The sequence below is a fragment of the Notamacropus eugenii genome, chromosome 7 (assembly GCF_028372415.1).
Source record: "Notamacropus eugenii isolate mMacEug1 chromosome 7, mMacEug1.pri_v2, whole genome shotgun sequence".
Taxonomy (NCBI): domain Eukaryota; kingdom Metazoa; phylum Chordata; class Mammalia; order Diprotodontia; family Macropodidae; genus Notamacropus; species Notamacropus eugenii.
This window is the reverse complement of record NC_092878.1, coordinates 107,027,590-107,099,678: the sequence shown is the minus strand read 5'-3', so window position 1 is coordinate 107,099,678 and position 72,089 is coordinate 107,027,590. Positions and strand designations below refer to the sequence as shown.

The 72,089-nt window shown below is 36.4% G+C and overlaps 1 pseudogene; it reads left to right on the top strand.

Moving 5' to 3' along the window:
• Positions 1-35,338: 35,338 nt before the first annotated feature.
• On the top strand, positions 35,339-40,431 carry LOC140514729 (mesoderm-specific transcript homolog protein pseudogene; annotated as a pseudogene).
• The last annotated feature ends 31,658 nt before the right edge of the window (positions 40,432-72,089 follow it).

The following is a 72,089-nucleotide window of genomic DNA, read 5'->3' as shown; positions in this document are numbered from 1 at the left end:
AAACATAATACCCCTACTTATGGCTTCTTAAGCAAAGGAGCATAAGATATTTTATTCCCCTGGAAGAGATGAATAAGGAAATTAATATGTAAGAAAACCTGGCTACCATTAACAATTTAGTATAAAGTACATGATTTGCTTTCATTCACTCTCTCTTCCTTTCTGTATAAAATGTCTTGAGAATGAAAAAAAATTAATAAATACTAAATAGCTCTTCTGTATATTTATTTTAGCTGAAACTTATTGCAGGCAGATTGAGTTGTCTGCAAGAAAGGTGAATAACAAGAAGGCATTACTTTTTTCCTGGCTAAACAAAATGAATACATAAAGTGATGCTGTCACAGCTGCACCCACTTTGTACAAGTACAGGGAGATAAATGCCTTCTTCAAATACTGCACCAGATGCATATAAAACAAAAACTAAAAACCTATTGCTAACTCTTTTTTTTTTTTGCAAACTCTATCACCATGTCCTTTCTCTCTATTCCATTTTTCTCCATAAGTTATATAGCAAAACAGATTGGCCTTAAAATTTTTGTTTTTGTTTCCATTTCATTCCTTATCCATACTCCAGACTTAGACTTGAAAAGGCATCAGACCTTCTGGTTAAAAAAAATAATAATACACCAATCCAACATGGAAGTAAATATTCCTATTTTATTTTAAAATTTTCCAGAGTCTCATTCTCCATCCCATCCACTGGTGCAGATTGCAATCCTTCTTAGAGGATATTTAGGAACAAAAAATTCAGCTCTCCGTGGAGAACCTAAGCCTCAATGAATTTAGTTAAACTGGTCACATATATACTTCAATTCCCCCTACTTCTCTCCTTCCCACCAACATCTTTCAAGTTTGGTGAAATCATTGGTCTATCCATAGACTGAAAGTTGGAAGAGATCTAAGAGGCCATCTGGGCTCATATGGGGTCAAAATCCACAATTTAAGAAATGCTGATAGGGTCACAAGTGGAAAAAGTCTAGTATTAGATTTAGTATAACTCCCCACCACAGAGCCACCTTATTTTACAAATAAATTGAGAATCATTTGCATTCACAGAATTATAGGTCTAAAACTAATAGGGACTTTAAAGACCATCTCTTCTGCCCTTTTCACTCATTTTACAAATGAAAAAAACTAAGGAAACTGAGACTCAAGGAGATTAAGTGATTTGCTCAAGGTAAGACCTCCCAGTCTTCCTTTAAGTTCCAACTAAAATACTACCTTCAACAGGGACTCTTCTTCAACTCCTCTTCATTCTAGTAGGGCCTCCCCTCTGTTAGTTATTTCCTTTTTAATCTTATGTATGCCATATTTCACAACATAGTCATCACAGGTTTTGTGTCAATTTTTTGCTTTGCAAAAAAGTGGGGTGTGACTATTACATGAAGCTTTTATTTTCTTTTCCAGTATTATTTCAAAATCATGTATTAATGAACTGTGTTTGGTGCCAGATTAGGACGCATGGATTACTTGTGAATATATGTTAAAATTGAATACTGACAATGTAAGTGGACCAAGAATTCTAGGGGAGTGGCTCATAATGAACAAGATATAAGTGGGTATTCACATGTCACTGGTGAATACATTGATGCTCTGTTTGCCATACAGCAGGATGAACAGAATTATGCCATGTGTTCATTCTGCCATGAAAGGTTATTAACCAATTTTAGGGACTGGAAAAAAAAAAACAGGGTGCAATGATTATGTGGTGAATTATGGTATCTTGCTTTTTTGTATATTTGTTTGCATGTTATTACCCCCCATTAAATTGAAGCTATTTGAGGGCAAGGACTCTTTTACCTCCTTTTCTATCCCCAGTACTTAGGACAGTGCCTGATTGACTTATAGCAGGTGCTTAATAAATGCTGATTAAAGGCTCTATTGACTTCTTTCCATTGTACCAGAACTTGTGTCCTACTGTTCTATCTTTCTAGCATCATGGATCACTTCCTTGCCATGAATCCAAACCCACCTTCAAACTGTGAGGCCACAACAGAGTGGCACATTAGTGCTGAATTATTTTACAGGGACAACTATCCTTGTGATGTTTTTTTTTTCTATTTTCAATAGCAATAACTTTTAATAGCAATACCTTTAATAGTAATATCTTTTAATAATAATGTCTTTCTATTTTTAATAGTAATATCATTAGTAGTAAAAATTACTATTTTAATAGTAATAATAGTAATGGTAAGTAAATAAAATTTGATAGTAATTTTATTTTTGTAATGAACACAAAGCCAAAATATTTTTCCTATAATATTGTGGTATCTTTAATGCAACGAAAATTGTCTGACTTTCGGGTTAGGTAAAATATGGTGCCCCTCAAAAGAACTGAGAAAATATTTTGAAAGTTTTATAAGTAATTCCTTAAAACAATTCATAGATTTTATAATGGTTGATGTGAATTAAGAAGAAAAAATATTTCTCATTAAGGCATTAGAGTAAACATTTTAGTAGCTGTTATAGCACATTATAAATTTAAATTCATAGAATTCATTCCGTTTGAATCAGCAAACATTTCTTAAGCACTTACTCTGTGCCAGGAAAAAGGCACCTGTGGAACCTGACCTTAGAGTCAGGAAGAGTGGGGATAAAAATACACATATGGGCAAGTCACCCTGAGCAAGTCACCTAGTTCTTCAATTCACTAGGCACTTTTTAAGATAATAAGTTGCAGAGAATGCATCAGCCTGCATTGTAGAAGGAGTACCCTATATCAAGGAAGTTACAGGTTCAATATCTATTTCTATGAATCCTTTATAGTTGCTTGAGGGGTTGCTATGTATCAGAGTAGACAGAGTCTGGGCTTGCATTCAGTAAGATTTGCATTCAAAACCTACGGTAAATACTTACCAGCTAGGTTTTACTGGAAAAATAATTTCTCTCTGGGACTCAGCTCTTCATCTCTAAAATTAGGGGGTAGGAATAAGTGAATGTTATGCTTTAGTCTTGGCTCAAGGACCTCAAAAGGTGTCACCTGGGGAGATGGTAGGGGCCAAGATCTAATCTGTTTGGATTGTAAAGGCCAGGATCCTGGAGGGGTGGAATGTATGTAAGGAGGATTTTGTTATCCTTTTAGAATTTAGTTTCTCAGGATCCATGGCCATGGGAATGTCTAGTTTCCAGTGTAGTTCTTAGAATAAAGATGACAGTCATACTGAGGCTGCACCATGAGTTATAGGAGTGACATAAGTAATATTTACTGTGTTTGTGCAGAATAATAATATTGCTAAAATTAACTTGTGAGCTTCATGTTGAGAAGATGCCTTCTTCGTCTCTTGTCCTATTTAAGCAAGTGAGCATTAGTCAGTGAGTGGAGAAACCCATGGGGGAAAACCACAGAGAACCCATAGAGGGAAACCATGGAGAACCAATGGAGAATCTGGGTGTGCCTCAACCTGCCCCCACTGAGGCTTGAGGTGATTTAGGGGTGTGCACAGGCTGTCACTGTCTCAATTGACCCCATCAAGAAACAGAAATAATTGCCCCTTCCCTCCCCCTACCCCGTTCTCACTGGTCCCTGCAAGAAGAGTAATTAGGAAATGCTATAGGAGCTGCTTCTCCCACAACCCTTTGAGAAGACTAGACTAAAATAAAGATGATTATTAACCCCTTCAAAGCTTTCTGTCTGTCTGACCAGATCATGAGTGAACCTATTAGAGGCTGGAATGCAAAAACTCCAGTGCCTCCTGCCTGTTATCTGTAAAACAGAGTACATGGCCAGTAAGGTTCCTACCAGCAATAACACTGTTAATCCTATGATTTTCCACAGAATGAAACTACATTGCTGAGTAAATAGCAATGCTTCACATGAGAAGAGGTGAGGGAGATATCAAAGCTTTATCTTTCCAGTGGAACGCCATAATATCAGAGGAAATGAGTGTGTGCGTGTTTCCCCTCCCTCTAAATTCCCCCAGATCTTAACTTTTCCCTCTAGTTCTCAACCTTTTTATGTTTTAGATCTCTTTGGAAGGCTGAAAAAGACTAAAAATTCCTCAGAATTTTTAAATGTATATTATATATACATATGTATGTGCATATACATATATACACATTTATATACTCATAGAGGACATTATATATCATTATATACACATGCATATTATATATGTGAAGGAAACATTCACATCAGTCCAATATTAGTGAAAATAAAAATGTATTTTTTTCGTCAATATTCACAGACTCCTTGAATCTATTCACAGACCTCTTGAGTATTCATGGATCCCAAGTTAAAAACTCTTACTCTAAGTCAGAGGCGGAGAACCTGCAGCCTCAAGGCCACTTGTGGTTCTCTAGGTCCTCAAGTGCAGTCTTTTGACTGAATTCAAACTTCACAGACAAATCCCCTTAATAAAATGATTTGTTCTATAAAACTTCGACTCAGTCAAAAGGTCATACCCAAGGACCTAGAAAGTCAATGTGGCCTTGAGACCACAGGTTAACCAACCCTGAAATACAGGTCCAGTCAACTTCTGTGGGAGAACTACAGTAGATCTGAAACAGTTGTGGAGGAGTGTGGTGGTTCTTACACCTACTAGTTCTTACATCCATGCAGAGTGAAAACATGAGTGGAAGATCCACAGCCCAAGCTCTGGGGTACAAAGGATTCAAGTTGTGATGAATCTTTCTGAACAAATTTTTGGAATAGAGATGGAAGATCCCCTTCAGGTGCTTCCAAGGAAATTTCTTCATTCTAGAAGCAAGGAAAGTAATTTCTTTGTCCTCTGTGTAAAACCTAATGCCTTGAGAATTTAGTTCAAAAGAGGTTTTCAGTGATGAAAATGCTCCCGTCTAAATATAAATGAGCTATAAATCCATTTTCCTGAGACAAATAATCTGATGTGTTCCTCCCTTATAGGTTATAAGAGAAAACTGCTCCCCAGTGAAAAGAAATAGCTTTCCTTTTCTCAGAATATGAGATAGGAAGATGGGCAGTATGGGAAACCTACACAGAAGCTGTCCATGGTGATCTCTTGGGAATAAAGAGAGTTTCAGGAATAGTACCACACAGGAGTATAAAAGGGGCCCAGAATAGGAAACAGAGAATGAGTGTCATTTATTGACAGCTGAGAAATTTGCAAAAAACAAAACTAGAAGGACATTTAAAATGGCAGAAATGATCAGGACCCTCTTCTAATATTGCCTAGAAATGCCGCAGGAACAACAGAGCTTTCATGGTGTTAGTGCTTCTAGCTCCGACCAACCCTTAGACACTAAGGGATTTACTAGACTGCTTGGAGTTAGAGATTTAAATCCCACTAGCTGTCCTTACTCACTGAAACCATGAAATTGGAATAGATTAAATGCTTAAGGCTTCCTGATTAGTGAATCCCATATAAGCCAATGTCAAGAAGGGGCCTTGGACTTGAACTTTTTTTTATTTCCAAAGAAGCTTTTGATATTATTCAACTTAGATGTAGTACATTTAGCAATGCATTTTATTGGTAAATGTTCATGGAAATTTATTACAATTTAACTAATAATCCTTCTAGATTTTGACTCTGTACATGGGAGCAGTGTGTACCTGTTGAGACATCTGAGGAGCCCTTAGGAAGCAAAAATACGTAAACCATATACAACAGCCTTTGCTTTGATACTTCCAGTAAAAGGCATCATACCACCCACTGAGGCAGCTTCTATATTTCTGGATAGCTTCAATGCCTGGCATATAGCAGATACTTAATAAAGTGTTTTGGTTGGTTGATTATATTGAGCTGAAATTCACCTGCAAAGAAAGGAATCATATGTCTTGAAATTTGTGGTGAACTTGTAAGTCTGGATGATTTTCAATGTAATTGGAATACTGTGGCTATATTTCTGTGTGTACTTGTGACTTTATTTCTAGATCATACAGGGGAGAATTCATTAGTTTAATGATTATGTAATATAGGAAGAACACCAAAAACCTCCTATTCAATTAGCAGGCTTCCTGATTTTCCAAATGTGAGTATGGTATTATACTCACTTCAAAGTGTCCTAGAAGTTTCTTAGGTTCATAAATTCTAAGTGAAAGAACTTTGGAGTTAGTCTAACATTCCTTCTTTCATAGATGAGGAAATTAAGGCTCAACCACCTTAACTAGTTTGTCCAAAGTCACAAAGTTAATAATTACTGTCAAAGCCAAGATTCTGATGATACTGTGGCTCAAAAATGGCCTTTCCCAGAGGAAAATATTTTTTCCTGGGACCATAAGTAAGCCAGCATTAAGAAGTGATGTCCCCAGCCTAGAGAAGACTGTGGGACAACAGTTTGGGGGACTTTTCATGTAAGGATTAGGTTAAAAAACTTAGACACTACCCAGTCTTGGGCTTAATAGATTTCTTTTTCATACCCTTGTCATTGTCCTGGTTTATTATTTTTGAGTTTCTAAGTTCTCATTTCCATAATAAGCAGGGAGGACCTATGATTTTATTAATATAGGTAACTCTTAGGCAAGGAAACTACCTCTACTAATCCAATCTGGAATGTATAATCTTAAAGAATTGTTTGTGCCACTGAGAGCTTAAGGTTACTGGCCCAGCACCGCACAGCTAATTTACATCAGAGTTGGCATTTGAGCCCAGATCTTCGTGATTTGGAGGTCAATTTTCAATCCACTATACCAAATTATCTTTCTCCTTCTCAGTGAATCATTGCAAACATACTGGAGTGCATGTAATGAGACCGTGGAAGAAAAATAAAAAATAGATAGATATGAGCATCTAATAACAATGGCACAGAAGGCGAGTAATTTGGGTTTTGATCCATATTTGGAAAATATTTGAAAATGAAGACCCAAATAAACAAAGCTTTATCCCTATGGCTAGATCCACGGGGAAAGAACATCTACCATAGACCAATCCATTCCCTGCCTCTATTAGCTTTAATGTCCAGAACTATATCTTTTGCACTGTGTTCTTGTAACTTTGACTCCTTGTTTTCAGGTCTGTTCCCTGGAAAAAAGACTATCAGGAGTAGGGAACAAGCAGCCTCAAACCCACATATGGCCTTCTAGGTCCTCGGTCGTTTGACTGAACCCAAGTTTCACAGAACAAATCCTTTTGTTGAGGGGATTTGTTCCGTGAAGTTTGGATTAAGTCAAAGGACCACCCTTGAGGACTCAGAGGGCCACATGTGGTCTTGATGCTGCAGGTTCCCTACCCTTGAATCTCTCTTTCATATTACAGCCTTTCCACTACAACTTAAATACTGCCTCACTGGCTAGAAATATTTACTTCTCCAGGCAAAACATCCACATTTCCTTCAGTGACGACTCCTATGACTTCAAATCCTATTATCATCCTGGTCAAAGCTTCTGAATACTCTTTAGCTCACCAGTGTCCTTACTTCCTAAAATATCTCACACAGGACTGAAAGCAATATTCTATATATAACATAAGCAGAGAAGAATACAGAATGACTCTCCCCTCTTTTCTGGACATTGAGTTTCTATTCATAGAGATAAATCCATGTTGACTTTGCTGGCTGTCATGTTGCATTGCCAATTCACCACCTAGGGTATTGTGTTCATAAGCATACATAGTAATTAAAATGAAATGAAAGGCAATATCTCTGTGTCAGTGGCAAGGCAAGAACAATGGGGGAGTCTGAATCTGGAAGCTATGACTGCTCCATCTATTCTATCCAGGAGACTTTAGAAGTGACTAGAGAAAAATAATAACTAAAAATTTCAAAGCTGTCAAAATAGGCTCCAAATTATGGTCTTTATTATCTGCTGGCAACAAACCCACCAATTTCTAACCAAACACTGCCAAGGATATTAAAAAAAACTAACAACTGAGTATCAAAAATATTTTTCTAAGTGTTTTTTGGGGGAAATTCACAACATTACATCTGTATCTTTTATTCTTTAACATATATTTCCTTTTTTACCTAAAGAAATATTGTTGATGAATGTTTAAAGTTTTCCTCTTAAGTCTCAGTCAGTTGTTTTATTTAGAATTAAACTTAATCCTGACTAGCACATAGATATTAAGCTGGAAGGGACCTCAGGTGTCAGTTAATATAACTCCCTTAATTTATAGCTGTAGAAACTGAGGCTCAACTAAGTTCAATGACTTGCCCATAATTATACAAGCAGTAGGCATCAGAAACAGAAATAGAACCCAGGTGCTCAGTTCCCGAGTCAGTGCTTTTCCAAATGATCATGCCTGATTTGTGATGTCTGCTGGCAATTAAACCAAGAGTTGATTTCCACACCAAGCATAGTTCAAAAGAGAGCAAGTCCTTTATTCTTTAAAATCTGCTGGTTCTCTTTTCAAGATGTACAACTCTTTTCTCTTTCTGGATCAGTTCCTACAGCTGTAGAGAGCAGATCACATTTTATACTGATGAATTTCTACTTGCCTGTTCCCCTTAATAAGACCCACTGGTGGGTGCCATGGTTTGTTGCTATCCATCAAAAAGGAGGTGTGCTATCATCATATGAGTATTTTTCTATTCCATTTCCCTCCAAAAATCTTGATCTCTTTCCCCAAAATCAATTACTAAGCTACTGTGGCAATATTTCTTTGGTTAAATATCCATTTAACCCATCAACTGAGTAGATGAAAATTTCAGGATTTGAGAGCTAACAAGGAAAGGCAATTGCTACTTTATTTATTTTCTGAAACTCCAAGATGATATTGAGATTCCAAAATTGCCAAATGACTCACTGGGGTAGCAAAACATTAGTAATGGAATGGATTGTTAATTCAGTTGACAGACTGAAGGAAGAATCTAAGCATTCTGTGGCAAATTTTCAAAAGGAGTATGTTTCTTCTCTATGTGAAATCTGCAGTAGAAGCATCTTTGCTAGTGTGGGATAAATAAGTCAGCTCTGGCCATTGAATCATCCTGTAACACTATGGCTGCTGAAACTAAAGAGTTCCCCATGCTATTCATTTACTCTGACTCTGAAACTGAAATTAATAACACTATTTCTTGTCCCATGACACCTTGTACAGATGCCAGGAAGCCCTAAACTGAAGGATCTATGACTGGGCAAGGAATGCATAGCATAGGTTTGATGATTAGAATTATCTTTATATCACTCCATTCTAAAACTGTTCATTTTTTGTGACCTGGCAAACTAACAGCTCAGCTTGGTTCTGATTAGGTTCTCCAATGTTGCATAGTACAAAAAGATTTGTATGTGACTAAAAATAGTCTCTTCCTGTTACCTGAGGTGTAGCATGGCATAGTGAATGGGGCAGTGGACTAGAATCAGGATGATATGTATTCAAATCCCACCTTAGATGCTAACTATCTATGAAACCTGGGCAAGTCACTTAACATTCACTGTCTCAATTTCCTCACCTGTAAAAATTAGAAGCTTGCACTTCATGGCCTCGTAAATCTCTAGCTTATTACTCTCCTTTCTGACCCTTCTATAAAGTTAAGAATATTCACACTTTGCCATGGATCAATTAAAATAGAATGTTAACCACGGGTCTAGAATTTTGAAGTCATCTGTCAATTTCAGGTGAATCATACAACCACAAAATTTTAGATTTGGAAAATGCCTCAGCTGCCATCTAATCCTAACCTGTACTGAAAGGAATGCCCACTATTGTATGCCCAGTGTCTACTTTTCTGGAAGAGATTCAAGGAAGAAGAACTTATAACACCTTTCTGGAGTGACCAAAATATTCTCTATGAGCACGCTGAATTGACTGAAATAGACGCAACATGCGAATCCCCAAGGCAAATTGAAGACCTCTATGTGTAAAATCCAAAGAGGTTTGCCTAGAGATTAAGACCAGTTTTCTGACAGAGAGCTACCACCTGTTACCTGCAATGAGTGGAATCTGGGTTTGGGTGATAACCTCCATTAGCTTAAAAATAAAAAAAGTTCTTAACGGTTTTCTGTTACTGATTGCTACCTGTTTTATTTTCCCCCAATGTCCAATTATTGCTACAAGAAGCAGACTTGGTTTTTTCTTTCAATCCATTCATATAGATTCTCTTGTTTATTAGGTTTGTTTTTGTTTTTCTTCCTAGACTTTACTTTCAGAGAATACATAATAAAAGAGAACAAGGTTCCTGGCAGCTTTTGGGCTGCTTCAACAACAGAATCCTGACTGGTTCTCTGAGTTTCTTGTCTGGGTATGATTTTTATATGATCCCTAACTAAAGCTGTTCTTTCTGAGAACTCACTAGCAGGAAGCCACTTCCCCCTCAGGACTCAATCTTATTTTTCATATCAATTAAGAAATTTGACAGTACATTTAGAAATGTGTCCCAATTTCTGATACTAGCACTCAGTGAGAACACTCTCCTTCCCCAACCCTTTCAGAATTCCTTCTTGAGGTTTAGTTCAATAGAAAAACAAGTAGTGTGTCAGTTTTTATTATGCCATACAATAAATATCATTTCCTGAGTGCTTCCCAGAGGCTCAGGTTCTTTGGTATGCTCTCTAAGTAGGTAGGAAACAAATAACTGATGCCATTTGAAAGGGGTGGGGAAGTGGGGGAACAGTGCAGAAAACCAGGGTTACAGGGAGATTTGTTCAAAGGGAAACTCAGTGACATTTCTGCGAGGCATAAGGAAATGTGTTATTTACACCGAGTGCCTGAAGGTATCAAAGATCACCTCCTCCAGGAAAACTACCCCATTTGTGCAACTTAGGTTCAAAATTCCCTGCTATATTTACTGTTGGACTTTTTTGATATTTTGCATAGTACCTCCCTCCTCCCCTCTTCTTTTTTCTCTGTCCCTCTTCTTTCCTCTCTCCTTGTCTCTGTCTATCGTTTACTATATCTCTCTATTGATCTGTCATTTTGTGATTCTATAATCAGATGCCCTTTTCTGCTACCCCATTTCCCTTTTCTCTATGGCATAAAATTATAGACATATGAAGAGTTTTGTTTTGTTTGTTTTGGGTTTGTTTTTCTTTCTAGATTTTACTTTCCGAGATAGAGGAAACACAGTTTTATTAGAGAACTTATCTTGGCTTGGAAAGAGTTGGTTTGTGCTCACAGAACTCTATGGTCCAGGGTAAATCCTTTAATCCCCTAACCACTTGTCTCAGGCTACTCTCTAAGACTCTCTGTTGCAGGACATAGGAAGTTCTTTATAACAAAGAAATCATTGTTCTAGTGTCTATCCCTACTTATATGGGAAAATAGCAGGCATTATTTCACATTTATTTTACACTATTTTTTAAAAAATTCTCTCCTTTCATAAGTTATTAACATAACTATTATTTCAAGTATGAAACCAAGAGAGATTTATCATCATCGTCATCAACATCGTCATCCAGGCATGAAAATACAAAAACAAATGACATATTCTTAGAATTCTACATTCTTAAAACACTTTGTCACAGTGTTTTATAATCTTGTGTTATAGTTGGCTATGACTGGTTAAAGAACACAAAATATTGAGGTTAGCTAATTACTCAATCTTAACTTATTTTATCCAGTTTATCCCTAAACTCAAGGGTATGTGAATGATAAAAAGAGTTTTTCCATGATTTTTCCTCTAGTGCACTGGAAAATTTTTGTTTGGTAATTTTCTTCTTCTGATACATTTTGAAATAAACTTGCCAGTGTTTGAGACAAAAATAAGGAAGTATTCCTACAGCTCTAAGATAACTCTTTTCAAGGACAGGTCAGTATTTTTCATTAACAGTGTTCTCTGTGTAATATTGGAAACTCATTGATGGTTGCTCAAGTACATGTGAAAAAAGAAGCATTCATAGAAAAGCAGTATTTAAAGAAAGCTGATTTACCAACCAAAGGGCCAGTTCCCAAGTGATATATTATTTCAGCCTTGGGCTACTCAAGGAGAGTAGCTTCCTCAGGCACTGAAAAGTCAAGGTATATGTAGGCGGAGAGAGTATGCACACCAATGAAATTCTGGATCCTTGAAGTGAATTATCCACAGAATTACTTTCAAAAAGGACATTTTTCATTCTTCTACACCATAAAAATGGTATTTTATTTGCTCCAATTCTTGGGATTTTTTTAACCTCATTACATCGATGATCATTTGCTATCAACCTCTCACTAGCCACAAGGCAAGAAGAACAGCTGTCTTTCCAGAAAGAGATAGAAAAACACTGCGAAACAGCTAGCAGGGGTGTTAAAACTGAAAATAACTCCCTTTCCACCACCTGCTATCTAAGTGCGCCCCTACCTTCTCAGCACAGCACCTTTTTTGCTGCAAGTCCAATGTTCAGAATTAATTCCTCACGCTTACATAGTGCTTTAAGGTTCATAATTTTTTAAGGTTTTCACTTCTGATACCTGCTAACTATGTGACCTTGGGCAAGTCACCCAAGTCCCTAGGGCAAATAGAGTGGCAGGTAGCAATGCCCTGAGATTTAGATCACTGGGATGAGTGGAAGGAGTTCAACTATTATAGAAAAAAAGTCACAACTCACTCATGAATTTGTGTATTAAAGCTGACAAAAGTACACTACAACTTTGTGTGGGAGAGATCTGGAAACTGAGGACTCAGATTCATAAACTGACTTTCTCATAATTGTATAAGGTTGGGACTTAAACCTGTGTAGTCAACAGACATTTATTAACCATCTACTGTGTTCCAGGTGCTGTATTAAGTGCTAGGGATACAAAGAAATATAAAAGATAGTGACTTCCCTCCTGTTGCTTATAGTCTAATGGACCTAGGTCTCCTAATTCTCAAGTCAGTGCCCTGCCAACTATAGAGAAGGCCAAATGCAAATGAAACACATTAGGTCTACATGTAACACCCTCAGTATCACAAATGACTGTTGGCTTTTTGGAGTTGTCCATGTAGTTATAGAACAACATTTAAAACTTTGTTTTAAATATCATGGACCCCTTTGGCAGGTTGATGCAGCCTATGAACATCTGTCTGTTCAGAATTATAGTTTGTTGCCTATATTCATAATTCAAGGAAATAGTAAATATAAATTAGAAGTTAAAGGAAATGAGAATGCATTTTTTCACATTCAAGTTAGAATCCTTACATTCTATCTTATTCCTATTATAGATAGGGAGCTGGCCACGGAATTAAGGAAGATCTGGACTGAATATCAGCCTCTGGCAAATATTCATGTTGTAACTCTAGATAAATCATTTCTCTTCCTAGTGCCCCAGAAAATTTTCTGAGACGATAAGTTTCTGATGAGGTGCCAATATGTATTGATAAAGAGAGTCCTTCCTTCTTATCGAGAGTTCCCTCTATGTGGTCCCCATTATTCCCTACCCGCCAAAAGAGAAATATCTAAGTAATATGCCAAGTGCTAACTGAAATTATTCTTTCCTTCAGTTTCTCTGTAAATTACTCCAAAAAATAACATTATCTAAAAGCATTTCTAAGACAGCAGATAGAATTCCAGATTCATATCCTTTCTTTTTCACCATTTCATTTTAGGATAAAGCTTTTTCCACAATTGAATTTAACTTTACAAGAAAGACTGTCTGGGAAAATATGCAGTTACTAAGTCCAGTCTGCTGGGTCATTTGCTGACTTTGTCCAATTGTTCACTAAGTGACCTTGAGCTAAAGCTTTAGATACAAAAGCATCCCTGAATTTCCTCACTTGTAAATTGGAAAGAGGAGGGGTTCTTAGAACAGTAGGCTATTTGGAAAACATTGAGTAACTGTGATGACTGGGCACTTAACACAATAAAACCTTTTTGGCAAAGACTAAAATTCGAAACTGAAAACTATACCAGAGAATACACTATGACAACCTTTTTCATGCAGTTTAGGGATTTTTACTTATTTACTAAAATTTTCATGACACTCCCATTTGAATTACTCTAAGGGGAAACTATTTTTAACTGTTTGAAATATCTTGTTCAAATTGAGTTTAAAAGTGTTCAAAAGAAACAAAATCTGTTTAAAAATATTCATTCATCAAAGACATTCAGATTAAATTTGCATTAAAACCATAGGAATAAGGGAAATAAAAGAAATATTTCTCTTATTAAATGGTCTAGGCTACAGAAGATAAAAGATTATCTAGCAATTAAATTTGTAGGATCATAGGAATTAGAAGTGGACAGGACATCAAAGACAAAGTGCAGTTACTTCATTTTATATGTGAGGAAACTGAGGCACAGAGGGGCAAATTTTGCTGCAATAGAAAGGGTAGATGATATTGATTTTTAATATTTGGGTTCAAATACTTAAAACCTAGGCAGGTAACAACTTTTCTTGGGTTTCAGAGTCCTCAAGTATAAAATGGGAGGGTTAGACTCGATGACATTCTTGTATTATGTTTCTACTTGTGATTTGTATGTCTATTTTCAGGGGGCATGCCTGATATTGAATATTCTGCCTCATATATTACACAAAGTCAATGCATTTCATTTACAGTTAGGTCTGTGCTGGTAAATGTTTAACAACCAGCTTTCTGAAATGGCACAATGTATTTTCATGTTTAGTCTGCATTTACATTTTCTCCATCATTTTATTAAATCTGAACAATAAAGAAACACTGAATCAGGTACTGTTTTATACTTTTTACCAATTTTTGAAATGTAAATGAACATGCTGAATATTTGTCAATCGACTCTCATGAGCTAATACAAGGTGACAAGCATATTCCTGTTATAAATTATTAAATGTGTTATAGATGTATATACTCTATGTTCTGTATCTATATGTGCTCATTATTGCTACAAATAACTGTAGGGAAATATCATGGTAGGTGCTGCAGTGGATCAACCTTTGGCCCTGAGAAAATGAGGAAGATCTGACTTCAAATCTGACTAGAAGTGAATAATGTGTAATCCTGAGCAAGTAACTTAACCTCTGCCTGACTCAGACTTCTCATTTGAAAGATAGGGATATTCATAGCCTCCACCTCTCAGGTTTATTATGAAGATCAAATAAAATATTTGTCAAGTGCTATAAAAATTCTATTATTGTTATTTTAATTATCGATTATATCAGAAAAAAAAAGCTTGATTTAGAATCTGAAGACTTATATCCTTGACCTGATATTTAGTATAAGTGTGAACTTTGACATGTTGCTCAATTTCTCTTTTATAAAATAAAGTAGTTGCAACAGATATTCTGAGGTTCTTTCCCTTCTAAGTCAAAGATACTATAATGCTATAAAGTGAATTTTCAGTATTAGACACAGGCAAACGCATGGCATATTATAGACAATCACTTGTGTGTTTTACATGGATTTATGAATGGTTATGATATAGATTTATTTTTATTTCAGAGAATATTATACCATTTTCAGAAACTGCATTTTTTCTAGTGGGAAGATGTAGGGGATGTTACTTAGAACATGAAATGTTCAGGGATAATTCCCTGATTCATATGGAATAATGTGTTCTTCTTTCGTTGACAAAGAAGACCATGCCATCAGAGAAACAGTGATATGACTTGCACTTGACTTTGTTTTGAGTGAGAATGGGCTATGCAGGTCACCAGCATCACTTCTCCTCCAGAGTCATCTGAATTCAGTGACCAGATATTCATTAGAATGCCTGGAGATGACACAGGATAAGGCCATTGGGGTTAAGTGACTTGCCCAGGGTCACACAACTAGTGAGTGTCAAGTGTCTGAGGTGAGATTTGAACTCAGGTTCTCCTGACTCCTGTACCACCTAGCTGCCCCTCATCTGGAATAAATGTTCAAAATGAGGAAACTGATGGCATAGTGAATAGAGTGTTGGGTCTGAATGCATTAAGATTCATCTACCTGAGTTCAAATCAAGCCTGAAACACATACTAGCTGTATGACCCTAAATAAGTCAATTTACCCTGTTTTGCCTCAGTTTCCTCATCTGTCAAATGATCTGGAGAAGGAAATGGCAAACTACTCCAGTATTTTTGCCAAGAAAACCTCACATGGGGTCACAAAAATTTTGACATGATTGAAACACAATTGAACAACAATATAAAATTGTATTGATCAGAATTACTAAGTCTTTCACAGTTGATTATTTTTAAAATATTACTTTTATAGACAAGATTGATTTTTTGGCTATGCTCACTTCACATTGAATCAGTTTATTTGCCTTCTCTGTTTTTGTTTTGTTTTTTTTTTTAACTTTCAACTTTTATTTTCACAAAATTTTGGGTTACAAATTTTCTCCCCTTTTATCCCCTCCCCCCCCCAAACCCAAGCATTCTAATTGCCCCTGTGACCAATCTGCTCTCTCTTCTATCCTCCCTCTCTGCCCTTGTCTCTGTCTTCTCTTTTGTCCTGAAGGGCCAGATAGCTTTCTTTACCCCTTAACCTATATTTCATATTTCCTAGTGGTAAGAACATTACAGTTGATCCTAACACTTTGAGTTCCAACTTCTTTTGCTCCCTCCCTCTCCACCCCTTCCCTTTGGAAGACAAGCAATTCAATATAGGCCAAATCTGTGTAGTTTTGCAAATGATTTCCATACTAGTTGTGTTGTATAGGACTAACTATATTTCCCTCCATCCTATCCTGTCCCCCATTACTTCTATTCTCTTATGATCCTTTCCCTCCCCATGAGTGTCAACCTCGGATTGCATTCTCCTCCCCATGCCCTCCCCTCTATCCTCCCCCCAACCCTGCTTGTGCCCTTGTCCCCCACTCTCCTGTATTGTGAGATAGGTTTTCCTATCAAAATGAGTGTGCATTTTATTCTTTCCTTTAGTGGAATGTGATGAGAGTAGACCTCATGTTTTTCTCTCGCCTCCCCTCTTTATCCCTCCACTAATAAGTCTTTTGCTTGCCTCTTTTCTGAGAGATAATTTGCCCCATTCAATTTCTCCCTTTCTCCTCCCAATATATTTCTCTCTCACTGCTTGATTTCATTTTTTTTTTAAGAAATGATCCTATCCTCTTCAATTCACTCTGTGCACTCTGTCTCTATGTATGTGTGCGTGTGTGCATGTGTATGTGTGTAATCCCACCCAGTACCCAGATACTGAAATGTTTCAAGAGTTACAAATATTGTCTTTCCATGTAGGAATGTAAATAGTTCAACTTCAGTAAGTCCCTTATGACTTCTCTTTGCTGTTCACCTTTTCATGGTTCTCTTCATTCTTGTGTTTGAAAGTCAAATTTTCTTTCCAGCTCTGGTCTTTTCATCAAGAAAATTTGAAAATCCTCTATTTCATTGAAAGACAATTTTTTCTCCTGAAGTATTATACTCAGTTTTGCTGGGTAGGTGATTCTTGGTTTTAGTCCTAGTTCCTTTGACTTCTGGAATATCCTATTCCATTCCCTTTGATCCCTTAATGTAGAGGCTGCTAGATCTTGTGTTATCCTGATTGTATTTCCACAATACTTGAATTGTTTCTTTCTAGCTGCTTGCAATATTTTCTCTTTGACCTGGGAATTCTGGAATTTGGCCACAATGTTCCTAGGAGTTTCTCTTTTTGGATCTCTTTCATGCGGTGTTCTGTGGATTCCTTGAATATTTATTTTGCCCTCTGGTTCTAGAATCTCAGGGCAGTTTTCCTTGATAATTTCATGGAAGATGATGTCTAGGCTCTCCTTTTGATCATGGTTTTCAGGTAGTCCCAAAATTTTTACATTGTCTCTCCTGAATCTATTTTCCAGGTCAGTTGTTTTTCCAATAAGATATTTCACATTATCTTCCATTTTTCCCATCTTCTTGTGATGTTCTGTGATATCTGTCTTTCTCACAAAGTCCTTAGCATCCATCTGTGCCATTCTAGTTTTGAAAGAACTATTTTCTTCAGTGAGCTATTGAATCTCCTTTTCCATTTGGCTAATTCTGCTTTTGAAAGCATTCTTCTCCTCATTGGCTTTTTGAACCTCTTTTGCCAATTGAGTTAGGCTAGTTTTCAAGGTGTTAATTTCTTTAACATTTTTTTGGTTCTCCTTTAGCAGGGAGCTGATCTGCTTTTCATGCTTCTCTTTCATCCCTCTCATTTCTCTTCCCAGTTTTTCCTCCACCTCTCTAACTTGATTTTCAAAATTCTTTTTGAGCTCTTCCATGGCCTGAGCCCATTGGGTGGGCTGGGACACAGAAGCCTTGATTTCTGTGTCTTTGCCTGATGGTAAGCATTGTTCTTCCTCATCAGAAAGGGAGGTAGGAAATGTCTGTTCTCCAAGAAAGTAGCCTTCAATAGTTTTATTTCTTTTCCCTTTTCTGGGCATTTTCCCTAGCCAGTGACTTGACCTCAAATATTCTCCTCACCCCCACCTCGCCTCCTGATCCTCCCAGCCAGTGTTTGGGGACTGAGATTCAAATGCTGCTTCCAGCCTTAGGGCTTTTGGCGGGGGCAGGGCTGCTATTCAGTGTGAGAATTAAGTTCAGGTGGTCAGGTTGGGGCAGGGCCGCCTCTCAGGCCCAGTTCCCTCAGGGGGTTTATGTACAGACCTTCCACAATGGATCCAGGCTCCCGCCTGCTTGGGGAGCCCCTGTCTGCAGCCGCCTCTCAGCTTCTATCTCCCGGGGGGGGGCCCGAGCCATGGGGGCACCCCACTCCCCTCTCGACCCACCAAAGAGACTCTCTCACCGACCCCCGTCACCTGTGGGTTGAGGGGCTTTTGCCGCTGCTGGAGATCCCGTTCCTGAAGCCTGCTTGGATCTATACCTCTCGGAGCCGCGGCCACCGCAGGTCTGGGCTGGGCTCCACATCTGCAGCACAACAGACCTTTTGCGAGAGGTTTGCAGGTCCCTCTGTGGGTGGAGGGACCCACGTGGCCGCTGGAGATCCCATCCCCGTAGCCCGCTCGGATCTTTTCCTCACAGTATGGCGGCCGCTGCAGGCCCGCCCTCCGCTCCCAGTCCCAGCACCCAGTCCGCAGCGCGAAGGACCCCCCGCGAGAGGTTTGCAGGTCTCTCCGGAACAGAAATCTCCCTTGCTCCAACACTCCGTGGCCTCTGGGTGCAGAATTCACCTTGAGTTGGTCCCCTCTAGCCGTTCTGTGGGTTGTGGGTTCGGAGCTATGTGTATGTGTGTCTTTCTACTCCGCCATCTTGGCTCCGCCCCCCTTCTCGGTTTTTTTCTGAAACTATTTCCTTCATCATACAATAGTGTTCCATCACATTCATATACCATGCATTAGTCAAACATATCTCAGTTGATGGGCATCCTCTGAATTTCTAATTCCTTTCCACTACAAAAAGAACTGATAATGATATAGATACACATACATGCATATACACATACCTACATATATACACACAAATACATGTGTGTATATGTATACACATATTCATATGTATGCATACATATACACACTCATATATATATGTGTGTGTGTGTGTGTGTGTGTGTGTGTGTGTATGTGTGTGTGTGTATGTATAATTACACAAAGGTTCTTTTCTTTTCTCTTTGATATCCTTGGGGTAAGGGCCAAATAGCAGTTTTATAGGCCTTGGATATAGTTCCAAATTATCCTCCAGAATTGTTGAACTGGTTCATAGCTCCATCAAAAGTGTATTATTGTATCTCTTTTCTTACATCCCCTCCAACGTTTCTCATTTCCCTTTTCTGTCGTCTTAGCTAATCTGATAAGTATAAAGTAGTACTTCACATTTGTCTTAATATGCATTTCTCTAATTATCAGTGACTTAGAGCATGGTTTTTAGATACTACTTATCACTTTAAAAAAATTCCATTTATTCCTGTGCTGTCCAGAATTTTGGCTAGGAAATAGTGTTGCATTTTGTCAAAACCTTTTTCTGCATATATTGATATAATCATATGATTTTAGTCACTTTTGTTACTGATATGATCAATTATGTTAGTGGTTTTCCAAATAGTGAAACTGTCCTGCATTCTTGGTTTACATTCAGTCTGGTATGATTTTTATGATGTATTGCTATAATCTCCTTACTAATATAAAAAGTGACTCACTATTGCTTTTTGCTGGTTATCTCATTCAGAATTTGGTTTGATGGATTTTTAAAAGTTGTTTACAGGGTTTTTTGTTGGGAAAGTTTTGGAAAAATCCTTACTTTGCTATCTTAGCTTCACCATACCCCCCACATATGTGTTTTAAGGAAGCATGCTAATGAAGTGCATGATGAAGGAATCATTAAGTAATCTCACTCTACTCAAAATTATTCAAATGTGCTTCAGTTGTTACTTTTCCATATTTAGGACAAACCCTTATAGTTTGGACAGTATTTATCCAAAAGTCAAAAAGAAAAAGGAAGAGAGCTAGGAAAGGAAGGAGAGAGGAAGAGGAAGGAAATAAGGGAGCAAAGAAGGAAGGATCTGGGAGTTCCCTATGCTTATGAAATCAGAGGTTCAGTTCTTATATTTATCATACATAAATGTAGAATACAGGAAAAAGTTCTTCCTACGTGTCCTAGGGTGGACTTTTCTGCAGTGCCTTAGGAAAGAAAAAAATGAATGCTATCTTAACAGTCATTGCTAGTGCAATGATTCCAATGTCATAAGAATGTCTGGCTTGTGCCTTGCCACACATGAAATGAGGCATCACGTTGCTTCAAGTACCTAATACAAAGTAAGCCGAAAAAAGATTAAGGGGAAATGCCCAGTACAGTTCAGGAAAGGAGGCTTTATTGTTCCTCATGAGGAATGTCACACAGACAGTCACATTAAAAGGAATCTCTCAGGGCAAGTCTGCCTTTTGGCTTTGCTCTGTCTGGGGTCCTGTTAGTGCTTAGGAAATGAGGCCGACTAGCTTGAGGGTCCAGTGATTAGTTTTCATAATAAATATCCGGAGGCATTCCAGAGATCTGTTGTTAACATGGACAAGACAGTGGGAAGACTTGACCTTGCAGGAGATTAAGAAAAAATAACCTATAATAATAGTCATTAAAATTGCTGTGCCAAGTAAGTGCTATTTAAAGGAAAGAAAACAGGAGCTTCCAAAATAGAATGCCAAAAAAGTAAGAGCAAAGCAAGAGCACATGCTATAAAAGTTAGTGTGACTCCCAGAAAAGAGGCAATCTTCTCTTTTTCTTTCCTTCCACAGAGAATTACATGTCATGGGATGCCCCAAAAGTCTTAGTGAAGTTTAAAGCTATTAAAGTTTTAATCTGAACTAAGAGGTTTGGGACACTCTGCATGAATAATTCTCATTATTATGGGAATACTGTGTCAAGAATACTGAATCACATACTGGATGATCCTCTTCAAGAAGCTTGTTTAGGTGGAATTCAAGAGCATTAATAATAATCATGGTTTTTTACCCCTATGCTTCCAAGGAAACAATTACTATGTTCATTCATTTTGATCAATGTTTGTGGTATGATGAATCATAAAGGACCTACTATGATGGAGACATTAGGTTAGGACCTGGAGGGACAAAAGCAAAAGTGAACAGTCCCTGACTCTAAGAAATTTGCATTCCATCAAAGAACATGAGAGCATACATATACATGTATATACAAAACTAATTTAGAGAGGACACACTTTCTTTGGAAGAGAGGACATTAGCAGCTGTCAAGATCAGGAAAGGTTATATGTAAAAGGTGGCAAGTGAACTAAATTTGGAAGGAAATTGGTGGTTCTAATAGGTGGAGAAAGAATTTATTCCAGGCCTGGAGGACATCCAGTTCAAGGATAACTAGGTGGGAGACAGAATATGTCCTACATGAGTAACATGAAAAAGATCAGAAATGCTACATTATAGAGTGTAGGGAATCATGCATAAAAAGATTGCAAAAGCAAATAGGTACCCCTCTGTGAAGCTTTGAATATCAAAATGGAGAAGTTTATATTTGATTCTAAATGGGATGGGGGATAACAAGTTTACTGAGTAACAGAGTGAGCACATTAGGAAAACCGTCTTGGTAGCTGTGTGGAAGACAGGATTGAGTGGAAAGAAACCAGACTGGGAGACTCATTGGGAGGCTATGACTTCTCTCCATACCTTCGCTCTTCATTGTCTGAGTTCACCTTCATTCTTATTTGATGAATTTTCAGAACTTTCACACACGTAATTTCATCATGGATGGGTCTAGTCACCAACCTGTCGTCTGAGATCAAGGCCCTAAATCAAGGAAGTCCTGAATGAGAGGTATCTCTCTGTTTACTATGTACATTATCTCCCAAAGAATACGTAGGCGGCAGCTGGTAGTGACCAAGAGCAAGCAGAAGAATGACTTTTCAATTGGTTTTCTCCTCTAGTTTCCTCTCCCTTTCTGTAAATAATCAATATTTAATTCATGTTGTCTAAGCTACTTTACAATTTATGGCCTAACTATATCACATTATTACTAAGGGTTATTGAAATGATGGGCAGAAGGGGTAGTCACTAACATGTATATTTGGACCTGTAATTTAGTATTGTAGTTTGCCAGCTTTTTTCATCTAGGGCGTTGGCAATAAGAAAAGCCTTTACAGAAGAGGTTACGTATCCCCCTCATGCTCAGTTTGAAATATGAATCTAAAGGCAGTCATTTATTATTAGCCCGCAAACATACACACACACACACACACACACACACACACACACACACACAAGTCACAGCTTGTGGAGGCTTTTGTCTTTGTTTTATTTTGTATTTATTAAGAGGAATGACTTTTGTTTGTTTGTTTTGTCTAGACCTGTAATTTCATTGGTATGGAGAACTTAATCCTTGGTTAGAAACATTTTACAACTCATTTGTAACTTCTGTCTTAATTGTTTGGAGAGCTAAGTGATTAATGAATCCTATAGTTACAGGGTAATATGTGTTACAATCAAGACTTGCATGTGTGTATGTGTGTGTGTGTGTGTGTACATTATATATGTGTGGTTCTCTTACTATACTCATATTCCATGTACAAAGTTACCTGGACACACATCCAGCAACTTGGACAACATATTGGCAGTTAAAAAAAGATTTTTGGAACACTTGGAATTTAATAAAATCCTATGGAATTGTGTAGATTCCAGTAGGAGTCAATCATACATCGAAGTATGACTTGTAATTTTTGAAAAAAAGATTTGGCTGCCTTGCCATTTCTATTAATTCATAACACATGGAATCAAAAGTACTCAGATATACTATATCTATCTTAATTGATAGAAATAGCGCTTGTTCTCCTACTTCTGATTTTTGCTTAGAAGATTCTGAATCAAAAACAAAAACAGATTCTTTTCTATCTTTAAACCCTAGTTTGTTAAATACAAAAACCATCAGAACAGAATGTAGGAAATGTTAAGTGGGAGAGTGTTTAAAGACAATTAGCAGTTTTGTTTTTTCTTTGCCAAAATTGTTTCAAGAGCTTCAAAGTCTCCCTTTTTATCCTCAAATATTTTGCAGAGTTTTCTTACAAACGCAGTAGATGCTGTAGGCACTATTTGTTGGCAAATACACAGATGACACATGGCAATGATTACCAGACAAAAAGGGCTGCTCCTGGGACAGCAGTGCAAGCAGGTGGGTTAACCCTAAAGACAGCAAGTAAAGACATGACACCTGGTTTATCCAGCTCCAGCAATGGCCCCTAGCCAGGTATGAGCCAGCCAAGGAGCAGAGATAAAGGGGTAAACGCAGACAAATGCTTGCACGTTTGACTAAGTATTGTTATGATGTGTTTCACATGGGTGGAGAGAGTTCTCACCAAAGGAAAAATAATAATCACTTAATCCTTCTGGGGGTCAGAAATCCCTGTTCTCCGGAAGTAAATTGGGAACGGTTAATGTGGAACAATGGGCCACCCTGTGCAAGTGGCAAATTAGTATTACTTCCTTTGGTGTTCATTATAATAACATTAATCATTATAAATTCCTTTAGCTTGACATTATTTCCTACCCTTTGATCTTACAACTAAACCTCAAATAATGTTTTTTTTCAAACAAACCAATGTTACTTTTTTTTTCCTTTTCTTTTTTAGATTTTACTTCCTTGTAAAAAGAATTTACTGTCAATTCTAGAAATAAAGAGATTGGGCTAGACAAAGTATGATAGCTAGACTGAACTTGGATGCCAACTCCATCTGAACATCATTATGTTACAGATGAAACTATACCATTCTAATCAGCTCCAAGTTTTTCTAGCCAAGGATTGATTGTATTCTATGGGGGTAAAATGTGGCTGATATCTTTCAGGAGTGTCTGATAAATTGTTTATAAAAATAGCTTCATTAGTGAGAGTATAATTGGAAGGCCTCCGAACTTGTATTTAGACAGAGGATCTGGGTTTGGATTGTAGCTCTGGAAAGAATACTGACTGAATTCAGAAGACCTGGATTCAACTTCTTTCTCTAATAGTATCTTCGTGACCTTGGACAAATCACTTAACTCTCCCCAGACTCAGTTTCTTCATCTGTAAAATGGATTGGTGAGACTAGAGGGCCAATAAGGTCCCTTCCAAATCCAAATCTAGGATGCTACGATTGTCTTTTCGTGTCTCAATCTCACTTCTGTCATATGTATCAAATTCAATTCAAACAGCACTTTCTATAGGGAACACAAGTTGAGGAAACTCCGTCTGTTGATGTATTTGTTTGCTAATTTAGTCTTATATAGTTCTCTGGGATAATGTAAAGCTAATTGATTAGCCTCAGGGCAGGGAACGTGTGTCTCTTAGGTCACATGTGGCCCTCTAGGTCCTCGAGTGTGGCCCTTTGACTGAATCCATCTGAATTCCACATGTGGTTTCAAGGCCATAGGTCTCCCACCCCCAGCTTAGACTCTCAATGATAATATCTACCAGAGGCACATTTGAGTGCAGTTTTTCTGACTTTGAGAAGGGATCAGTGCTGTCAAACTCAAATAGAAAGGTATCTCTACTGACTTAAAAAAATAACATTATCCCTAGTGCATTGTATTTTTATTTATTTTGCTACATATTTCCCAATTACATTTTAATTTATTTCTAGCCACACTGCAGTAGAATTTTCCAGTGTGGAGTTTGACACCTTTCCTATCTCAATGGGACCCAAAGTTTTCTGCCTTTTAAAAGCTGATGTTCTACAAAAATAACATCAAAATTCCATTTAGAACTCTGAAACATTGTCCAGCAATAATCATTCACATGGGTTTACAGGATAATCAGTAGTGGAATTTTTGTTTTATCTTCTATATAATATCATTATTTCAATACATTAAAACAGCTGCAATTTCATTAATATGAATATTTCATTCCATCAATCCACAGTGCAAACCCTCATGTCAATGTCTTCATGAGTTATTGGTAACAGGAGTATCTACAAGCAAAGAAGCAATCAATACATATTTAGCATCTATCAATTTCCAGTTTATTTTCCTGCAGACCGGTTGTAGACTTTAGCTTGGCTCTTCTGGGCACCCTTTAAATGCCTCGTCCAAAGTTACATTTGTTGGAATTTCTGTCTACAAGTTGCTGCTTCCTATTTCCAGATGACTGAGACACCTCCCTTACCTGACCACAAAGTAATTGCCTTAATTTCTTGAATCAGTCATTAAACATTAAGAGGCAATAACTCTCTCCTTCCTGAACCACAACTTTCTTCCTAATAAGGATAATGGACAGGGACAAAAAGAATTGGGTCAAACAATGGATATACTGAAAACTCTTGAGGAATTAATTCATTAAGTCTCCAGAAGAATGATAAAACTCAAATTAGTAATCACTTTAAAAAGCAAATGAAAAATATGAGATTTGCACAGTTTAATAAATATGAAATTAATAGAAATAGTTATTGTTGGAAAACAGTTAAAACAGGTCATATAGAATATCCCATATAATTTCATTATCTTTGTCCCCACGAGCATCCTTTTTCTCTCATATTTATTCCTATTGAGAATATCATCATCTTTTAAGTGCCCCAGGTTTACAAACCTCAGTGTCATCCCTCAGTTCCTCAATTTTACTCTTCCCATCTATCCAACCGTTTGCCAAATCTTTTGGTTTCTTTCTACAGAACATTCCTCTGGTACATTCTGCTTTCCCCTTACATGCCCAATGTTTACCCACACTTTTTCAGAAACTTCTTAGAAAGTGTCCTTGCTACAAATTTCTCCCCATTCCAATCCATGCCCCCCTCAGTTGACAAAGTGATTTTTCCTAAAATTCAAGTCTGAACATATCCTACCCCTACTCAATAAACTCCAGTGATTCCTTATCACCTCTAGGATCAAATATAAAATCCTCTTTGGTGCTTTTCTCCATAACTTGACTTCATTCTACCCTTCTCTTCCGATTACACAAGATTCTCCTCCATGTATTCTAGGTCCAACCACACTTTCTTCATGCTTTAGCTTAACACAATGCCCCATCTCTCATTTCTGTGCCTTTCTACAGACTGTGTCACACAGAGGGGATATACCACATGTTCTCTCTTCACCCATTCCCTTGAAATCTCTAATTTCCTTTGAGAGGCAGCTCAAGTGCCACCTTCTACGTGACAGCTTTCCTTACACCCTAGGTTAGCTGCTAGTGCCTTCCCACCTACACACCCTTGAAAAATGTGTATGTGCTTTGCATATACATACATATACAAATGTATTTTGTCTTCTTTTTTTTCAAATGTGAGCCCCTTAAAGGTAAGGATTATTTCCCTTTTTAAATCTCTCAAATATATAGAACACTGAGTCAGATTCATAAGAATACAAGTCATTCCCCAACTTATTAATAATCAAAGCCTTGGAAAGAGGTACAATTTTTTTTCATTGTTAAAGAAGCATGCTTTTATTCATTAGCAGAGAAAAAAATCCATCACACCTGTGAGGAAAGCAGAACATTCAGCGGGATTTGGAAATGTTTACATACTTTTTTTAAAAAATAATATCTTATTTTCCCCAGTTATATATAAAGACAATTTTTAACATTCTCTTTAAATTCTGACTTCCAAATTTTGTCTCCCACTCTCTCATCTTCCCCCTCCATGAAATAGTAAGCAATTTGATATAGGTTATACATGTTTAGTCATGTAAAACACAGACCATATTAGTCATGTTAAGAAGCATAGTGCCAAAGGGAAACCACACACACACACACACACACACACACACACACATAAAAAGTGAAAAAGAATCTGCTTCACTCTGCATTCATACTCCATCAGTTCTTTCTTGGGAGGTAGACAGCATTTTTCATCATGACTCTTTTTGAATTATCTTGGATGATTAAATTTCTGAGAGTAGCTAAGTCTTTACAAAAGATCATTACTGTATTTCTCTTACATTGTACAATGTTCTGCTGGTTTTGCTCAATTCACATTATATGTCTTTCCAGATTTTTTTCTATACTCTGCCTGTCCATCATTTCTTTTAGCACAATAATATTGCACTTACACCACAACTTGTTCCGACATTTCCCAACTGATAGGCATCCCCTCAATTTCCAATTTTTTGCCACAACAAAAAGAGCTGCTATAAATATTTTTGTATGAATAGGTCCTTTACTACTTTTAAAAAATCTCTTTAGGATACAGACCTGGTAGTGGTATTGGTGGATCAAAGGGTATGCATAGTCTTTTAACATTTTGAGGCATAGTTCCAAATTGTTCTTTGGAATGGTTGGATCAGTTCAAAACTCCACGAACAGTGCATTAATGTCCCAATTTTCCTACATCCCCTCCAACTTTCATGATTTTCATTTTCTGTCGTATTAGTCAATTTGATAGGTGTAAAGTGGTACCTAAGGGTTGTTTTAATTAGAATTTCTTGAATCAAAAACAATTTAGAGTAATTTTTTTGACATAGCTTTAATTTCTTCATTTAAAAACTGCCTATTCATAATCTTTGATCATCTATCAACTGGAGAATGATAAAATTTGACTCAGTTCTTTATATATTTGAGAAATGAGGCCTTTATCAGATACTTACTGTAAAAATTGTTTCCCAGATTTTTGCTTTTCTTCTTGTCTTGGATTCATTGGTTTGTTTGTGCAGAAACTTTTTAATTAACTATAATCAAAATTATCCATTTTAGAAATAGGATGTAGAGGAACAGATGAGGTTAAATGTTAACAGGTAGTCTGAGGAACTTTTATAGAACTTTTTGCTATAAATGTGTTTATAAGAATATGGCAAGAGACATTGGAAAACTTGGATTACTTTTTTCATTACATATATATAATGAGTGTTAGGATCATTATGATGATGCCCTTTTAACTTTAGTTCTTCTATAAAAATAAATAAATTTATTAAATACATTTAATAAAATAAATAAAAACAAGATTTCTCCTTCTCCAGGAAAATTCCCATTGTAATTGTGCATGCACATGCTAGCTGAGGTACAAGAACTCAAAGTGTAACCAAGTTGTAGATGTGCAATTTTTCATAATGAGAAAATGTCTTGGATATGAAGAACTGGAGAAGAGTTGTTGAGTGACCCAGATGGGAAGGAATCTAAGATGGTAGTTATTCAGATGGAAGAGAATGGGTAGAAAATAGTAGAAGGGAAGGAATTAGCCCTTAGCTTCTCTGGGATTCAGTTCTCACCTGTGAATAGAAATAGTTGGACCAAAGAATCTTTAAGGTATCTTCCAGTTCAAAATTCTATGATCTATTATCTAATCAAGAAGGCAGTTTATAAATTCTATAAGGACATTGGAAATGTCCTTGCTCTTTAAATATTCGATGTCTTTATTTTCTTCCCATCATTACCATTATTCCTCCATTCCACCATGCCTCTTTGCAATATGAACGCAGTCCTAGGCTTTAAAAAGTTATGCCAATTCATTTGATAACTGAAAAAAAAGATGTAAAGGATAAATTAGTTTCAAGGCATAGAAAGTACAAAACTCAAATTGTACAATCTTACTTCCCCTAATGGATCCTACACTCTATGAGTGGAGTACAAATATTAGTAGTTCCATCTACAAAGACAGAAAGACTTCTAAGTATTGATTGATATGAAGATGAACTGCATGCCTTTTGCCCAAAGGCCTAAGTTGAGAGAGGCTCATAAAAATGCTGACTGCAGAGTGACCCATGTTTCAGAAAGAGTGACACTTGAAGACTATCTAATAAATCATAGACATTTTTTCCTACCTGTTAGAGAATGCCACTTGTAAATAAGTATATGGTGGAAAGAGTATTGATCTAGGTGCAGGGGTGGGGAACCTGCAACTTTGAAGCCACATGTGGCCCTCTAGGTCCTCAAGTGTGGCCCTTTGACTGAATCTAAACTTCATAGAACATATCCTTAAGGAGATTTTGTTTGTTAAATACTTAATATTTGCTCTATGAAGGAGGACCTAGAGGGCCACATGTGGTCTCAAGGTTGTAGGCTCCCACTTCTGGAGGTTGATAACTTTAATACACATCCCAGCTGTGACATTTTCTAACTGTATGACCCTGGCAAATAATTTAAATTCTTAGCTTCCCTTTTGTTTTCTGTAAAATTAAGAGGAGAATAATTGCATAGTCTACCTCACCTCTATTAGAATACAAACCTAATGTCTAATCATAGTGTTCTCATGGGTTATGCTTCCTACCAAGATAGAAAAGACAACCATATGCTTGTTTGAGAACCAGCCTAGAAATTTTTGAACAAGAAAATTGCCAGAATATTGGAATTATTTTGATTATAACAGCTGATGGGAACCCATCTAAGAACTTGTGGAAGGGTTGTGATTAAGATGAGTAAAAGTAACATCCACAAAGGTCAACTCACAGACATCTGAGAATATGAAGGTGAAGAACACCTATCTTATCCTTAGACTAAAAATGTCTCAGTATAAAAATAATAATTTGTAAGAGTCACTAATTCTATATGTTGTTCAGTCATTTCTCAGTTGTGTCCAACTCTTCATGACCCCATTTGGGATTCTCTTGACAAAGATACTGGAGAAATTTGTCATTTCCTTCTGGAGTAATTTTATAGGTGAGGAAACTGAAGCAAATGGAATTATGTGACTTGTCCAGGTTCACAAGTGTCTGAGGCCAGATTTGAACTCAGGAAGATAAGTTTTGCTCAGTCAAGGCCTGTCATACTAGCCACTGTGCTATTTACCTGTCCTTTAATTCTATATGCTATAATTAAATATATTTATTACAACAGCAATGATAATTCAGAAAAGGCAGGGTACCTAACTGATTAACATGAGGATGGATAAGTTTGGGGATACCAGTAGGAGCAAATTTATTGAAAACAGGAAGAATTTATTATAGATATGTAAAATGTTGACAAAATACAAGGCAGAAAAGCAAACTATAAAGAACAGATACAAAAATTAAGATAAAATCTAAAACAAACAGAAATCTGGAACTATTTAACACACAACATGTTGAACCTATCAAAGTTAGGATAGATCATTCCAATAGCTAGTAAAAAAGCCACAAATGTTCATTACCCTACTTTATAAAGTTGTTTCTTTAAACAATTTGTGAGGTAGACAGTGAAGGTATAATTATTTCTACTTTGCTGATAGGATAATTAAGTCTTAGAAAATGGTAACTTGTCCAACAACACATTGCTAAGTTTCAGGGTTAGACATTGACCTCAGCTTTCTCAGTTCGAGTCAAATGATCAGTCTGTCATATCATATTGCCCTTCTCATAAACAAACATTCTAGGAACATTTATAAAGTACCTGGTCTGTGCAAAAGTTTATTTCAACATGGGAGCTAGGTAGCTCAGTGGATAGTATACTGGCCCTAGAGTCAAGAAAACATCAATCTGTCTTCAGACACTTACAAGCTACAAGACCCTAGGCCAGTTATTTAGCTTTGTTTGCCTCTGTTTCCTCATCTATAAAATGTGCCGAAGAAGGAAAGGACAAACTGCTCCAGTATCTTTGGAAAGAAAACCCCAAATGGGGTCATAACATGATATGAAATGACTGAACAACTATACCAAGGACCCTGTTAGGTGCTGAGAATGCAAAGACCCTGAGTCATTAATGAAAGGCTGTTAGCTTCTATATGTATTACTTAAGAATTCAGGAAAATACTTTAGAAAGATTTCTCTTAGGAAATGGTTAACATCTTTTAAAATGATCCTCAAAGAGGTCGGAATGAAAGAAAATTCTAAAGAACTAGAGAAAAGTTTCATTGAGTAGATACTCAGTGGAGAATTTATGGGAATATATAGACAGGAATCACACCAGCTAAGCTGGGTTTTGCATTGAAATGGAACGTATGTTGATATTATAGACTTATGAAAGTAAAAAGGTAGATTTCATTGTTTCTCTTCTTGTTTTTAGAATAGTAATAGCTGGCATTTAGACAGTCATTTTTAAAGGATGCCAAATGCTTTACGTATACAATCTCTTTGATCTTGTGAGCTAAGTTCTATAATTATTGTCATTGCCATTTTACAGGTGAGGAAAAGGAGACTCAAAGTTTAAGTGATTTGCTGATGAGGGCTGCTGAAATACTAAGAGACTAATGTTGGATTTGAACCCAAATATTTTTGTCTCCAAGACCAACACCCTAGTCCAGGAGTAGGGAACTTGTTGCATCAAAGCCACATAGTGTTCTAGGTCCTGGGTGTAATGTTTTGACTGAGTCTAAGTTTTACAGAACAATCCTTTTATTAATGGGATTTGTTCTGTGACTCGGATTCAGTCAAAGGGCTGCACTTGAGAACCTAGAGGGCCATATGTGACCTCAAGGCTGCAGGTTCCACACCCCTGCCCTAGTTAACAAGCCAAGGTATGGCTCTGAAGTCAGGTAAATGAAAAATTCACCCAAAAATGGTGCCACTTACAAGACTGGCCTTGAAACAAGAATAAATAGAATAATATTCAAGATTTTTTGTCATTTCAGACCAAATGATAAAAATCTAAATTGTAATTATATAATATATGTAACGTAATTATAAAATATAATAAATTATAAAAACCTAAATCATAGTCATATTATAAGATAAATTGAACTTCACTTTTATATTTTAAAAGGATTACAGACATTCCATTACCTTCTTTTCTGAGACTATCTGTATAACACATATTTATATATACCTAGCTAATTGACACCATGTTGTTTTTCCCTTTGTTTGAATCCCCTCATTTGCTTGATTAATCATTAAGAGTCTTTATATTTTTAGGACTTTCCTTTAATAATAATATTTATTTAATTATTTATTAATTATATGTGTGTATGTATGTGTATGTAGGTATATGTATGTATGTCACATACATGCATATGTCACTGTATGTACATATATGTATATATACAGAGATTTCTTGTCTATTAAAAATCCAAACAACAGATTTTCAGTTATGTGTCCTTTAAATAAATTCATATTTTATTAGACCACTAGATAAGTTCGGCGACTTTATTTGTGTAAGTAAGAATGCTTTGTTTATTTGGAATATAAGTAAAATATAGTTTTGAAACATTAAGAAAATAAATCCATTAGATCACAACACTTTGAGTCATAAAATCAAAATATTTAGAATAGAAAATATAAATAAGAATGAAATATACATGGCTGGGAGTGTATCTTCCATTTATTCATAACAGTCACTTCCCTAGTGGAAAATTTCCTTCCAACTGCAGATATATTAAAGCTAAATGGGTAACTTAGGATTCCCAATGAAATATAGAAAATGTGTTTTTTAAATGCAATAATTTAATTACTATGCATATTGCCAATCCCGCGGAAGAGATTTAATAGCTCTGGACCAAAGTGGAGTATTACAATGCAATCCAAATTAAACATTTTATTTCTTTAGCAAAGTGCATTCTAAGTTTGTAAATAAAATCAGCTTGGCATAATTTGTTTGCATATGCTAGAGGGTTTCACTGAACTTTTATTTACCAGTAACTTTTCCTTCTTTACATTTTTATAAATGTCAGTTTCTTTGTCCCAGACTGAAAGAGACAAGTTGTTTTGCCAACATTTTGATTTTATTTATTTACTTTTTGAAGAAAGCTGCTTCTTTGTTTAAAATATATCAGTTACCATAAATAGAAGGGTCTTGTTTTGCTTCTTCAAGACTCTCAGCCTTAGAAGTTGTTTCAGAATGAGTCTAGTCCACTCTATGCCTCACTACTAGACTTATGTCTCCATTCTCAACATATAACATTGAATGAGTGTATCTCACTCAAGTGAGAATGCTATAAGACCTTAGCCTGAAAGGACCAGGTTCTCCCATTGCATCTTGGGCCCTCTCCAATCATCCTGATGAATATCTGGTCATTGGACCCAGATGGCTCAGGAGAAGAAGGTGAGGTTGGTGACCTGCACAGCCCTCCCTCTCTCAAAACAAAATCCAGTCCAAGTCATGTCATCATTTCTCTGATGTCATGGTCCCCTTCACAAATGAAGGACAACAATAACCATATCACCATTCCTTAAGCAGTTCCTCCCAGTGATAAGAAGCTTATTTTTTCATATCAAATTCCATTCCATTTATGGATAACTCTCATTGTTATAAAGCTTTTTTTTTACAGTGAAGCAAAATTAATAAAAACATCTACTATTATTTCTGTCCTATGTCCTGTCTTAGGGAAGTCTAATTTGTTTTTCACATGAAAACCCTTCAGATATTTGAACATATTTTCCATGAACCTTCTAAGGCTTCTCTTCTTTTCTCCAGATGAAACAATATTAATTTTGTCTGTTACTTCTTTGGTGACCTACTTCCCATATTGTCATCCTCTGGATTTTTCTTTGAATTCTGGTCTCAAGTTTATTTGTTTAGTTAGTTTTGTTTTTTTAATGTCCTGCTTAAAATATGGGGCCTAGAAATGAACTCAGCATATTCCAGCTATTGTCTGACCAGGATGGAATCTAGTGGGACACACCACTAAAAATTCCTTCAACAGACACTTTTATTTTACTCATTTCTTTCTACTTATGTGTCTTGTTCAACTAAGGTAAGATTGTTGACCCCTTTGAATCTGTCTTTCCTTTAGAAAAACAGATCAAAGACCCTGTGCTAGCAGGTCACCTGTGTGCTAGTGTGGTTGCTAATATAGTTTCATTAGTTTTTTGGGGAGGAAAAACTATATTGGGTTCATATCAAGCTTTCAGTCAACTGAAATCAATGTATCACCTATATGCATATACATACATACATACATACATACATATATATGTATGTGTATGTATATGTGTGTGTTTGTCCTTTGTTCTTGAAGAGGATCATGACATCAAATGATCACATGACCTGCGGTTGACTTTGATTTGAGTGAGGGAGGGCTGTGCAAGGTCACCAATCTTATTTTCTTCTCCAGAGACATCTGGGTCCAGAGGCCTGATGACAACTGAAGATGGCCCTGGATGCAATGTGGGATCCTGGTTAAGGTCTTATCACATTCTCACTTTGAGTATATATGTATGTGTATATACATAATATATATATATACACATACATATACATGCATATTCTCTTATCCCCATGTTTATTGTACAAAACATACAAAAAATAAAAGTATAGAATTTTTCATTTTTCCTTGATAAATATGTGTGCATAGTATTTGTTTTGTTTTTTTTAAATACTTATTAATTTTGACACAGTGGCAAATTGTTAGGCCTGAAGTAAGAAAGCTCTTAATGAAAATTTGTCCTCAGGTACTTATTAGTAGTGTGTCTATGGGCAAGTCACTTTACCTCCTTAAGCCTCAGTTTCCTTAACTATAAAATGGGAATCAGAATAGCACCTGCTTCCTAGTGTTTTATGGATAAAATAAGATAATAATTATAAAGAACTTAGGATAGTATCTGGCACATAGTAAGTACCCATATAAATGGTAGGTGGTGGAGATAGTTTCCAGTCTGTTGACGTCTTTTTTCGTCTAAAAATTTGTCCCGTTCTGTTTCATATTATCTGCAAATTTTTATTAATACCTTTATTTCTTCTGAAAGGTCAATCTTTCTTATGTTTTCTTACACAATAGTAGTGCCAAAGAAAGTTCCTAAATCCCATCTTTAGATTGGAATCTTATCTGGCTGAATTTCATCAGTGGTCATTAATTGAACTAATTCATTAAATTCACCCTCCTCCCCTCATTCATTTTAATTATCGACAGAAAAAAGACTGAGGATCTCTACAAAGGTACTCCCATTTTCCTCAGTAAAAGAAAAGACATTTCTCTGGTACAGTAGTTCTGGCTTACTTGACCCCCCTGCCCCCAAAGAGAAAGAACTTTAGAATTGAGAACAACTGAGACCAAAGACATTACAGGTGGGAAAACCCCTAAGAGCACATGGCCATTTAAAAATATCCTAGAAGGTTGAGCCAAAATGGCAGAGTAATGCCTGAACTCTCCCCCATGCCCCTCCAAATATCTTTAAATAATGATTGTAAATAAATTCTAGAGCGGAGGAACCCACAAAAAGATGAAGTGAAACAATTTTCCAATGTAAAACAACTTGGAAGGTCAGTAGGAAAGGTTGTTGCACCAGAGTCACAGATGAATACAGGCTGCATCACCACAGCACAGGCCCCAGCAAATCAGGTGCAGGGCTCTGGAAGACTGAATTAGTGACAGCAGTGGTGGTTTCCAGACTTCTTAATCCACAGACTCTAAAGAAAACTAGAAGATCAGCAGGAAAGGTTTGTCTGACCTGGGAGACAGTGAAACATAGACCAGCACAAGTTGCCACAGAATAGACAGGGTCCCAGAAAACAAGGAGCAGGCCATGGTCGCCACTGAATCAGTAGTGGCAGCAGGTGCTTCCTGAGCTCTCCGTTCACAGGTGGTAAAAGCAGGGAGGGGAGTCAAACAACTGGCTAGGAGATTACAAAAATCATTTTACTAAGACTGAGGCAGGACTTTCTTACTTTGCCCATACTCAGAACAGGGTTGAAGTACTGGGTGACAGTCCCAGGGTGGGGAAGAACAGTAGAGCACCAGAGCCTGTAGCTCCAGTGGAGCTGGGACCCTCCTCACAGCACAGGGCAGAAAAGAGTGTTCATTGTCACTCGCAGAACACAACACAGGGAAACACACCTCTCCTTAGATCCTATCACCTTTGAAGAACTGAAAATTGAAAGATCCTCAAGAAGTATCTCTGAAAACAGCTACAAAAACCTCCTGAACCTTGGGGAAGTACACCCTCCAGCCTGGAAGCAGAGCTTTACTTTAACAAACAGTTAAAAGTCAAGTAATAGGTTGGGGAAATGAGCAAACAACAGAAAAAAAAAATTTTGATCATAGAAATTTACTATGGTGACAAGGAAGATCAAAACCCAGTCTCATAAATATAAAGTCAAAGCTGCTACATCCAAAGCCTCCAAGAAAAAACAAACTGAATTGCTCATAGGCCATGGAAGAGCTCAAAAAGAATTTTGAAGATCAAGTAAGAGAAGCGGAGGAAAAATTGGGGAGAGAAATGAGGATGATGCAAGAAACTCATGAAAAAAAGTCAATAGCTTGGTAAAGGAGACACATAATCACACACACACACACACATATTGGTGGAGTTGTTCTGTATGACTACATTTTACTTCTGTTTTTTTTGCTGTATCTTGGCTGGTTCTCTCTGACTTTGCCTGATCAGCTTACAGTATTGATTACCATGGCCTTAGACAAGCATTGGATTTATTGTATGAGAGACAACAGGATTCTTAAGTGTCGTTTTTATATCATCAGCTTCAATGAATTCACCATGCTGAACATCTTGATCTGAGTTATTGATTGAATAAAACAAAACAAAAGATTTAATCAGATTTGATTCAGCAAAGAGAGAGTCCTGTGGCACATTACCAGAGATGGACTTCAAGGTTGATACCGATAAATCAACACTTTGGGGTACATTTGTGAAACTAGGAATGAACTCATACAACTGTCAAATAGGTCATATTCTCCACCTTGCCTACAAAAATATTTTGGTATACATATATTTTAAATTTCTTGCCTGAATCTACATAGAATATCAGCAAAATTTCACTTGTTATCAGCATAATTCTATCAAAAGACATAACATGATTCCTTATAAATGATTTATTCTTGGTGAACTCGTGCAATAGAACATAGTGATTAAAATTGCTTATTTTAAATGTCTATATAATAAATGTAGGTTGCACAAATCACATATTTCATAAACTAGTTCTAGATTTTTTTTTTACAATATATGAAAGCTTTCTACATTTATGTTGAATATTGTATTCCAGCAAAGTGGAAAGATCACTATACTAAGATTTCCGAAGAAAAGAATGCCTTGTCCAGGTATGCTAAGGTAGTAAGCTGCAGAGTTCAGAAATGAACTTATGCTCTCTGATTTCAAAGAACCTTTTTAAATTTTAAAGTTTTTCTTTAACCAGTTAGGAAACTGGGCATTGAAAGGCATTTTTCAGTGAGAACAAATTCATTTTATATTCATGCTGAGACAGTCAACATGATGTCATGAAACAGTTGACCTTGATCACAGGGAGACATGAGTTCAAATCCTGATTCTGACTCATACTATGATTCTAGACAACTTTGTTAGACCCTCTAAGTTCTAGGCCAGTGGTTTCAAGCTCAAGTAGGAATGATAGCCACTAATTCATATATGGGTCAGATTTAATTTTAAAATGTAATATTGTCTATATTTTATTATATTCATATTATATATATTTTTATACATGATTTATATTTTATATATATAATATTTTATATATTTATATATATTAATTTATATATTTATATTTTATTGTATTTCTATATTTTTGTAAAATATTTCCCAGTTCCATTTTAAACTTACATGTACTCACAGGTTGCATGGTTGACACCTTTGAGGCAAGCAATTTTCTAAGAGGAGAACGTTCTCTTTGCCTTAGTACAAAGTTTCCTCACACAGATGTTCCCTTACCAATGAAATCATAGGATCATTCCCTATCCATATTTCATTCAATTGAATCATTAGACAGCTATCAAAGATGATTGCAAATTACAAAAATAATCAACTCCTGTACAGAAGCTGCTGAGAATTTTAAGGTATTCATTTCTATATTTCTAGAAATTTAGCATATTTCATAACATAAATTAGGAGAATTTAAAATTGGCATAAGTCCCTCTATATTTCAAGATGCATTACTACATTTTATAATTTGAGAAAATCATAATTAGCTAAAAAGTTACATTAAGATTAATATTCTAATCTATTCACCTCATATCTATTTCTTGCTGAAAAATATATGAAAAAGAATTGATCTGTTTTCCCTAGTAAAAATTACTTAAATAAAACTTGCCGTTTTACGAAGAAGTAATTCTTACTTTGTACTTGGCAGAATCTTTTCCCTTTTTTTCAAATCAACATCCATTGTACATTTTGTATTTTTTAACCATCAAGTTTATGAACTCGTGTCAATTTATTTCTCCCTGTACCTCGAATGACATTTTACTCATCTACAAAATACAGCATTGTTACATGAGTCATCTAAAACAAAAATAAATAAATAGAGCATGGATTGATAAAACATAAAGATATAGTATTTAAAATGCTAATTCTATCATTCCTTGCCCTTTTTATTTAAAACTACACTGACCTTTGTAAATACCAACCAAGTGCTGTGTATGTAAGTCCAAGTCTATGGAAATAATGCTGAATTGTATAGTTGAAAGTGTATTAAGAATCCTGTATTAAAATAACCTTCTGATACTTACTAACTGGGGAGTTCTGGTTGAACCATCTAACCTCTTAAAATCTCCATTTTTTTTTACAAGTTAAAAAAAAAGGAGAGATCTTAAGAGATACAAGGAATAGCAGAGGCCAATTCATCCATTACACAGATGGAAAACTGAGGCATAGAGCAGGTATGTATTACCCAGAGTCACACAGGTGGTCCACATTAGCTTTGGGATTTGAACCAAGGTCTTTGTACTATCACATCCTAGGAATGTGTTGAAAAAAAGAGTTTTGAAAACCCTAGTCTTGTGATTTGAGAGCTCCCTTCAGCAAAGCAGATCATATGTCAGGGTGAAGACAAGTTGGGGTGAGAGACAGAGACAGAGAGTGTCAGAGACAGAGGCACAGAGAGAGAGACAGCTACAGAGAGACTGACAGAGACAAAGAAAGGGAACAAGAAGGTAGATCTGTGCTAATTAAATTGAATGGGAAGTTTTGTAAATAAATATATGATGAATCAATTTTGCCTATATAAACAGGAAAACCACAGAATTTGGGTTCTAGTATCATAGTTTTTCATTCAGTGCTGGAGCAACTAGAAATGGTAATGAAGAAAAGGGTGGGGAAAACTGCTGTCAAGATCAAATTTAAACAGATGAAGGATGTGCTTGAGGTGGCCAACTTGGGAGGGTGTTGAGGACTTCCTTCTCAAGTTATATGAAAGAAAAAAAGATAAAAAATCTCATGCCTATTGTTTCTTGATGTTTCCTTATTGTAAAAAAAGAGAATTCAAGTCCGGAGCTAGGTGGCTCTGCCAGGCTCCATCCCTGGGACTGCACCTAGTCCTAGGAAAAGCTGCTCCCAGATCTGAGGGTGGCGCCGGGGTACATTGACCGGCTGGAGCTGGCCCCAAGCTCAGGTGAACTGCTAGGAGGAGTCATAGGACCGCAGCATGATGGGCTGGGGCCAGGGCCGCCACCCCAGGCGGGAGCCTGGCCGCACTTTGGCTGGGGTGTGAGTGCCAGAGGGTGAAGGAGTGGTGGATCCAGTGGGCCTCCTGGCATTCCTCTTATTGTGGTCTACCTACACATCCCTCCCCACCAGCTCTCCCCACAACTTCACTCCTGGAAGGTTTCAGGAAGGTTCTTCTCGTTTAAGGGCCTGAGCATCTTCTACCATTCCTCATGGGGTGCAATTGGGAGCTCAGAAATAGTGGTGCTTTACATGGCTTTCCAACCTCTAGCCACGACTGGTACAAGATCTGGGAAGGCCTGAGCCAGCGGTTGCACCTGGTGATTGCCCTTGATTTCCTCGGTTTTGGCTTCAGTGACAAACCAAGGCTTCATTGTTACTCCATCACTGAGCAAGCCAGCATTGTGGAGGGGCTGGTGAGACACAAGGAGTTTCAGAATCAGTTACCTTATCGCTCATGACTATGGGGACACCTTAGCTCAGGAGTGGCTTTACAGGTATAAGCATAATTGGATTGGTTGGGTTCTCATCAGTAGCCTTTGTCAAATGGAGGTATCTTTCCTGAGACTCCCCATCCCACCTTATTCCAGAAGCTGCTCAAAGATGGAGACCCAGTGTCTCCCATCCTCACTCACCTGATGAATTTCTTCTTCTCTGTTCAACATCTTGTAGTAGTCTTTGGGCCCTATATACAGCCCTCAAAAGCTGAGATGTGGGATATGTGGGCTGGGATTCAAACCAGTGATGGCAACCTGGTCATAGACAGTCTCTTACAGTACGTCAATCAGAGGAGGAAGCATCAAGACTGCAGGGTGGGGCCTCTCACTGCCATGGCTGTTCGCCTTCATTTCATCTATGGGCCATCAGATTCAGTGGACCCTCATCCAGAATTTATGAATCTGTATAGGAAAATGATACCCAAGTCCACAGTGTCGATTCCGGATGACCACATTAGCCAATATCCACAGCTAGAAGATCCTATGCATTTTCTGAATACATATTTGAACTTCATAAACTCTTTCTGAGGGGCAAAGAGTTATTTTCCTTTCTCTTTAAAGCAAACTCAAATAGAAACAAATCTTGGTGGGCCACATATTGACTTAAAAAAAACACAAATTAATATTTTCTATGTTGTACTGTATTTTTAAATTTTGTTGAACATTTCCCAATTCCATTTTAATATGGTTCCACCTGTACTTCCACAGGTCATCAGTTTGACTCCTCTATCTTATTCAGTTCCACATCTATGATCCTAATTTTCAATTTTGCTAGCAAGAGCAATAGCTAATCTTTTATTTCATTACTGATATAGGTCAAAAGATTCATATATTGAACCTAATCATTCAACAAACATTGTTAAAATTTAACTTTTACAATGCAAAGAAACAGTAAAATGTAAAAGATTATATTTTAAATGTAAATTAATATAATTTAATCAGACACATATAATAGTTCCATTTTTCCAGAACATGAAAAGTTATTTCAAATAACACCATCAAAGTTGAACCCAATATGTTTCTGTCTGAGTTAATACAAACTACCATATATTATAACAGATTCCATTTCCTTATCTTGTTATATTTTCCAAGTCATAAATGAAATCAATTTTTCTCTGAACTGATTTTTTTTTAGTGAGAAAGAATTGGCAGAGCCAATATGGAAGCATAGAAGAAGTACTTAACCTAACTCTCTCAACATTTTCCTCAAAATAATTTTGAAACAACACCTCAGATTAAATTCTGGAGTGGCAGACAACAAAAGATTGGATAACATATTTTTCCAGCTCAAGAAAATTTAGGTCAGAAAGAGAGATCTGTTACATAATAGTGGAGGCTGTCTTGGAACACATGTAGATGCAATACCAGTAGAGGAACTAGGTGGTGGTAACAGAAGGAACAGCAGCTTTGGTAGCTCTCAAGCCAGAGACAATAAGGAGACTTGACAACTGGTCAGAAAGAAATTACTTCTGGCCCTTATGCAAGCACTGGAAACAGTAGTAGACCCTGTTTGGCAACTCCGTTTCCTATACCCACATCTGGGCCATGGTTCAAGAGTGGAAAAGAGCACTTTCAGCCAAAAGTAAGTGTGAGCTGAGAGGGGCAGTGACACTTTTGATTACATGATCTCAGGGATCCTTAAGAATGGTTCTGTTTCTAGTCCCAAGAGAGCAGGAGGGCTGAATAGAAGTATCACTTCTAATTCAAAGGGATCAGGGACTCTTTGTAGATAGGGACCAGAGTAAAGACAAGGAGAGAAATGGTCACACCCCTGCCCAGATCACACAATCTTGGAAGCCCCCCAAAATTCCAAACCCACAGAATTAGCTCTGAAAACAACAGTGAGGAAAAGTCTGAAACCTGATTTAGTTTCCCTCCCTGTCCAGCATCCTAGGAAAAGAGTCCAAGTTACACTAAAGTTCAAAATCAAAAAATAGGGTGGAGAAATGACCAAATTACAACAACAGTAAAACAGCCTGAACATAAAAATCTACTATGGGGAGAGGGAAGATCAAGGAAAAAACTCAGAAGAAGTCAAAGAAGTCAAAATAGCTACAGAGAAAGCCACAGAAAGAGAAAAAAAAGTGAATTAAATACAAGTCCAATAAGACTTCCTGGAAGAGCTGTTTTGTTTTGTTTTGTTTTTTCAAAATTAAGTATAAGTGGTAAAGGGAAAAAAAGGCACAGAAATGAGAGAAAAGAAAATTATGAAAATGCAGTATTGTGGTAAAAGAGATATAACAAATTATGAATAAAATTTCTTAAAAATTATATTGGCCAAATGGAAAAGATTTCAAAAAAACCCATCTCACTGAATAAAATTATTCCTTAAAATTTAGATTTGGGGAAATGGAAGTTAATGAGTTCATGAGACCTAAATAAATAAAACAAAGTAAAAAGCCTGAATAAAAAGAAGAAAAAATGAACTAACATATAGAATTAAAAAAAGCAAAAAACAAAAAACTGGGGGAGGAGCCAAGATGGCGGAGTAGAAAGTCACACATATGCTAGCTCCGAATCCACAGCCCATAAAATACCTATAAAGAAGAACTCCCATTAAATTCTGGAGCAGCAAAAGCCACAGAACAACAGAGTGGAGGAGATTTCTGTTCCAGAGAGCCCTGAAAAACCGACACAAAAGGTCCAGTGCACACTGGACCTGGAGCAGAGCTCAGCCCTGTCTCAGCTGCGTGGCACTGAGAGGAGCAGATCCAAGCAGGCTTCAGGGACAGAATCTCCAGCTGCAGCATGGTTCCCTCCACCCAGAGGTGGCAAAGGTCAGTGAGAGAGTCTCTTTGGCTGGCCAAGAGGGGAGCAGGGTGTCTCCAGAACTCAGGCCCCCTCGGAAGGCAGCAGCTGAAGCAGCAGCAGACAAGGGGTCCCAAAGCAGGCAGGAGCTCAGATCCATTGTTGAAGGTCTCCACATATGCCCTCTGAGGGAAATGAGCCCCATGTGGTGGCCCTGCCCCGACCCAAGCAACTGAACTTAATCTCACACTGAATAGTAGTCCCGCCCCCACCAAAAACCCTGAGGCTGGGGAGCAGCATTTGAATCTCAGACCCCAAGCTCTGGCTGCGTGGCTCTGGAGGTGAGGTGGGTGTGGAGAGGATACTCAGAAGTCAAGTAACTGACTGGAAAAATGCCCAGAAAAGGGAAAAAATAAGACCATAGAAGGTTACTTTCTTGGTGAACAGCTATCTCCTCCCATCCTCTTGGATGAGGAAGAACAATGCTTACCATCAGGGAAAGACACAGAAATCAAGGCTTCTGTATCCCAATCATCCAAAATAAATACTCAATGGGCTCAGACCATGGAAGAGCTCAAAAAGGATTTTGAAAATCAAGTTAGAGAGGTGGAGGAAAAGCTGGGAAGAGAAATGAGAGACATGCAGGCAAAGCATGAACAGCAGGTCAGCACCCTGCTAAAGGAGACCCAAAAAAATGCTGAAGAAAATAACACCTTGAAAAATAGGCTAACTCAATTGGCAAAAGAGGTTCAAAAAGCTAATGAGGAGAAGAATGCTTTCAAAAGCAGAATAAGCCAAATGGAAAAGGAGGTTCAAAAGATCACTAAAGAAAATAGTTCTTTCAAAATTAGAATGGAACAGATGGAGGCTAATGACTGTATGAGAAACCAAGAAATCATAAAACAAAACCAAAAGAATGAAAAAATGGAAGATAATGTGCAATATCTCATTGGAAAAACAACTGGCCTGGAAAATAGTTCCAGGAGAGACAATTTAAAAATTATGGGACTGCCTGAAAGCCATGATCAAAAAAAGAGCCTAGACATCATCTTTCATGAAATTATCAAGGAAAACTGCCCTGAGATTCTAGAACCAGAGGGCAAAATAAGTATTCAAGGAATCCACTGATCACTGCCTGAAAGGATCCAAAAAGAGAAACTCCTAGGAACATTGTGGCCAAATTCCAGAGTTCCCTGGTCAAGGAGAAAATATTGCAAGCAGCTAGAAAGAAACAACTCAAGTATTGTGGAAATACAATCAGGATAACACAAGATCTAGCAGCTTCTACATTAAGGGATCAAAGGGCATGGAATAGGATATTCCAGAAGTCAAAGGAACTAGGACTAAAACCAAGAATCACCTACCCAGCAAAACTGAGTATAATACTTCAGGGGAAAAGGTGGTCTTTCAATGAAATCAAGGACTTTCAAGCATTCTTGATCAAAAGATCAGAGCTAAAAAGAAAATTTGACCTTCAAACACAAGAATGAAGAGAAGCACGGAAAGGTAAACAGCAAAGAGAAGTCATAAAGGACTTTACTAAAGTTGAACTGTTTACATTCCTACATGGAAAGACAATATTTGTAACTCTTGAAACTTTTCAGTCTCTGGGTACTTAGTGGGATTACATACATACACACACACACACACACACACACACACACACACAAAGAGTCAGAGAGCACAGAGTGAATGGAATAAGATGGGATCATATCTTAAAAAAATGAAATTAAGAGGTGAGAGAGAAATATATTGGGAGGAGAAAGGGATAAATGGAATGGGGCAAATTATCTCTCATAAAAGAGACAGGCAAAAGACTTTTTAGTGGAGCGAAAAAGAGGGGAGGTGAGAGAAAAACATGAAGTTTACTCTCATCACATTCGATTAAAGGAAGGAATAAAATGCATAGTCATTTTAGTATGAAAACCTCTTACAATACAGGAAAGTGGGGGATAAGGGGATAAGCAGGGTGGGGGGGATGATGGAAGGGAGGGCAATGGGAGGAGGGAGCAATTTAAAGTCAACACTCTTGGGGAGGGACAGGATCCAAAGAGACAATAGAAGCAATGGGGGGCAGGATAGGATGGAGGGAAATATAGTTAGTCTTATACAACATGACTATTATGGAAGTCATTTTCAAAACTACACAGATATGGCCTATATTGAATTGCTTGCCTTCCAAAGGGAATGGGTGGGGAGGAAGGGAGAAAGAGAAGTTGGAACTCAAAGTTTTAGAAACAACTGTCAAGTTCTGTTCTTGCTAGTAGGAAATAAGAAATACAGGTAAAGGGGTATAGAAAGTTATCTGGCCCTACAGGACAAAAGAGAAGATGAGGACAAGGGAAGGGAGGGATGATAGAAGAGTGGGCAGATTGGTGATAGGGGAAATCAGAATGCTCTGTGTTCTGGGGTGAGGGGAGGGGACAAATGGGGAGAAAATTTGGAACCCAAAATTTTGTGAAAATGAATGTTAAAAGTTAAATAAATTAATTAAAAAAAAAAGAAAAAGAAACTATGAATCTAAAAAATAGGCTGAGGTGAAATAATTGAAGAATTATTGGACTACTTGAAACCTATAATCAAAGAAAGAACATAGATACCATATTTCAAGAACATATCAAGGAAAGCTACCCTGATATCCTAAAAACAGAGGTTAAAATAGAAAAATCAAAGAATCCACTGATCACCTCCCTAAAAGACATTTCAAAATAAAAACTCCCAAGAATATTATAGTCAAATTCTAGAGCTTCCAGGTCAAAGAGAAAATACTTCAAGCTTTCAGAAAGAAACCATTCAAATACTATGGAGACATAGGAACAGAGAAGATTTAAAAGCTATCATTTTAAAGCGACAGAAGGCTTCGGATGTGATATTTCAAAAGGCAAAGGAGCTGGTATTACAATCAATTATAACCGAGCAAAGAAACAAACCATATAATCTGTCAAGAGAAGACAAAAGATATTTAGTGAAATAGAGGACTTTCAAGCCTTCCTGATGAAGACAAGAGCTGAAGAGAAAACTTGAATTTCAAATACAAAACTCAAGAAAATCACAAAAAGGGAAACAAAAAAGAAAAATCATAAGGGACTTAACGAAGTTAAGCCATATATCTTTCTATATGGGAAGATGATCCATGTAACTTCTGGGAATTTCATCATTATTAAGGTAATATAGAAAGATTCTATGTAGAATGAGGATGTAGGAGTGAGTTGTTCGCTTGGCATGATGCAAAAAATAAAATGGATAGGCAAGAAAGAGGGACGCCCAACAAGAAGGAGGAAATGAAAGGAAGAAAAGGGGAGAACATGTCACATAAAAGAGGTATACAAAGAAAACTTTCATAATGGAGTTAAAAAAGGGAGGAGGGATGAGTATTACTTGAACCTCACACATCTAAATTGGTTCAAAGAGAAAAATATATGATAGATAGACAGATGGATGAATTTAGATACAGATATTTGTGTCTAGCTATCTATCTATTCAAGTTGTAATAGAAAGAAGTTGGAGAGGAAGGGTATAAGAAAAAGGGGGGGTGATAAAAGGGAGAGCACATAAAAGGAGGTAGTGGTGAAAAGGAAATCTGACTTTAGAAAAGGGATAGGATAAATGGAGAGAGTGTGTGCTAACAGAAGAAAATAGGATGAAGGGAAATTCAAAGTTAGTAATTATAACTGAAAATGTGAATGGGATGAGCTCACCCATAAAACAGAAGTGAAAAGCAAAATGGATTAGAAATCAGAATTCAACAGATATGAGTTTACAATAAACAGAGAGAGAGAGAGAGAGAGAGGTAAAATAAGAGGTCAGAGCTATGCTTCAGTGGACAAAATAGGCAAGGATAGCAATTATGTTCTCAGGCAAAGCAAAAGCTAAAATAGGCCTAGTTAAAAAGAGATAAGCAAGGAAGTTATGTTGCTAAAAAGAACACAGACAATGAAGGAACATCAGTACTAAATATAAATCTACCAAGTGGCATAGCATCCATATTCTTAAAGGAAAAGATAAACGAATTACAGGAGGAAATTGACAATAAACTATACTGGGGGAGACCTCAGCTTCCCCTTATCAGAGTGAGATATATCTAACCACAAAGTAAATTAAAAAGTTGTTAAAGAGATAATAGAATATTAAAAAAGTTGTATTTTATAGACCTCTGGAGAAAACTGAATGAGAATAGAAAGTGCACATGGCACCTTCACAAAAATTGAACAACTATGAAATTCTCACAAACAAATGCAGAAAAGCATAAATATTAAATATATTCTTTTTTGCCCCATACTTCAATAAAATTACATTAAATAAATATGGAAACATAGACAAAAAATAATTGAAAACTAAATAATATAATTTCAAGGCATGAGTGGGATAAACAACAAATCATAGAAATGATTAATAATTTCGTCAAATGTTGGGGGTGTAATCTCAGTTCCATGTGGACAGTCTCGGGCAGGTAAAAGTGAGGACTTCTAACCTCAGAGTTTTCATGAGACCCCCCAGGGAACAGCTGGGAATTGAGGAGTGAGATACGGGCTATCTCTTCACCTCTTCTCTGTGGGATATGTGCTGGGGAGAGCATCTCGCCCTCGAGATTGGCCCAGGGTCTGAGCACACCTGTTGTTGACTAACAAAAGGCTGAGAGCACGCCGGGTATTCACGTGCAAACTATGCAGTGGGAGAGCTTAAGTAGGGTCAGGAAAGCCTGAAAGCGTTCTTAGCGCCGAGGGGCCCTTAGAGGACAGAAGGCCCCTCTTCCCTCTCTCCTCTCTTCTCTCTTCCCTCTCCCCTCTCCCACTTCCACTTCCATTCTCTTACTGTAAGATCTTTGCCTCCTGGGGAAGAGGATTCCTCTCTCCTAAGGAAGAATTCACCCTGCACATGTAAGCAAGACCCTGAATAAAGCCTAACCCTTGTTCGACTCTGGAAAGTCTCTTCTCTCATACGTTTATCCGGTTTGGCCAGCCGAAGACCTGTGACAGGTAAGGAAAGACTCGGGTGGCCCTTAGGCCTCTAGGCCTGACAGTCAAAGAGAATAACAAAACAAAATTCTAAAATTTTGGGGATGCAGCCAAAGCAGCACTTAGGAGAAAATTGATATCTCTAACGTTTATAGCAATAAAAGAGAGAAAGAACAGATCAATTAATTGGACATGAACATAAAAACAAATAAATATCAAAACAGACGTCCTGAGAATCAAAGAAAAGAATAATAAATTTGAAAGTTAAAAATTTTGAACTAACACAAGAATTGAAACTTAACAACTTTAGCAAAGTTGCAGGTATAAAATAAGCTTGCATAAATCTTCATCATTTCTATAAATTACCAAACAAATCCCAGCAGTAAGAGATAGAAAGAGAAATTCCATTTAAAATAATTGCAGATAATAAAAAAATACTTGGCTGTCTATCATTCAAGACAAAATAAAGAGTTACATAAACACAGTGACAAAACACTTTTACAAAAATAAGAAGTGATCTAAACAGTTGGAAAAATAGGTAGATAATTAAGTTAATTTACTTATCCAATGCCATAGCAAACTACTGTAGACCATTTTATAAAACTAGTTAACATAATAAGGAAATTAATCTAGAAAAACAAAATATCAAGACTATCAAGGCAATCAATGGAAAAATAAATATGGCCCAGCAGTTCCAGATTTCAAGTTATATTATAAAGCAATAATTATAAAACAATATGGTTCTGACAAAGAAATAGAGTGCTTGATCAATGGAATAGATTATGTATACAATACAAAGTAGTAAATGACCATAGTAATCTAATGTTTGGTAATCCCAAAGATCCAGGCTTTGGGGATAATAATTCACCCACTCAACAAAAATTGCTGGGAAAGCTGGAAAGCAGTTGGGAAGAAACTAGTCATAGACCAACGTCTCACACCATGTACCAAGATAACATCAAAATGGATACGTGACTTAGACATAAAAGGTGATATTATAAACTAGGAGAGCACTGAAACAAGTATCTGTCAGATATGTGAACAATGAGCGAGAATATGACCAAATAAGATAGAAAGGTTCATAGAAAATAAAATAGAGAGCTTTGATCACATGAAATAAAAAAGCTTTAGCACAGAGAAAATGAATGCAGTCAAAATTAGAAGAAAAACAAAATAGGAAAATTTTTGTAGCAACTTTCTTTGATTTCATCCCTCAGCTCTATAGGGAATTGAATCAAATTTATAAAACATAAGAACTTTCCCCTAGTTGATAAATGGTCAAGGGATACAAATTAGTATTCAGAAGAAGAAATCAAACTATTAATAGTCATATGGATAGTCAGACCTGACAACATGGTCCACATGAATCTCAGAAAAAATAAATACATCATTCAAAATAAAGGAAAAATGTAAAGAAAACACTTAGCAGTCTTGAAAGGTTGTAATAACTTTTCAAATAAAAGCTCATCCTTAAAAATAAAAATACTAAAAAAATGTTAGTTTAAATAATAATGTTAACTTGGAAACTTTATTGCCTAATTTAAATGTTCAGTTTAATCAAAATATGTAGATGATTGCTAAATCTCTTTAATCTGTAACTGTCAGTAACAGTTTTAGTTATGTGCCTAATATATTGGTCATAATGAAGATGCTATTGACATGGGGTTTCTGCATTCCAATGCTTCTTTCAGTACCATTGGAAATACTATTTATCTGTATTGTATTGTATTATCTGTATTGGAAAAATAGTGGCTTTTAAATTCATAACCTCAAAATTGAAGAAATCTTAAAAGAATCCATCCAGTCTCAGAAAGTTCAGTCATGTCCATTTACAGAAAGTGAACATTGTCATTTTCACGATGAAGTACCTATTGAGCTGATGGGATTCCAAGAGGTGTGATTGTACGGATACTATGGTTCTAGGCAATTTAGAAGAATTGTCTTCTAGGTGCTTTCCTAGACATTTCTCTGAAAGGAATGGAGATGAATTATCAAAGGGATGAAAACATAAAGTGATCCCATTAAGAGTGTGTTTAACATAATCCCTGTAAACTGTTTTGAGGGGTTCACCGTGACCTGACCAGTCATTAGCATTTTGAAACATGCATTAGTTGAGAGTATTCTGTAATTTTGCCTTCATTCTTTCCATTTTTCCTTTTTTCCTTCTCTTCTTCTCTTTCTTTTCTTTCCTATTTTTCCCAAGTATTCCTTCTTCTTGAACTGCTTGATATATCCGCAACTTCTTAATGGATAAAATCACAGATTCATTTGAGCATGTTTGAAGATGTTCAGTTAAGGTAAGGAACATTACTGCCTTGTTACAAATTTGGCTGGAAACATTTTAAAAGGCAAATGTTTTTATGTAAAGCAGTTGGCATACTAGGTAAAAAGTAAAGATATATTTAGAATAAATCAAACTCTCATTTGTTTCAAGTTTAGAAAATGTTAATTGCATGTTGCTTTATGTGCTACCTATATGATAGGTTTCTTTAATTAGGCTGTGAAATTTTTTTAGAAGTTCAAGTTTATGGTAATTAAGATTCTTGCTGTTAACCATATTTTCTGGAACTTGCACTATGATACTATTTCTATGAGGTTTCCCTCCCATGTCCGTGGCTCATCCCTCTGTATAACAAGATTAATTTTATGTTAGTCCAATGTCTGAGTCCCCCCCCCGTCCTCCTGTACCTCAAACATGAAGGCACATAACTAGGACTAGCAAGTGGCAGGCTACAATTATTATTGGGAATGCATTTTCTTTGGGTTGAGAATGGTGTTGTGGAGTGGATAGGCTAAATCTGCTTGAAAGCTGGGTAGAGGTCTTTTCAAAGATTTATTGGCATCTGCCTAATCCTCACTGAGCAGCAGGGACCCTCAGGGTTGCCAGGAAATAAAGTGTTCTCTAATTGCTGGTGTGTTCCTTGCAACTTTATAAGGAATTACCTAAGATGGTGTCGTCATATCCTGGGCTCATGGACAAATAACAGCTCTCAAGAGTGGCAGTAAAAGAAAGGGAACAAAAAGATAATTAGTGGGGAAGGGAGGAAAGAAGGATGCCAAAATGAAGAATTTAAGAAGTATGGAAATATCTATGAAGCACAAAATTTATAGAATGTGGTAAACCATCACGTTTTGACTTGGTAAGACAAAAGGCACAGTGAAGTACACAAGGGGAGAATTTTAAAAGTCATAAACTGAGAAGAAAGAAAATAAATAGCACAGAACAGGGGAATAAAAGAAAAAATATAAAGACTAGAAAAAAAGAATAAATTATTTAAGATGATTTGTGTCTTTAAGAAATGGAAATTTCCTATTTGTAATTTCAGACTCCAGGAGGGCATCCATAGGTGGATACATTCACATTTATTCTTTGTTAGCTACCCACAAACACTAGGTATACCTTGGAATTTGTCATCACCTGGAAATGTACTTCCGAGTTTCCAGATCCGGATTTCACTTGCTCTAATCTCAAACATCTTTGCTGCTCATGCTGCCTTTTGCCTTTCCCATTTCTTTTTTTAAAATTTATCTACTTTTATTAACTAATTTTTAATTTTCAGCATTCACTTCCACATGATTTTGAGCTCTAAATTTTCTCCCCATATCTCCTCTTCCTCCATCCCAAGACAGTGTGCATTCTAATTACCTGTTCCCAATCTACTCTCCCTTCTATCACAACCCCACCCTTCTTTTATCCCCTTTCCCTCTGTTTTCTTATAGTGCCAGATAGATTTCTATATCCCATTGACTGCATACCTTATTTGCCCATTGTATATAAAAACAAGTTTTAACATTCATTTTTAAAACTTTAAGCTACAATATCTCTCCTTTCCTCCTTCTCCACCCCCCCCCCCCTCATTGAGAAGGCAAGCAATTCTATATAGGTTATACATGTGCAGTCATACAAAACACTTCCCTGACAGTCATGTTGTAAAAGATTAACCATATTTACCTCCATCCTATCTTGTCCCCCATTTATTCTATTCTCTCTTTTGAACCTGTCCTTCTTCAAAAGTGTTGATTTCTAATTCATATCCTCTTCCCATTTGCTCCCTCTTCTATCATCACCTCTCTTATCTCCTTTCCCTCTACTTTCCTGTAGTGTAAGATAGATTTTCATACCAAAATGAGTATACATGTTATTCCCTCCTTAAGCCAAATCTCATGAAAGATTCACTCATTCCCTCTCACTTTCTCCCTCTTCTCCTCCTTTGTAAAATATTTTTCTTGCCTCTTTTATGTGAGATAATTTATCCCATTCTATTTTTCCCTTACTCCTTCTCTCAATATATTCTTCTTTCAGGAGAAAACTCTCTAGAGTTACAAATATTATGTTTTCATGCAGAAGTATGAACAGTTCAACTTTAGTATGCCCTTATAGTTTCTCTCGCCTATTTATCTTTCCATGCTTCTCTTGATTCTTATATTTGAAAGTCAAATATTCTATTCAGCTCTGGTCTTTTCATCAAGAATGCTTGAAAGGCCTCTATTTCATTCAATATCCATTTTTTTCCCTGAAGTATTATTCTCAGTTTTTCTGGGTAGGTGATCCTTGGTTTTAATCCTGGCTCTTTTGACCTCTGAAATATCATATTCCAAGCCCTCGAATGCTGAATGTAGAAGCTGCTAGATCATGTGTTATCCTGATTGTGTTTCCACAACACTTCAATTGTTCCTTTCTGATTACTTGCAAATATTTTGTCTTTGACCTGGGAACTTTGGAATTTGGGGATATATTTTAGGAAGTGATTGGTGGATTCTTTCCATTTCTATTTTACCCTCTGGTTCTAGAATATCAGGGCAGTTTTCCTTCAAAATTTTTGAAAGATGATGTTTAGGTTCATGGCTTTCAGATAGTCCAATAATTTTTCAATTATCTCTCCTGGATCTATTTTCCAGGTCAGTTGTTTTTCCAATGAGATATTTCACAGTATTTTCTAATTTTTTTCATTCTTTTTGGTTTTGTTTTATAATTTCTTGATTTCTCTTGAAGTCATTAGCTTCCATTTGCTACATTCTAATCTTTAAGTAATTATTTTTTTCAGTGACCTTTTGGCCCTCCTTTTCCATTTAACCAATTCTGCTTTTTAAAGACATTCTTCTCCTCATTAGCTTTTTGGATCTCTTTTGCCATTTGCGTTAGTCTATTTTTTAAGGTGTTATTTTCTTCAGCATTTTTTGGCATCCCCTTTTGCAAGCAGTTGACTTGTATTTCATATTTCTTCCATCACTCTCATTTCTCTTCCCAATTTTTTGCTCCACTTCTCTTACTTGATTTTCAAATTCCTTTTTGAGGCCTTCCATGGCCTGACACCAATTCATATTTTTCTTGGAGGTTTGGATATAGGAGCTTTGACTTTGTTGTCTTCTTTTAATTGTATGTTTTCTTTGTCACCAAACTAAGATTCTATAGTCTGATTCCCCTCCCCCAATCTTTCCTCATTTGCTCATTTCCTCAGCCATTACTTCACTTTTGAGCTCTTTATCAAGGTAGTTCTCGGCTTCCATTAGGAGGGCATGAGGGAGAGGTGTACTGTCTCAAGCTTCAAGGGTTTTATGCAGCTGTTTTCAGAAATACTTCTAGGGCCCTGCAAATTCTCAGCTTTTCCAAGGTTGTATGATCAAAGGAGAGGTGGTTACTCCTCTCCTGCTCTGTACTCTGATCTGTGAGTGATCTCAAACACTCTTTTCTGCCTTGGAACTGTGAGGATTCTCTCTCCACTGCTGCTACAAGATCCACTATGCCATCACTCTTCCTTGTCCTAGGACTCCTACCAAGGACTTAAACTCACATCTAAGTAAGACAAAGCAAGAGAACACTACCTAAGCACTGGCAAAGAGATTCCTGTTATCCTTCTCCTATCAGCCATTCAATTACCCCCACAATCTGTGGGCATAGAGCTGCAGAAACAGCCTTCACTTTCACTGCTGCTGCAACTGTCACAGGCCCTGCCACCCCATCTGCCACCCTGGGGATTGTGCCAAACCACTCTACTCTCTTATACAGGATCAATAGACTTTGTCCACTGACTTTCCAAGTTGTCCTCAGCGTTTTGGGGTGGAGAAATCTGGAAGCTGCTACAGCTGCTGGTGATTCATGCCCCTGAGGCCTACTTAGACCCCATTTGTGCTGCTGTGACCCATATTAGACTGTGCTCCACTCCCAGCCTGGTTTCATAAATGATTCCTGTCAACTTTCTAGGCCACCTTGGCCTGGAAATTTGCTTAATCCTGTTACTCTTTAGGTTCTTCCACTCCAAAATTTGTTTACAGTCATTTTTTTTAAAGTTGTGTGAAGGGGTTTGGGGAATTATTCAAGCAAGTTCCTGCTTTTACTCCACCATATCAGCTCCATCCCTTCTACCTTCTCCATTTCCAGGGCTGGTAGCAACCTCATGAATTCTGAAAAATCTGAAAATTTTTGGATTGTGGTGGCTCCAACGTTTGACTGGGACATCTGCCAGGCTTGCAATACCCAGAGTCACATCTTCATTGGAGAGAATGACGTTAAAAAGGATGGATTGGTCCAATTTGCTCATTTTGCTAACAGTCAGTTAACCAGCATTTATTCAGTTCCTACTATATGCCAGACGTTGTGCAAACTGTTGGAAATACAAAGAAAGGCAGACTATCTCTGGGCCAGTATTCATATAATAACAAGTACAAAATATAATTTTGGGAAATTAGCAGTTCTGCAAACAATTATATATCATTATTTGCCCATGTCCCTGTAAATCTTGCATGGCAGAAGGGTCTATTTAAGCAACATACTAGGCATCTGCCTCTCACTCTCTTGACATAGTTTGGGTGCCAATGAAGTGTGTTGGGCTTTATTCAGTTTTCTTCACTCTAGCTACTTAAGTAGTCCATAGCTTTTTCCAACCATGTGTCTCTCTCATGACATCCATCTTCTTTGTAATTCTTCCTTGCAAATATGATGTAAACTATTCACACTTACCATGAGTCTCTTTTTGTCCTTTGAGCTACCCATGACTTTAACAATGTGGAGACTGTGGTGTTCTATGATTCATATCAATAAACAAAACTAATTTCCATGGTGAGAGCCTTCAGATTGATATTTCATGCATGGAGGTAAATATTATACATGATGTCTATAAAGACAAATGGATGCATGCAGGGAAGCTTGTCTCTGAAGCTTTGTTTCTCATCACTTAATGATTTTTGCTTCATAAGCCTGTGCTAATGGTAGTCTGGTGTTTTTACAAGAGGATGCCAAAGTTCAGTAGTAAGAAGTAATTGTACCAAAGTGGCACATTAAAATCTAATGAGTCACACAAATATTAAATGCTAGACTACGATAAAATAAAAAGTCACTAGGCTGTTTAACAAATGATAGGAGTATCTCCTCAACATGTCTGAAACTGAACTCATCTCCCTCAAAGCCTTATTTCTTCTCAACTTCCCAGTTTCTGTCCAATCACATAGTTGAGTCACCATGGAGTCATCTCTGACTCCTTCCCTTCTTACATACAACCAGTTATCAAATCTTGCTCATTCTTCCTCTCTAATCTCTCTTTCATTTTGCCCTTCTCCACTCTTATTATCATTTCTGTACCCCTGTTCAGATTCTCATGTAGTCTCCTTGTAACTACCACTATTTTAATAGCTTTTAACTGATAAATGCTTAGGCCTTGTCTTTCACTTTTCAATTTATCTTTCCCCAACTTCCTGAGTAATCTCATAAATGAAAAGGTCACATCAAGTCACACTTCTGCTCCCTCACCTCAACTGGCTGCCACTTGAGAGTCAGTGGGAAAAGTATGTGACCTCAAATTTGAAGAGTTGTACTTCCTTCCAGATCTCAAATTTACGTGTGATGTCAATTTATTTAAGCCCTTTTAATCATATCAATAAAAATGGAAATAATATTTTTAGCATCTTTTTCATAGAATTGTTGCAATGATCAAAGGACATACACATAATTATATATGTATGTAAGCATGTGTGTATGTATGTAGGTATGCATGTATAGCACAATGTAGACCTTAAGGTGCTACTGTTGCTACTGTCTGTGATTATTATTGCCCACTGAGCAAAGATCAACTTAATAATGCTATTTAAGGGACACATACGTTGATGTTAATTTGTGTTCCTGGATGCATCTCACATCATTCTTCCTCATGTGCTTTCTATTCTAACCAAATTTGGTTTCCTCTTGCCATACTCTCTTCATGCCCATGCATTCTTTCATATGATTCCATATCATATGGCTAGGAAGGAGTTTCTTCATTCTTCACCCAGTGGACCCTTTCTCTTCTTTCAAGTCTCAATTTAAGGACATTTGCCTCGTTACTTACCTAGCCTTGATCACTGAATGCATATTGTCTCAGTCAAACTGAGACCTGAAAAAGAACTTAACTTTAAAAAGCTAAGGTCTCCCACTGTAGCCAGTGAGAATGACTCCAGTCATTCTGAACAGTATCTTGACACTGGGCCTAAATGGCTCCAGAGAAGAAAATGAGACTGGTGAGTTTTCACAGTCCTTCCTCACTTAAATCCAATTCACTTGCAAATCATGCTATCACCATCCTGATGTCATGATCCTCTTCCAGAAAGAAGGACCAACTACAATTACAACCTTCTTCATGGTGCCTTCTTGAATCCTCTCACTTCAGAGTAATCTCTTCGGTAATCCTTTTAGAACATCTGGGACTTTTGTTTGTAGTTAAGGGGTAGTAGTAGAAGGGAAAGTGTCTATAATGTCATTAATACAGGAAACTTTCTCTACCAATACAGAGCTGTAATTGTTCTGAAATTTATAAACTTTGTCTTTTGAAAGGAGGCATTGAGAGATTATGTGACTTGTCTAAGGGAATGTAGCAAACATGTGTCATAGACTGGTCTTATATCCACGTCTTTCTGATTCCAAAACCAGTTGCCCACCCCCACTCCCCCAATATTCCTACCATCACTTTGCTATGTTGCCGCTTACAGCATTTTTCTTGTAAAATATTTTAGATGTATATCATAGCTACTTTTTCCATTAATAATAGGAATTAATAATTTAAATATGAATAATCCCTCTGTGTGTGTGTGTGTGTAGGGGTGAAGGGTTTTCCCTTTAGCATCACAACTTTTCAGTTTAAGGATCTTTCAAGTATTAACTTCCTTTAGTCTGTCCATTTTTTCCCAAAGTTGCACACATATGTATATATATGCATGTATAATATGTGAAGCAAAGCTTCTTTCATTCAAATGCCCTCTACTCTGGAAATGTCGGTACACACTAAATTTTATCTCTCTTATTAAGACAGTTTTCTAAATCCATATTTTCAATGCATTAGCTTTGGTACCATCTGACCATGCATATATACCTCTGTCCCTGAATTAGCCTTGTAAAACTTCAGGATGACACTTCATTAATTAATACTTTTTGTTTGTAAAACTATTTCCAAATGTACTAAATCAAGAATTGAAATCAGGATAATTTGGCTTAAATGAATTGGAGGGTTTCTGGTAGGATAGTGTGGAAATGAGATTGGATAGACAACATAGAAACAATTTTATTACAGAGGACCCTGAATATCAGAGTGAAGAGTTTGAATTTTTAATTACAAACAGCAGAAAGTCATAATAGGTTCAGATATGACTATAAATCTACCTCACACATCTGTGACATATTCTATGTGAATATGTCTTCTACTCTTTTAGATGATAGGCCCTGCATGAAAGAAAGAAAGAAAGAAAGAAAGAAAGAAAGAAAGAAAGAAAGAAAGAAAGAAAGAAAGAAAGAAAGAAAGAAAGAAAGAAAGAAAGAAAGAAAGGAAGGAAGGAAGGAAGGAAGGAAGAAAGGAAGAAAGGAAGAAAGGAAGAAAGAAAAGAAGGAAAGAAGGAAGGAAGGAAGGAAAAAGGAATGAAGAAAGGAAAAAGGAAGGAAGGAAGAAAGAAAGGAAAGAAGAAAGAAAGAAAGAAGAGAGAAAGGAAGAAAGAAAGAAGAGAGAAAGGAAGAAAGGAAAAGGAAAGGAAGAAAGGAAGGAAGGAAGGAAGGAAGAACTGAGTAATAAGGAAAGGAAAGGAAGAAGGAAGGTGGAAAGGAAAGAGGGAGAAAAAGGGAGGAAGGAAGGATGGAAAGAAAAGGGAGGGAGGGAGGGAAGAACAAAAAGGAGAAGGAGAAATGAAGAAAGTGAGGCAGGGAGGAAGGAAGGAGGCGAGGAAGGGAGGGAAAGAGAAAAAAAGAAGGGAAGGAAGCAAATGTGGGGCCCAAATATCAAACTGTTCTTCAAACAAATAATATTTTTTTTAAAAGCTACAATTGTCTTACAAAAACCCTTCTTGGAGGATTTACAAGGGGAAAATAAAAACAAGAATCATGTAGAATAAAAAAAAAAGTATGGAAAGGATAAATCTGCATCAATGGGTGTGATTATGGAACCATTAATGTTTAGAAGTAGAATGCAGTAGTAAGGTAAGGAAAGTAGTAAGAACTTAATAAAATTGTGTTGCTCGACAAAGGTTTCTAAGACATTTGGAGAATCTGAGATCATGTTACATGAAGACTGATCAAAGAACATGAAAAAGTTTAATATGGAGAAAAGGAGGTTTAGGGGAATGCATGATGCCTTTCTTTAATATCTGAAGACCTGTGGTATAGAAAAGAATTAATTATGTTTTACTTTGCCCCAAAGGACAAAATAAGAACACTATAAGAAGCAGGAAGTTGTGGTGAGGTGACAACGTTAGTAGGCCAATACATTTAGAACTAGAAGGCTTTAAAGGTCATTTGGTATAAACCTCTAATTCTGCAGATGATGAAACAGAGAATGACCAACTTTCTCAAGACGTTTGAGTAGCAAAGTCAGGATTAGAACCCAGGTTTTTGAACACCAAATCCAGTGGTCTTCCTATTGCCCCATGCATCCTCCTGTGGAATGGAAGGGAGTTCCTTCCAATTAGAATAACTCCCAAATAGAATTGACTACATTGGGAAGCCATAACTTTTGCCTCTAGAGTTCTTTTTCCAATTGAGTTAGCCTCTTTTTAAAGGTGTTATTTTCCTCAGCATTTTTTGGGTTCTCCTTTAGCAAGCTGCTGACACACTTTTCAAGCTCTTCTATGGCCTGAGTTCATTTCATATTCATTTTAGGGGTACTGGAGGCAGAAGTCTTGACTTCCTCTGACAGCATGCCTTGTTCTTTCTCATCCAAATGGATGGAAGGAGACACCTGTTCACCAAGAAAGTAACCTTCTATAGTCTTATTTTTTTTCCCTTTTATTAAGCATTTCCCAACCAGTTACTTGACTTCTGAATCCTTTGTCAAGAGGAGGGGCCTAGTGCTTCCCTTCTCCCCAGTACAAGGCTGAGATTCAAATCAGCTGCTCAATTCCCTGGGGCTTTGGGTAGGAGTGGGGCCACCACTGAGGGCTGAGTTTCAGATCAGCTGCTCAATTCCACCAGAGGCTTTAAGCTGAGCTGTCTGGACAATGGACCCAGGCTGCTTCCCAGGCCACTGTAGCTGCCTGCCTCTCACCACTGCCACTGCCTCTGCCACTCTGTGGGGACAGTGCTGTGGGAACCCCATTCCCCTCTTGCCCAGTTGGGAAAGCCCTCCCATACTGACCTTTGGAGTTTTCTTTGTCACTTGTGGTTTAAGGGATCTGGGACCCTCCCTGCTGGGAATTCTGTCCCGGAAGTCTGTTAAGGTCCCGTTCCTCCCAGTGCCCCATGACCAGAGTTGGGTTCCACTCTGGTCAGCACCCCATGAGATAGACCTTTCCTGTCGGCCTTCAAGGTTACCTTTGGCTGGAAACCTCTTTCACTCTGTTGTTCTGTGGCTTCTGCTGCTCTGGAATTCATTGAGAAAGTCATTTTTTACAGGTATTTTGTGGGTTGTGGGGGAAGCGCTAGAGTATATGTGTCTTTCTGCTCTGCCATCTTGGCGCTGCTCCCCCTCACTAGAGTTTTTCAAGCACAAGTTGGATGAACAATTTTCAGGGATGATGTAAGCTCAAATACAGATTGCCCTAAATTACTTTTGAAATCATTCCAGAGCACAAATTCTGGGATTCTGTGGTCCTATAAAGAACCAGTGGAAAGGGAAGGTCAGAAATGTTCAAGAAAGGCCACATATATGAGGGTGAATGCAAGAAATGTTCTTCAAGTGGAAGAGCTAGCTTAAGAAAGAAGAAGCAACATCACAGAATCACAGATTTCAACTGAAAAGAGGAATAAGTGTAAAAACACAGACAACAGAATGAAATACTCATTGAGGATTTGAGAGACGAGAAGAAAGCTGATACCAGGTGGTTTCTAAATTTCCAATCAAATTAGAAGTGATGACACCAAAAATGAATAGAAAGGAAAGGACCTGGAAGCTTAAGGATTAACAGGAACACAAGTATTTATTGCTATAATGCTCTGTAAAAAATGCAAAGTGCTCCTGAACACATAATTACAAATAATATAATTTCCAGAGGGCATGAATTGCATTACTATGGAAATTAAAGATGCCATTTTTCCTAATGGATCCTTATTTACAGCTTCAATTTGTGCCATTTTCTATTTGCAGAAACTTTCTATGATGCTCATTATTATAATTTTAAAAAGCAGTGAAATAATTTCTAAACCCATAATTAGTAAACCAAATTTCCCACGAATACATAGCAATCTACCAATTTCGCATTGCAAAGATGAAATTAGCACAGATCATAATGGAGGGATAAACTGGGAACTCTTTTTAGAGAGCTTTTTTCCTTTTCCTTATCTTGAAGACTGCAACTCAGCTTAAAAAATCCCAAGCCTTGGTCATACTTTGGCATAGTCACTGCTTATTGTTTCTTCTTCAAGTTTCATTGTATAAGGCAAGACAATTTAGAAAGAGGTAACCAGATTTAGACAGTCCTCATTCCACTAGAACCCTGGCCATTTGTGGAATGCAAGGTATCCAGTGAATGTGGGCCCTAGATATGTGTAGGAAAGACAGCTTAAAATCTTGGGTGGAAGAGATAATGACCAGACAGATCTCATATAAATTTTCTTCCATAGAGATAAGGGTATTAATGAGGTCAGAGAGTATTTCAAGTCACAATATATGCCATTTATGCAGCTACTGTGCCTAAAAAAGAAAGATGAAAGCAGCCTTGAGAAAGGAAGCAAGATTTTCACCCTCCTCTTGGAAAGGAATTCTCACTTACTCACTCTGGGGTTATTTGTTATAGCATAAACAGTGGGCCATTGCTATGTGCAGTCCTGGAACTAACATTCTGTCAGCAATAGTACCATATATTTATTTCTCAAATGCTTGAAATGTGCATGTAAATATATGTTCTTGGCCAAAATTGAGTGTAAAAATTCTCAGGGAGAAGGTTTATGACTTTTGTTGGGCAGCCATAGAGAGATTGAGAGCAAGTTTTTGCTTCTGGATCATACAATATTGCATCTTAAAAAACAAAAACAAAAAATCAGAAAAATTCTCCTTTTCCAACAATGAATGACATGTCATTGCATAATCACTGTTTAGCAGATTTCTAGGGACAGAAAATATAGGATATTGAGGATGTTGAAACTGATCAGAGAGGTTGAACATATATCTTGCACTTAAGGAGAGATAACTGAATTAAGATTCTATGTAAGACACTGTGTGGCTCTGGGATCATAGTGACTTTTCAAAGGTCACATAGGTAGGAAACATCCACCTAAGGTAGGTTTTAACCTATATTCTGACTCTAGAAATGGTGTCCTTTCAATGAACTAAGTTTAACCTTTCACATGTCTCTTTCTTCATTTGTAAAATGAAGATAATAATAACATCCACCCCACAGGTGAAAATGAAGTGACATAGTGTATATAAAGTGTTTTGCACACCTTAAAGTAATGTACCAATATTAGTTATAATTTAAAATCATTGAAATTATTTCTTTATCTTATCTTTAGTTTAAGTCTGAAACTCATATGAATTAGTTTGACCTTACCTATACTTGGGGATTTTAATGACTAGATATTTCTTATCAAAGTAGATGGTTGGGACTTTACTGTTTCAGAAGGTATAATACCACTCTAACTCCCCAGTATTCTTTCAAACTATAATCTTTCACATGGAAAATCTTATTAGAAAACCAGTCTTCTTGCCATTCCTTGAACATTCCTGTTTTCTTGCCTTTGATCACACTGCTTCCTAGGCATGGTAAGTCATTCCTTCCATCTCTGATTATGAAAAATTAGAATGTTTCAAGAACCAGCTGAGACTATCCCACCCACACGTAACCTTTCCTGATTCCAACAGTAAGCATTGCTTACCCCATTTTTGTGAGATGCTAAAGTGTTCTGTTTGTACTTCTCATGCACTTTTCCACCTTCTTTTGGATAAAAGGAAGGTTGGAAGGAAAAGAGGAGAAAACAAGAAGAGAATAGATTGGAAGGAGAGGAAGGAAAGGCAAAAAGAGAGAAGAGAAAGGATAAAAGAGGAGAGAGGAGAAGAGAAAGAGAAGACTGAGGAATAGGAGAGGAAGAGATAATAGAGTTGATCAGAGGGAAAAGGGGGAGAAAGGAAAAGAGAGAAGTAGTGTCAACTAAATTTAAGCTTCTTGATGTCAAGAACTATGTTTCACTCATCGCTTTATCTATATTTGTTAACACCTAACACAAAGACATTAAACTGGTGGCACCTATTACAAAAATTTCAAAATTTATTAAGCACCAACTATTGGGAGAATCATTGTGCTGGACACTGGAGAAAATATGAAATTAAGAGAACAGTGTAGTTGGGAGATATGGCATATGCATCATCCAATATATCAAAAATTATTTATTAAGAAGCTACTATCACAAGGCTAAGTGTTTAAAAAAATGAAAAATAGCTACCTTCATGAAACATTTACCTATTACTATTGTTTCTGGTCTATGTTGTCATAGATAACGTCCTGATTGAAAAGGTATTGTAATACAAATACTACATCTCAAGTGAATCAGAGAGTTCAAATTAAATTGGAGTATATTTTGTTCATCTGAAGTTCAAATATGAATGAGGAAAAATGCTTTAAAAGTCAATGATTTCTAGTGGTGGGACAATAAAAAAGAATTCATACTAATAATTTTTTCCCCTGTGTTACCTGTCTCTAGTTAAAGTCATTAGATTAAATAAACTACAGAAGAACACAATTGGAATGGAAAAGACACAAAAGAGGTAAATGTAGCACCATTGCTTTTCTATTGTCAGTGCTTAGTCAAGTGTCTTTTTCTGATAGGTTTACATGCTATGAATAATCCTAATGTATTTACTCCTGTCACTTCTTACCCTAAAGCTCTTGGAACTGTTCTGTTCAACCCCATATTCATCACCCTCACTTATAGGTCATTGCCTAGAGTCCATTCCATCAGCCGGTGTCCATGACATAAAGCAAATAAATGAATAATGCCAAAACAAACATATAGAAATTTTTAAAATCAAGGAAGATATATCAAAATTCAAAACAAAATGCTAATAATCTGATAAATCAAACAAAAAGTTATTTTAAAACAACAAAATTGAGAAACCATAGGCCAATTATATTTTTAAAAAGAAGACATATAGTAGGTGGTTGATTCATAAAATCAATCATGTCTTTGCAACCCAGTTAAATTAATTGATAAAATGTAATATCGTTATAAACAAATAAAAGCAATCAACCTGAATGTCAGCTTTAGTTTTGATTGATCAGTCATAGACTTAGGACTTATATTACATACAAATAGTTCTTGGATGAGGGGTAACGTTGAAACAAGAAACATATTTCAAGTGACTGAACAAATTTCATTATATTCTCAGGGTCATCTATGGAATATCAAGCTGTTTGAAAACCAGAGTTACTGAAGAGATTAGAGAATGTGGCATTCCAATAAAACCTGTTAGTGGCAAGTCCTTGTCTTAGGTCCCCTTCCACTCCTCTCCTTTTGGTCAGAGGAGAACTTTGCAAGATTTAAAATATCTTTGAATGGGATTTTACCCTTTCCATTGTTTTATCAATGTCCTAACAGCGTTATGGAACAGCTGGTAGTGATCTCTTCATCCAGATATTAAGGCAGACTGGATGAAGATTCACATATTATTACAAGAAATGACATCATGCCTAAGGGTAATTTTAGCACCCCCAAAAAGGTTGGAAAGTCTTATCAGTAACCAGGGAAAATGAGTTATCTTTTTGTCATGTGAACTCTCTAAGCTTGAGCACAATTTCCCCTGGACACTATATACTGGTGAGGAAGTATGTCATAAATTTTGAATACATGTTTTATATCAACTGTTTTTACTATAGGCTCTTAGTAAATAACCCTTTCTTCAAGATATTTAAGTCTGGCTGGTTCACCCGATTCTCAATGGATGATCCTAGAAATAAACAGACATTGGTAAGGGCTCATGAAGTATACTCTTAGAAAAATAATCCCTCAACCATTCAGATATACCTCTATGGCCCTGAGGGGTCACAGTCATATGTCAAAGTTTTTGGAGTACAAAGTTTATATGTCCATAGAGGTGCAGTGGATAGAGTACCAGTGCAGGAGTCAGGAGGATCTGAGTTAAATCTCACCTCAGACACTTGACATGCACTAGCTGTGTGACCTTGGGCAAGTCACTTCACCCCAACTGCCTCATTCTGGGTCATCTCCAGTCATCCTGATGAATATCTGGTCACTGGATTCAGATGGCTCTGGAGGAGAAGTGAGATTGGTGACCTTGCACAGCCCTCCCTCACTCAAAACAAAGTCAAGTGCAAGTCATGTCATTATTTCTCTGATGACATGGTCTTCTTTGGCAAGAAGGACTAACACAGCATTGTAAAGGAATATGACTCTTTAGGTTGATTGAAAGTTGAGATAAGCATCTCAGAGAATGTGTTTGGCAAAGGAAAATCGAATTAATAAAAATTTTAAAAAGGTTAAGAAAGGGAATCCAAAAAAAGCAGAAAAGTAATAAAGAAATTATTAAAATCTACTATGTGTATGCATATACCAAGAAAATTGAAAATTTAAATGAAATGGATATATATTTGCAAAAGTACAAAATACCAAAATTAACAAGGTAGGAAAGAATGAATCCAAAAATCACAGTCCCCAAATTTAGAATCAAGCAGTCCACATAAGAATTTTGCAAAAAGAAAAAAAAAAGTAACTGGTTCAATGGCACTTACAAATGAATTTTTAAAAATAGCAGAAGATAAATATATATCCTGTGCTACATGAAATAAAAGAAAACAAGGCACTTTATCAGACTTTTTATACAAGGAAAATATTGTTCTGATGTACAAACCATGGAGAGAGAAATAAAAATGTAGGTGAAATAAATTTTAAAATATTGAACATATTTAAAATATTTAACATGCATATATATGTGCAAAAAGTCTAACAAAATACAAACATTATTTGTATTACAAAATGTTTTAAATAGGAATGTATTAACTCATAACCGGCATTCTCTGCAGTGAAGACCAAAAGCTTTCCACTTAAGACAGGAATAAACATAGAACATCTATTGTTTCTCCTTTTTCTTTATACTAGAAAATCAGGGTTAAGTGATTTGCCCAGGGTCACACAGCTAGTTAGTGTCAAGTGTCTGAGGTCAAATTTGAACTCAGATCCTACTGACCCTAAGACTCTTATCTACTCTACCGCCTGGCTGCCTCTACTAGCTCCACTCTTATTTTCTGTAGTTTAGAAATACAAACTCTAACAGTAACCAAAAGAAATTGAGGGAATAAGCAGATAAGAGATAAATTTATCTAGAAACAACAAAGAGTGATACAGATCTGAAATAATCGTACAATAGGCAACATGATGGTTTGCTTGAAAAATCCTACAGAATCCAACAAAAAAATTAAGATGATTAAGAACTAAAATAGAGGACTTTAAAAATCCATAGAAATTATAACCTTCTTAAGGTTTAACCAGTTTAAGTTTAACCAGTCTAAGTTACTGCCACAGCATGACAGGAGGAGATGTGAAGAAATTCCTGTTAAGGCAAAATACATTAAAAATCTGGAAATTAACCTAGAAATATATTTTCAACATTTGGAAACATGCCTCTATAAAAGTTTTTAATTTTTAAAAAAAAATTCAAACTTAAATACAAAATGAGAAAAGAAAACAAAATGCCATGTACACAATAGACCATAAGAGGATTCAATACAAAACAATAAATTTCCATTTCAAGAAAACCTATGTAACAAACACTACACATTGTTTTCAAAGCTGCCCAGCTTTTCTTTGATGCTTTGTTTGGATTCCTTTATTTTCTGCTGTGCACTTTTTACTTTGTTTTCCCCTTCTTCCCCCACCACTCTGAAGGAGGCTACAATTAAGGGTGCATGTACACGTGTATGTATATTATACATATATACAAATATATACATATGTATATGTATATACATGTATATATATACACACATATATACATGTATATATATATGTTGTGAATGCATTATACAAATGTACATGTACAGATATATCCAAAAGTATACACATATACGTAAGACCATAATATGCTTATTTCCTCCTATTATCCATTTCTCTGAAGGGGGATATGATCTTCCTTTAGATGTCCAAGTCTTTTCATGCTTTTTCTAAATCAATCAACATATCATTTCGTACACCACAGCAACTTTCTAACCCAATTACATCCTATGTGAGAGATTGTCTATGAAAGTTTCCCTTCTCCCCCTGCCCTGCCAGTTTTCTGCATTCCTTCTATTCTTGGCTACATAGGTTTTATTTATACAAGAAAATTTTAATTTAAAATAGTCAAAATTATCCTTTTTATACTTCAACAATATTCTCACCTTAGAATATTACTTTAAGGTCTGATACTGTTGGATCTACTGTGCATCTTTTTTCTCCCTGATTTCTCTGAACTTTTCTTCTTTCAAATGAACTTTGTTATTATTTTTTTCTAACTCAATTTTTAGTAATTTATTTGGAATGAAATTGAAGAAATAGATTTGTTAGGCAAAATTGTAATTAAAAAAAAAGTTCTCTTGGCTTTACCACCCATGAATAATAAATATTTACTTTTATTATTTAGGTCTGAGTTATTAGTACAAAAAGTATTTTATGTTTATGTTCATAGAGTTTCTGTGTCTCAGAAACTCTATGGTAGATTTATGCTCAGGTATTTTATACTTCCTTGGTATTTTAAATGGTGTCAAACAATATTGGATAATATTACTGACATAGTGTACTTTCTCTATTTTTTTCCCTTTTAATTAAATCTATTTTAACTTTAACTTTGAGATCATGATTACTCTACTTGCTTTTTTTACATATTAAATTCTACTCCTCCCCTTTATTAATTCTACACACACCTTTGTGTGTCCCTCATATTTATTTCCCTGAAAGCAAAATATTGTTGTATTCCATATTTTAATTTGCTACTCATTTCTGTATAAAACAGTTTTTACAAAAATGAAAGGCAACACATTGAATTACATATTCACCATTCATGGTTAGATAATATCAATACAGAAAAATGTTCAGTCATATCTGACAGTTCATGACCCTATTTGAGGTTTTCTTAGCAAAGATACTGGACTAGTTTGACATTTCCCTCTCCAATGAATTTTACAAATGAGGAACTCACTCAAACAGGTTTCATTGACTTGCACAGGGTCACCAAGTTAGTAAGTGTCTGAGGTCATATTTGAAGTCAGGAAGGACTCCAGGCCTCTAGCTTTATCTACTTTGCCACCTGGCTGCCATTAGAAAAATAATGATGCTACCATAAATTTCATATTTGGGAGTGTGATAATAACACTTATTATCAAAAGGATATCAAAAGGATACTTTGAAGATCTAGATAAATAAACTTAAAAAATCTAATAGAGGACAAAAGGTAAAAACTGTCCACCATCATAGTGAAAAAAAATCAAATGGAAACAATGGGCATTGGTGATATTATTGTTGAAATGACAATTGTATCCAAATTTTTGCGATCCTGTGAACCACAGCATGTGAGGTCCTCTACTATCACTCAGATTCTGTTATGGTCATTGTTTCCATGTTACTGTCTATCCATCCCATCCTCTATTGTCCCCTGTTCCTTTTTGCCTTCAATATTTCCCATCATCACAGTCTTTTCCAGTGAATTCTGTTTTCTTATTTTGTGGCTAAATTGTTAAAGGTTAAGCTGCAATATTGACCTTCCAGTAAATAGTCTAAATTAATTTCTTTAAGTATTAATTGATTTGGTCTACTTATTGTCCAAAGGACTTTCAAAAGTCTTTTCCAGCATCACAACTGAAAAGCATAGATTTTGCAGCACTCAACTTTCTTCATAGTCCGACTCTCACATCCATACATTGCTACCAGAAAAACCACAGATTCGATTTTATGACCTTTATTGGCAAAGTAATATCTCCACTTTTTAGTATGCTGAGCAGATTTGCCAGAGTTTTTCTTCCAAGGACCAAGCTTTTTTTGATTTTATGGATGAAGTTACCATCTGTAGTGATCTTTGAACCCAAGAAAATAAAATCTGACATTACCTCTTTCATTTTTTCTCCCTCTATTTTCCAGGAAGTGACACAACCATCTTCCAAGATATTAGTTTATTATTATTAAGTTTCAAACCAGCTTTTACAGTCTTCATTTTTCATCTTCATCAATAAGCTTTTCAATTCTTCTTCAATTTCTCCCATCAGAGTGATATTATCTGCATATCTGAGATTGTTGGTATTTCTCCTGGCAATTTTAATTCTAGCATTTGATTCATCTAGCCTGACATTTTACATGATATACTCTACATATAAGTTAATTAAATAAGGTGACAATGTATAACCTTGTTATACTCCTTTTTAAACCTTAAACAATTGAGTTGTTGCATGTTCAGTCCTAACAGCGCTTCTTGGCCCACATGCAAGTGCCTTAGGAGATAGGTAAGATGATATGGTACTCCAATCTCTTTGAAGACTTGCCAATTTTGTTATGATCCACATAGTCAAGAGCTTTAGTGTGCACAATGACTTACAACTATATATTTTTGTTTGTTTGGTTTTTTTTTTTCTGGAAATCCCTTGCTTTCTCCATAATTCAGCAAATATTAGCAATTTGTTCTCAAGTTCCTCTGCCTCTTCAAAAAATGGCCAGTTCTGATAATTCTTGATTCATGTGTTGATGAAGTCAAGTATGCGAAAATCCTGAGTATAACCTTGCTGACATGTGAAATGGGTGCTATCATTCAGTAATGTGAACTTTTCTTTGTGTTGCCCTTCTTTAAGATTACACTACAATCTTTTCCAATATAGTAGCCACTGTCGGGTTTTCCATATTTGCTGGAATACTGAGTGCAATGATATAATTACATAATATAATTATATTGAAATTTTATTTCTATATATTTTCACATATAATTTTATATTTGTATCTATATATTTAAATACATCTATTGTATTAATTTATATAGATATGTTTAAATAGATATATATAATTATAAACATATAACATCAATATAATATACATTATTTGTAATGTAAAATATAAATATAATATAGTTGATTGTTGTCCATTTTCAAACAGGACCAAAATGACATCACCATGATAAAGTGAAGTTTCAGTTTGTCTGACTGTGGCTAATCAGGCCAGTATAAGCTCGGAATGCATTACCACAGGTTAGGCACAGTTATCCCATATGAATTTGGGGGGTAGGTACTCCAAATTTGCACATCCTAAGTTTACTTTGTGCTGTCTCAATTCTGCTTTGCTCATAAAGCACAGTACCTTTTCTGATATGGGCATGCCATGCTGGGGGATTCTGTGCCAGTGTCTACCATGTTGCATACTCAAATTCCAAGTTCTTGAGAGAGACCTTGTTAATATAGTATAGCATAATTATATATTATAAATACATTAAGAGCATCATCTTTTAGGGTTCCAAATACCTCAGCTGGAATTCCATCACGTGCACTAGCCTTAGTGTTATCAGGTCCACTTGACTTCCTTCTCTAAGATGTCTTGCTGTAGATCAATAGCCACAGCAACCTGGTTATCAGTGATGTTAAGGTGCTTCTTGTGCAGTTCTTATGTGTATTCTTGTCGCTTACTCTTAATCTCTTTTCCTATATTAACCCTTCTCAAATTGTAGCACAAAGCTGTAATTACCAATGTAATTTGATACTAGTGGGGTGGGGGGAATAGAAAAGGAGATTGTGGAATAGCATATATAAATCATACCTACATAAGGCGTACATAGTAGCCTATTATTTGTTCTAATTCATCAACATCTAGTAGGAAAAAAATCCCTTTTTAAAACAGAAAAATACTTATTTTGCTCATCATTCCCTCTATTGCAAAAAAAAAAGAATTCACCTTGTAATCTTGTCAAGACGATGGCAACCCCAGCATATATAAAATGTGATTCACACAAGAAGCCACAATAATGACAACAAAACAAGAGGACTGAAACATAATGAAACAAAATTTAGATTTTTTTTGTTCCAGAGTTTTGAATTCTAGTCTCATGTCTGCCTTTGGAGTAGAATAAATAAATGCTCCATACTTTTTCTTCTTCTTTCATCCACCCCCTCACCATTTCTTCCTTGAACATTTCAATACACCAATCATCTCACTAATGTGGGCACTCCCTCCAATGATTCAGATTGCAATGTACCCATGCTCCCTCATCTTGTGCAATTCTTGTCCATATCCTCCCATACATCTCTGATAGACAACCTGCCTGTCATACTGAGACAGTTTTTATAGATCAGCAGTGTCAAGGTCAAAAGGAAGGAGATCCGTGCAACCCACACATAGACTTAGAAAACCCCAAAATAAACTTTAAATATGTTTGTATTATATTTTTTTATTTTGTTAAACATTTCCCAATCACATTGCAATCTGGTGCTAGTCTTACTGAGTAGTTTTGTAATGTATTTGTAGGCTGTTTGACACCTCCATTCTAGATCACTTGATATTGTTTCAAGTGATTTATGGAATAAAGGATTTGTCTGTCAGGTATCCCCCACCTCTCACCACGACGAGTCATATCATTTTCTGGTTATCTACCTTTCTGGTGGCAATCTTTGCACCCTTAAAAAAAATGAAATTCTTACATGTAAGGTTTGAAGCCTACTCATGCCCACTGTGTGATCTTCTCCATTGCCCTTTAGATGATCTACAACTTTACACTGAAATGATAAGTACTACTACTACTACAACTATTACTACTACTACTGCTACTACTACTACCACCACTACTACTACCACAACCACCACCACCATTATTACTACTACCTCCATCACCATCACCATATTGCATTTTTATAGTGTTTTTAAGTTTAAAGTTAAGCACTTTATATGTGTTATCTCATTTGCATATAACAATTCTGTGAGTTACATGCTGTTATCTTCATTTTTAGCAAAGGAAACTGAGACAAAGCAAATTCAAGTGACTTGCCCTGGGCCATAACTAGTAGGTGTCTGAGGAAAGATTTGAACTGATTCTAAGTCCACTGCTCCATCCACTTCACCTAGTTTTGATTCTCTTGACATCATCTATTTCATTGTCTAAGCAGCTTCTTTTTTTTGTCAGCAAAATATCTATAGTGAAATATGAAGTGTTCTTTGTAAAATTTTGAATAAATGAAATCTGAACCTGCATTCTTCCAAAATTCAAATATAAAATGTCATAGATTGTATACCGTACATATATACATATACACACATATATACACATACATAAACATATATGTAATACCATACCATTACATAGAGTATGTGTATATCTGTTAATGTGTATATTTGTATATGTGTATATGCATATACACATATACGTATATACACATATATACTTTTTTTTCATTCAAATAAGACATTACTATGCTGAGACATCATGAAAGAAGGGAATGCTTTAAAAACACTTCAGGTAATTTAGTTCATCATTTTTTCTTGAATCTTAGGTCCTGAATCATTTGATAATGATGTCCAGTAAGATAAAAACAGAAATTTGTGTATAGTTCATCATTCATTCTATCAGAAAAAAAAAAGAAAAGATCCACCATGTAATCTTATCAAGAAGGGGGCTCCCCCTGGCATGTATAAAATGTGATTCACATAAGAGCCAAACAAAAAAATAAATAAAAGCAAGATTTAGATTTTTGGTTCAGGAGATCTGAATTCTGATCTTGTGTCTGCCTTTGCAACAGAATAAATCTGATGAAGATGTTCCACTCATATATTCTTTCAAATAACAGCACAGCCTTAGAACTGCTACAGTTCGTGTGTCATGCTATGTTGTCAACCCTAGAAGCTTTTTGAAGTTTCTATGACTCATGGTTATAAAATGTAGGTATCCTCTGGATGACCAAGTTTCCTCTCGTTCAAGCTTTGGCATTATTAATTTCAGCTTTCCTTGTTCAACAAAGGATATACTTTGGCTTCTATTTGGTAAGATTGTTACAGGTTAGTGAATTTCTGCATTTTTTAAAAGGACACAGACCACAAAAGGCAGAATGGATGATTTGGGTGGAAGAGGCTGGGTGAGGGAAGGGAGTAGAAGAAACCAAACTCAAATTTTTTTAACTAAAGAGATAGAAATTGAAAATATTGAACACTCACTCCAAAAGATCATTTTGGTTTTTCTTGTATGATTTCTTTCTTATAGATGGAGGATTTCAAAGGCATATAATAAAAGTTCTTTGAATCAAGCCTATAGCAGAATTAACAATTCATTTTTATATAGCACTTTCTGTTTG